This window comes from Zea mays, chromosome 1, assembly GCF_902167145.1.
Source record: "Zea mays cultivar B73 chromosome 1, Zm-B73-REFERENCE-NAM-5.0, whole genome shotgun sequence".
NCBI lineage: Eukaryota > Viridiplantae > Streptophyta > Magnoliopsida > Poales > Poaceae > Zea > Zea mays.
In genome coordinates this window covers 32,458,530-32,529,897 of record NC_050096.1, presented here as the reverse complement: position 1 = coordinate 32,529,897, position 71,368 = coordinate 32,458,530, and the positions used below count along the sequence as shown (strand labels likewise).

The following is a 71,368-nucleotide window of genomic DNA, read 5'->3' as shown; positions in this document are numbered from 1 at the left end:
GATGGAACAGAGCCGAAGCTGTGCGCAAGGGAGCTTCGGCATGATGACAGAAAAAGGAAACCGACTTAAAGGGGAAAAGGCTATCTAGACCCCGATGAATTACTATAGAGTTATTAGCAAATGCAAAGGGCCTGGATGTAATTTTACATGGGTTGTGTCCCGTGCCTATAAATAGATGAACAGTACTCTCGTACTGTTCACGCTGACTGAGCATCTGCTTTTGCGTCACACTTGTACTTTTACCTTCTTTCAAGTTGAAGGTACTTTTGTAACTTGTTATTATTTTTATTTTTTCCTTTAATAATAAAATAGAAATGATGATAATTAATAACTGTTAATACTGTCTTTTATATCCCATATATTTCTTTCCTCGTTTATATGTTGCTTTGACGAAGGTACGTCCTTCACAACCTTCGTACGGAAATCATTATCTCTTAAAGGGATATAATGCTTCGAAGGACAAAGGACTTTAACGTTTAACATTCTCTGTGTTGCCTTGTTCTTAACTCATAGCATTTGAGAACAAGTCCCCAACATTGGCGCCCACCTCCGGTGAACCCTTTCCGACCACTTTCGGCAAGCATCGACCTTCGTCATGCCACCAAAGAAAGCTTCAGCAACAGGGGCTGCCGCTCTGCAGCTGCTGGACCCGAACCAGGAGACCCTTTCTCTTCGGGAGGCCCGAAGCCAGAAGAGGAAGGCCACCAGTCCAACGCCTCAGGAGGATGACTTGGACCAAGAAATCAGGAATATGGAGATGCTTCATCAGCAAGTGCAACGAAAGAAGGAAAAGATGGCTCGGCTAGCTGACCTGCAAAGGCAGATAGACGAAGCCTCTGAAGAAGTTCGTCATCTTGCTCAGGATGAGCAAAACTGAAGGCCCCAACACAGAGAGCTTCACCAAGAGGGCTTCGTCAACGAGGATGACTCGTATGAGGACATCCACCATGGAAATTTTGCCTTTGACGATGCTTCTCCTCTGTCAGCTGAACTGCAGGCTACACCTTGGCCTCCGTCTTACAAACCACCTCAGCTCCCCATGTACGATGGACACTCAGATCTGAAGCAATTTCTGATGAGCTACGAAGCAACCATATTTCATATGGTGGCAATACTGCAGTCATGGCGAAATCCTTCGTCATGGCAGTCAAAAATGTTGCACAAACCTGGTACTCCTCTCTTCGGCCAGGAACAATCACATCATGGCAAAAGCTGAAGGACATGCTTATCACCAGTTTCCAAGGGTTTCAGACGAAGCCAGTCACTGCTCAAGCTTTGTTCCAGTGCACCCAGGATCACGAAGAATACCTTTAGGCGTATGTCCGAAGGTTCTTACGACTGAGGGCCCAGGCGCCAACGGTGCCCAATGAAATTGTCATTGAGACCATGATTAAGGGGCTTCGGCCAGGACCTACAGCCCAATACTTTGCTAGGAAACCCCCTCAGACCCTAGAGAAACTGCTTCAGAAGATGGATGAATACATCCGAGCTGATAATGACTTTCGATAGAGAAGGGAGGAAGCTTACAGATTCTCCGAAATGACCAGGGGCTTCGGAGGGAGAGTCCATCCTAGGCACGTCAGATCAATTCATTCCACTCAGAATGAGGACAGAGGAAGCCAGCAACAGAGGCCACAATATTCCTCCCAGGCTTCGGGGCAGCAACAGAGCTATCCTCGGCCCCCAGCTCCAAGGGGCAGAGGCGCCAGGGGCTTCGGAGGAAGGTTTGGGGATCAGCCCAGAAAAATTTATTGCCTATTCTGCAGTGAGGACAAGGGCCATACTACCAGGATGTGCCATGTCACCATCCAGAAACAGAAAGAGATAGCAGAAGCTGCAGCACAACAGAGCCAGCCGAAGCAAGTTATGCATACTGCTTCGTACCACTCACCGTACATTCCAGAATATGTGGGTAACCATTCTGCAGCTTCTGTTGCTTCAGCAAGCCAATCTCAGGCATCTTGGCAACAGCTTCCACCTCCACCACCAATACAACGAGGCTAGCAGCCAGAAGGGAGCCAGCACACTCATCAGCAACGAGACTTCAGAGAGGAGTCCGAAGCTCGCACAGTCAACAATATTGTACCAGAGTCGAAGCACATCTACTAGAAGATATCCTGCTGCTGAAATAGTTTTTGCATTTGTTACCATTTTCTTTTTAATAAGGAACAATCATTGAAAGCCTAAGTTTTTCTTGTTGTTTTCAATTCCTTGTAACAGCTTCGTTCTTGTCATAGTGAAAATATATCTTATACACAAATATACGGAATCCAAAAAGTTGCCGAAGCATGAAAACTTGTTCTTAAGAGCTCATGGCTACAGAAAGTATCTCCGAAGCTATAAAAAGTTGTTTTAAGGAACGCAGTGTAAGTTTTTGTCGGAGCAACAAAAGTCGTTCTTAAGGGAATGCAGAGTAAGTTTTCTGCTCAAAAGTCGTTCCAAAGGGAATGCAGAGCTTACAGCGAAAAATAAACGCTGATACCACCGAAGTAAAAGGCGAAGAAGCTCCTAAGGGAGGCTTACAGCGAAAAATAAACGCTGATACCGCCGAAGTAAAAGGCGAATAAGCTCCTAAGGGAGGCTTACAGCGAAAAGTCAACGCTGAAACACCAAAAAATAAACGGTGAAGCTGAAAAATAAACGGCAAAGAGACTGTGTTCTACCGTGGGAACGTGTGTGTATCTTCGGCACAAATATCATTTTGCATATCATAGCATCATCACATCATTCGCATAACATGACATCATAAATCATATTGCATCAATGGCACAAGAAGGGAATACAATGTTAACCTTCGGAAATTGTTTCGAAGAAATTGTGCCAAGGCACAAAATAAAGTTTAAAGAAGTACAATTTCGTCAACTTTAGTATCAGAGGAGATATATTGCTTACGAAGCATAATATTTTCACGAATATGGATATTCTTCACGAAGCATGAAAAGAAGGGAAGGTGTTTTTTCGCCAAAGGCTCAAAAACGATATGTATGTAAAAGTTTCATGCATCGTAAAGAACTGAATTACATACAGCTTATATATTACTTTCAAAACTATAGAATATTACACACTTTGTTCAGCAAATATTACATTAGTATTCCGAATGTTTTTACAACAATAGCTATTCTTCTTTTAAAACTACTTCCGCAGCTTTGTTTAGTAGTTGAGTCACAACTTTGTCCATAATAGCTTCGGCCATCTTAGTAATTTCATCTTCATTTTTTGCTTCGGGGTTGGCTTGTGACTCGAAGGGCTCCGGGGGAGGAGATAATTCGGCTGCGATATAAAACATGAATAAGTTCGAAGTCACAAGAATAAAACATAAAGTCAAAAGCAATTAGACAATACCTATCCGCCTTTCAAGTTCTGCAGTTTTTTCAACTGCCTTTGCTGCTTCTCTAGCATCGTGGGTATCTTTTTCACTTTTCTTTATAATTTCGTGAGCCATCCCTCGGCCACCACTTTCCCAGATGTCGGTGAAAAACTTTCCACCAACAAAGCTTGCCTCGGCCGAGGGGTCTTTTATATCTTCAACAGAGAACGCAGCTTCGGCTTGGGCCAGAATCTTCCATGTTCGCATCCTGCCTTCTCCAAAATAGCTGCAATTCCCCTGGCACCTAAGAAGACACAGACATCTCCATGGCCACTCAAAACTTCCTCAAAAGCTTTGGCTTCGCCGTTGATCCAGTCGATTGGACCTTCGGGATCGCCCAATACGAAGTTGTCTTCATTTGAATATGCGCCGACGCTGGCGAACCTAGTCTTAACTTTTCCCACGCACTCTATGGATTTTTCATAACATCTTTCTTTTGAAGACCGAAGTTCTGCAGTTGTTTTCTCCCAATGATTTTTCCAGTAATCACTGGCATCTCGGTCAGCTTCGGCAATTGCACATTTTAATTTTTCTTCTGCCGGCTGTTTCCGAAGATTTTCAATTTCGCGTTTTTGGGTCTCAGCTTGGGCTTTTGAAGTAGCCTCGTCTTCTTTTATCTTGTTTATCAATGAGTTTAATATTTTGTCTTTTTCAAGACCTTCGTTTCTTAGTTCAATTACTTCAGAACGAAGGTTATTCAAGGCCATGGTATATCCCTCGTCTTCAGCGCTTTTTTGCGCCCTGAGGGCGTTGCTAAGAATAAGGCCCTGCAAAGGGGTGTGGTATTAAGTATAAGCAAACGAATTTTTTTTTGTTTTTAAGTACAAAAATCTTATTCTTTCACCTTAAAGTTGTTGTATGCTAAGCTGTCGGCCAATTTATCTTTTGATAACACTGGGAGCCCGTCTTCTAACGACGGGAATCCGAAGCTTCTTCCCATCTCCCGGCAGACAGAGATCTCCTTGCTGTCTGGGAGACAATATAAGAAGTCTTCTTCTCCGCTGCCGTTGAAACTCAATGCCCCCTTCGGATATTTCAATTTTTGGGCATAGAGCTGAGCTTCTTGCTTTTCTTTTTCAGTCAGCTTTTTCCCCGAAGCATGTCATAAAATATAATCGAGAGCTTCGGAAAATGCTTCGGGGGTGGCAGTGGCAGTTTCTTCAGCCAAAATTTGTTATGCCGCTTCTGTTTCTTTTTCTCTGGTTTCCAAGGATTTCCCCTTGGCGGGCTCTGAAGGCCCAGCTTCAGTCTCAGCCTGGTGCTTTATAGCTTCGGCTTCAGAGGCTGTTGTCTCAATTTGTGTTGTTTGAACTTCGGCAATTTTCTTCGGAGTAGAACTTGAAGACTTTATTGTCTCCAGTACATCCAGAACATTAACCATCCTTTTCCTTTTGGGGGTCATTGCTGGACCTTTTTGGGGTTTTGGCACTTCAACTTCTGCCGAAGGACTTAAAATTTCTGATGTTTTTGTCCCTTCAGCTCTTGGCTCTCCAATTTTTTCAGCCTTCGGCGTTGCAGTCGACTCTTCATTCTTCTGTGTAAGAGCAGGTCCTTTGGCTTCAGTAGTCGTAGAGGTCTCACCACCAAATTCGGGCACTGAGGCCGGTTCGATGAAGCGCGGTCGGTGAGTAAGGACCTTCACCCTTTTCCTCTTTGGCACGGCCTCACTTAGAGCAACCGAAGCATCACCTTTTCCAGAAGTTGCGCTTTTTCTCTTTTGCCCTTTCAACGGGTAGCGGTAATCAGGGTACATAAACCCAATAGCATCGAAAACTCTATTCAGCCTCTTCTTCTTCCGGCCTCTGAAGGTTGCAGATAGCGCGTTATCTTCTGTCTTTGAGTATGGTCCAAGCAATTTGTCGCTTGTAGCTTCGATGCACTTCAGCCAATCATCATCTGGCTCAATAAACTTACCCTCGTATCTGAAGGTGTATTTCAACATAACCAGTCCACCTTCGTCAGGCTTGCTGATAGTTTCCTTTTGCATTTCCCACTGCTCTACAAGCGGTCACACTCTGAAGGTTATGTGCTCTTGGACTAAATCCCTCGTCCCGATGAAAGAACAGACTATGTCGAAGGCCTTTTGGCATTCTTCGGCCGCTTCATCAAATTCCACATTCGGTTTCTGAAGGCCGAAGCGCTGCCAGATAGGACGCATGATAATATCTTTAACGTCTTCTCGTGCCTTTAAATCGTTTTTCACGTAAAACCATTCCTTCATCCAGTCCCCAGGCCATCTTTTCCGGAAGGTTGGCATGGGACAGCTCGAGCCAGAGCGAGCGACGAAGCTATAACAGCCAAAATTGTTATGATATTGCTCTTTGCCCCAGGGTTTCGTCTCATATAACAGTTCATGCATATTGCAGAAACTTTTTGCATTTGGCTCCAAGCCCTGGCTCCTCACGGCCCAGACGAAGATTCCCATTCTTATGATTGCTTCGGGAGTAATTTGATGAAGGTAGACTTGATAGATCTTTAAAACCTTAACCACAAATTTGCTTAATGGAAATCGAAGCCCAGCTTTAAAAAAGCTTCGGAAGATCACAACTTCATTCTCTTTGGGGGTAGGCACAGTCCTCTCTCCGTCATCTGCCCTCACAGTAGACATGTCCCGAAAATATCTTCCCCTCATGTTATCGAGATGACTCTGTTTAATACTCGATTTTCCGAAGACTGTGTGACTGGGTCGCCGCGGTCGATCTTCGGAGTCTTCATCTCCGCTTTCCATATCATAATTGTCACTTTCACCAGTGTCCTCAGATAAACCTTCTAAAATCTCCCTAGTGGTCTTCTCTGTATTCGTCTTTGCTATCGATTCAAGAAACCCAAGATTCTTCTCTTTAGAAAGGCTCAGCTTTGTTTCGGTGATAGCTTTGTTATCTTGAGACATCTTCGGAAATGTTGAAAACGTGCTCTTAAGGCCGAAGCTAAAAAATCTAAAAAGTCAGGCAAGCGTTGGTGTGCAAAGAGCTAAAAATTGGGAAAGCAAGAGCAGATGGCAAGAAAGCGTGCCAAATGTGCTCGCGGTGCGCTCTTATTTATACGCCAAGTATGTTGCAAGTGGGAGGGCCCCGCTTGTCATTGACTGTTGCTATTCTAGCAAAGAGAAGGTGTTTTTTCGGACCTTCAGCTTAAGGCCTTCGTCCATATCGCAATCTGAATTTTTCATTCTAACAAATTAATATTGCGAGGGGCTACTGTTGGGGGCCTTCGGCTTTCGAAGGTCCTCAAAAATGTGATTTAACAATGTTTCTGGAGTATGATACATGAGCAGGTACCTTCGGACTTGGACCCTTCGGACTTGAGTCAAAATCACAGTGTGAAGAAGCACAAGGGAAACGAAGGATGGAACAGAGCCGAAGCTGTGCGCAAGGGAGCTTCGGCATGATGACAGAAAAAAGGAAACTGACTTAAAGGGGAAAAGACTATCTAGACCCCGATGAATTACTATAGAGTTATTAGCAAATGCAAAGGGCCTGGATGTAATTTTACATGGGCTGCGTCCCGTGCCTATAAATAGATGAACAGTACTCCCGTACTGTTCACGCTGACTGAGCATCTGCTTTTGCGTCACACTTGTACTTTTACCTTCTTTCAAGTTGAAGGTATTTTTGTAACTTGTTATTATTTTTATTTTTTCCTTTAATAATAAAATAGAAATGATGATAATTAATAACTTTTAATATTGTCTTTTATGTCCCATATGTTTCTTTCCTCGTTTATATGTTGCTTTGACGAAGGTACGTCCTTCACAACCTTCGTCCGAAAATCATTATATCTTAAAGGGATATAATGCTTCGAAGGACGAAGGACTTCAACGTTTAACATTCTCTGTGTTCTCTTGTTCTTAACTCATAGCATTTGAGAACAAGTCCCCAACAGCTAGCCTCATCACTAGATGTTGCATATTTAGTGGAAGCTCTAGATTTTACCTTCTTCTTTTTGTCGTCCTTTGCTATGAGGCACTTGTGGCCGACATTGGGGAAGAGAAGGCCTTTGGTGACGGCGATGTTGGTGGCGTCTGAGAGCACCTAGAGGGGGGAGGGTGAATAGGTGATCCTGTAAAAATCAAATACTTGTAGCCACAAAACTTGGTTAAGAGTTAGTGCAATAGGACCAAGTGGCTAACGACCGAGCTTTTGTTTAAACACAATGATCACAAAGAAAAACAACACAAAAGACACGGTGATTTATCTCGTGGTTTGGCCAAGTATAACACTTGCCTACTCCACATTGTGGCGTCCCAATGGACGAGGGTTGCACTCAACCCCTTTCAAGTGATCCAATGATCAGCTTGAATACCATAGTGTTTTCCTTTCTTATACTTTCTCCCGTTTGCGAGGAATCTCCACAACTTGGAGCCTCTCGCCATTACAATTGATGATCACAAAGAAGCACAGAAGTAAGGGAGGGAAGAGCAACACACACAAGACTCAAAGCAAGAGCACAATCACGCACACAAAGCCACAACTTGAGCTCACAACACAACTCGAGGAGTTCTCTACTCAAATGGGGCTCAAGTCACTATCTCAAAGAATCGAATGCGCGAGAATGGAGTCTTGGTGCTTAGGAATGATCAAAGAATGCTTCGGTAACTCCTCCATGCGCCTAGGGGTCCCTTTTATAGCCCCAAGGAAGCTAGGAGCCGTTGGAGGCAATCTTGGAAGGCCAAAGTTGCCTTCTGTCGGGTGGCGCACCGGACAGTCCGGTGCGCCACCGAACAGCTACTGTTCATGTCCGGTGCCCGATTCCCTTCCAAATCGGGCGCAGCCGACCGTTGCATATTGGTGGCAGTTGGCGCACCGGACACTGTTCGGTGCACACCGGACAGTCCGGTGCCCCCTGCCGACCGTTGCAGCGAGCCACGCGTCGCCCGCGGATTTGGCGGCCGACCGTTGCGCTGGCGGCCGTTGGCTCACCGGACGGTCCGGTGCACCATCGGACAGTCCGGTGAATTATAGCCATACGCCGCCGAAGTTTTCCTGAGAGTGGTCAGTTCGCCGGAAACCAGTCTGGCACACCGGACACTATCCGGTGCACCACCGGATAGTCCGGTGCACCCAGACCGAGTAGCAGTTTGTTGTACACAGGCAACTCTTTTCCAATCCTTTTTCTTCTATTTCTATCACTTAGATACAATACATTAGTACCCAAATCAACGTACTAAGTCTTAGAAACATACCTTCTTGTTGATTTGCACTTCATTCATCTTTTGGCATATAATAACCCACTTAATATGTGTTGGACACTTAATCACCAAAATATACTAGAAATGGCCCAAGGGCACATTTCCCTTTCAATCTCCCCCTTTTTGGTGATTTATGCCAACACATCAAAAAGCAACAAATAGAAATGCAACATCAATGCAATTGAGAACACAAATAGTCTTTGACAAGATTTGATATATTTGGATCGTTCTTTGCCACCACTTGGTTTGTTTTTGCAAATCAAATTCATTTTCCTATCTCTAAGTCAAACACACTTGTTTGGGCACAAAGAGAGGTAATCCAAGAGGAAAAATGATTAAGAGCCAAAAACTCCCCTTTTCCCATAATCAAACATTCTCCCCACAAGAGACCAACTTTTTGATAGTAAGAGTATTTTGACAAATCAAAAAGTTCTACTCTACTCTTTTTAAACTTTTCACAAGTGGTAGCTGATCCATTTGCTTTGGCCTTAATTTCTCCCCCTTTGGCATGAAGCACCAAAACAGGATCATTATTGGCCCTTTAACCCCATTGCCTCACCAAAATTGTCAATTAAGAGCAAAAAGGCAATAAGAGCATAGATATGAACTTGGAGTGAATTACCCTCACATCGGAGTGCAGTGGAAGTCTTGCATGGTCCAAGTTCACCTTTCCCTTTCAATTCACTCTTGAGACTAAATCAAGTAAACTCAAACACATGGTTAGTCTCAAGGGGTCAAGTTTTAGCACATCTCCCCCTAAATATGTGCATCACTCACACATGGACTTGTGAGGTCCGGGGATTTCTTGCACAACTTGAGCACCATAAATAAGCAATAAATCATATAAATGCATAAGGTAACATGATCAAAGGCATAAAACACATGTATGTTATAGATCAATCCAAGTTACGCGAATCTAAGACATTTAGCTCACTACGCAGCCTGCAAAAGGTTTTCTCATCTAAAGGCTTGGTAAAGATATTGGCTAGCTGGTTCTCGGTGCTAACATAAAACACTTCGATATCTCCCTTTTGCTGGTGGTTTCTCAAAAAGTGATGTCGGATGTCTATGTGCTTAGTGCGGCTGTGTTCAACAGGATTATCCGCCATACGGATTGCACTCTCATTGTCACATAGGAGTGGGGCTTTGCTCAGATTGTAGCCAAAGTCCTGGAGGGTTTGCCTCATCCAAAGTAGTTGCGCGCAACATTGTCCTGCGGCAACATACTCGGCCTCAGCGGTGGATAGGGCAACGCAGGTTTGTTTCTTAGAACTCCAAGACACCAGGGACCTTCCCAGGAATTGGCACGTCCCTGATGTACTCTTTCTATCAACCTTGCATCCAGCCTAATCGGAGTCTGAATATCCAATGAAGTCAAAGGTAGACCCCTTTGGATACCAGATCCTGAAGCAAGGTGTAGCAACTAAATATCTAAGAATTCGCTTAACGGCCACAAGGTGACACTCCCTTGGATCGGATTGAAATCTAGCACACATGCATACGCTAAGCATAATATCCGGTCTACTAGCACATAAATAAAGCAAGGATCCTATCATAGACCGGTATGCCTTTTGATCAACAGACTTACCTCCTTTGTTGAGGTCGACATATCCGTCGGTTCCCATTGGTGTCTTTGCGGGCTTGGAGTCCTTCATCCCAAACCGCTTGAGCAAGTCTTGTGTGTACTTCATTTGAGAGATGAAGGTGCCATCCTTGAGTTGCTTCACTTGGAACCCAAGGAAATAGTTCAACTCGCCCATCATCGACATCTCAAATTTCTGCGTCATTACCCTGCTAAACTCCTCACAAGACTTTTGGTTAGTAAAACCAAATATTATGTCATCGACATAAATTTGACACACAAATAGGTCACCATCACAAGTCTTAGTGAAAAGAGTTGGATCGGCTTTCCCAACCTTGAAAGCATTAGCAATTAGGAAATCTCTAAGACATTCATACCATACTCTTGGGGCTTGCTTAAGTCCATAGAGCGCCTTAGAGAGCTTACACACATGGTCGGGATACCGTTCATCCTCAAAGCCAGGGGGTTGCTCCACGTACACTTCCTCCTTGATTGGCCCATTGAGGAAAGCGCTCTTCACATCCATTTGGAACAACCTAAAAGAGTGGTGAGCGGCATAGGCTAATAGAATGTGAATAGACTCTAGCCTAGCCACAGGAGCAAAAGTCTCCTCGAAATCCAAACCTGCGACTTGGGCATAACCTTTTGCCACAAGTCTAGCCTTGTTTCGTGTCACCACCCCATGCTCGTCTTGCTTGTTGCGGAACACCCACTTGGTTCCCACAACGTTTTTCTTGGGACATGGCACCAGGCTCCAAAGTTCATTTCGCTTGAAATTGTTGAGCTCTTCCTACATGGCCAACACCCAGTCCGGATCTAGCAAGGCCTCTTCTACCCTGAAAGGCTCAATAGAAGAGACAAACGATTAATGCTCACAAAAAATAGCTAATCTAGAGCGAGTGGTTACTCCCTTGCTTATATCACCCAAAATCTGGTTGACGGGATGATTCCTTTGAATCGTTGCTCGGACTTGAGTTGGAGGAGCCAGTGGTGCTTCTTCCTCCATAACTTGTTCTTCTTGTGCTCCCCCTTGATCACACACCTCTTCTTGAGGAACCTGTCCATCATCTTGAGTTGGGGGATGCACCATGGTTGAGGAAGAAGGTTGATCTTATTCTTGTTGTTCCTGTGGTCTCACATCTCCAATCGCCATGGTGCATATTGCGGTCGTTGGAACATCATCTTCATCTACATCATCAAGATCAACTTGCTCTCTTGGAGAGCCATTAGTCTCATCAAATACAACGTCGCTAGAGACTTCAACCAAACCCGATGATTTGTTGAAGACTCTATACGCCTTTGTATTTGAGTCATAACCTAGTAAAAAACCTTCTATAGCTTTGGGAGCAAATTTAGAATTTCTACCTTTCTTCACTAGAATGTAACATTTACTCCCAAATACACGAAAGTATGAAACGTTGGGTTTGTTACCAGTCAGTAGTTCATACGAGGTCTTCTTGCGGAGGCGATGGAGATAGAGCCGGTTTATGGCATGGCAAGCTGTGTTCACAGCTTCCGACCAAAACCGCTCGGGCGTCTTGAACTCTCCAAGCATCGTCCTCGCCATGTCAATAAGCGTCCTGTTCTTCCTCTCTACCACACTGTTTTGCTATGGTGAGTAGGGAGCAGAGAACTAGTGCTTGATCCCTTTCTCCTCAAGGTATTCCTCCACTTGAAGATTCTTGAACTCGGATTCGTTGTCGCTTCTAATCTTTTTCGCCTTGAGCTCAAATTTGTTTTGAGCTCGCCTTAGAAGGCGCTTGAGGGTCCCTTGGGTTTCTGATTTATCCTGCAAAAAGAATACCCAAGTGAATCGGGAAAAATCAACAATAACAAGACCATACTTACTTCCCCCGATGCTAAGGTAGGCAACGGGTCCGAAGAGGTCCATATGTAGTAACTCCAGTGGTCTTGATGTAGTCATCACATTCTTGTTGTGATGAGTGCTTCCCACCTGTTTTCCTGCCTAACAAGCTGCACAAGGTCTATCCTTTTCGAAGCATACATTGGTTAGTCCAAACAAATGCTCTCCCTTTAGAAGTTTGTGAAGGTTCTTCATCCCAACATGTGCTAGACGACGATGTCACAGCCAGCCCATACTAGTCTTAGCAATTAAGCATGCATCTAGATCGGCCTCCTCTTTCGAAAAATCAACTAAGTAGAGTTTGCCATCTAGTACACCCTTAAATGCTAATGAACCATCACTCCTTCTAAAGACAGATACATCGACATTTGTAAACAAACAATTGTAGCCCATGTGGCACAATTGACTAACAGACAGGAGATTATAGCCTAGCGACTCTACTAAAAATACATTAGAGATAGAGTGCTCATTTGTGATGGCTATCTTGCCCAAGCCTTTGACCTTGCCTTGGTTCCCATCTCCAAATATAATCGTATCCTAGGAATCCTTGTTCTTGACGTAGGAGGTGAACATCTTCTTCTCCCCCGTCATGTGGTTTGTGCATCCGCTGTCGATAATCCAGCTTGAGCCCCCAGATGCATAAACCTGCAAGACAATTTATGCTTGGGTTTTAGGTACCCAACTCTTGTTGGGTCCTACAAGGTTAGTCACAATAGTCTTTGGGACCCAAATGCAAGTCTTGTCTTCCTTGCACTTGGCCCCCAACTTCCTAGCAACCACTTTCTTATTCTTACAACAAATTGCAAAAGAAGTATTGCAAGCATGGTAGATTGTAGAGGGTTCATTACATACTTACCTAGGCATATGATGAACAACATTTTCCTAGTCATATTTCTACCACGCACAAAAGAAGAACTTGAAGCAATCATAGCATGTGAATCATAAGCATAACTCCTATGAGCATTTCTAGAAAATTTTCTATAACTATAGATGAAAGCATGATTCCTTTGAGCACTATTAGCCATAGGGGCCTTCCCTTTATCCTTGACGGGAATGGGATCCCTTTGGCTTGTTAAGTTCTTGGCTTCCTTTCGAAAGCCAAGCCCATCCTTAATTGAGGGGTGTCTACCAACCGTGTAGGCATCCCTAGCAAATTTTAATTTATCAAAGTCACTTTTGCAAGTCTTAAGTTGAGCATTAAGACTTGCTACTTCATCATTTAATTTAGAAATGGAAACTAAATGTTCATCACATGCATCAACATTAAAATCCTTGTATCTATTGCAAATTACAACATGTTTTACACATGAACTAGATTTATTAGCTACTTCTAGCTAAGCATTTAATTCATCATTAACCCTCTTTAAGCTAGAAATAGACTCATGGCAGGCAGATATTTCAGAAGATAGAATTTCATTTCTTTTAGTTTCTAAAGCAAGAGATTTTTGTACACTAACAAATTTGGCATGCTCTTCATACAAAATGTCTTCTTGCTTCTCCAAAAGTCTATCCTTCTCATTTAAGGCATCAATTAATTCATTAATTTTATCTACCTTTGCTCTATCTAAGCCTTTAAATAAATCGGTATGATATACTTCATCATCGCTAGAGTCATCATCACTTGAAGTAGTATACTTAGGAGTTTCTCGAATGCTTACCTTTTTCTCCTTTGCCATTAGGCAGGTGTGGCGTTCGTTGGGGAAGAGAGAGGACTTGTTGAAGGCTGAGGCAGTGAGTCCTTCGTCATCGGAATCGGAAGACGAGCAGTCCGAGTCCCATTCCTTTCCGATGTGTGCCTCGCCCTTTGCCTTCTTATAGCTCTTTTTCTTCTCTTTCTTCCCGCCCTTTCCTTGTTCCTGGTCACTAGAGTTATCGGGACAATTTGCTATAAAATGACCAGTCTTACCGCACTTGAAGCAGGAGTGCTTTCCCTTTGCATTGTTCTTGTTAGGGTACTCCTTGCGTCCTTTCAATGTGGTCTTGAAGTGCTTTATGATTAGGGACATCTCATCCTCGTTTAGCCCGGCCACCACAACTTGTGCCACCTTGCTAGGTAGCGCCTCCCTGCTGCTTGTTGCTTTGAGAGCAACAGGTTGAGGCTCGTAGACGGGTAGAGGGCCATTGAGAGCATCATCAACGTATCGCGCTTCCTTCACCATCATCCGCCCGCTCACAAATTTCCCAAGAATCTCCTCGGGAGTCATCTTTGTGTACCTGGGATTTTCATGGATGAGGTTCACAAGATGAGGATCAATAACAGTGAAGGACCTGAGCATAAGTCGGACGACGTCGTGGTCCGTCCATCTCGTGCTTCCATAGCTCCTGATCTTGTTGACCAGGGTCTTGAGCCTGTTGTACGTTTGTGTTGGCTCTTCTCCCCTGATCATTGCGAACCTTCCTAGCTCGCCTTCCACCAACTCCATCTTGGTGATCATGGTGGCGTCGTTCCCCTCATGAGAAATCTTGAGGGTGTCCCAGAGAGATCCATGGTATGTTTTGGGGTCGGTAGGGCGTCCAAGACGCCACTAGTCGACATAGAGCCAAAGAGAGGTGAATATTTTGAAGTAGAGGAAGGTTCAACTAGCGCTACTCCTAATACATAAGGTAAAAATGATAAGTAGAATTGATTAGATCGATTGTGTGGGGTTCAAACGGTCGTACCCCTTCATCTATATAAGGGGGAGGTCTGGACCCGTTACAAGTTTGTTCCCAAGCTAATCATGTGGGCATCGCTAACAAATCCCGCAAGAAACAAGAAACCATAATTGATTCTACGCACACGCGGCTGTCCGCGCCGCCACCGTGAACAGTCTGGACCACGAATCGTCTGGCCCTAGGGGTGGACAGTCCGCCAAGCCATTTTAGTGCTCAACAGTCGTCTAGGGCCACTTGAGATATCTAAGTTTACATATGTTGCTAGGATCAAGTGGTGATTGCATTTTAAGAGAAAAACCTTTAAAAATACTAAATAAGGTTTAATGTGATTGATCATCCCATCGGTAGTCATTTGATTGGAAAAAGGTTTTTCGGTATGCTCCTAATTGAGGGTTGGATCTTTGGATGGGAATTATGGGCTGATCCATTGTGTTTTGGATCAATTATTCAATTGGGATATGTATCTCTTTGAATAAGCTTTCCGAGAAATCTAAGATCATCGAAATTGGAGTTTAAGTGAAGAAGTTGTGGATGTTTCTAGAATTCTAGTTGGAGTTTGAGTGAAGAAGTTATGGATGTTTCTAGAATTCTAGTTGAGCTGGAGAGTGTTGCTCGAATTTTCCGCACACTTGGCCAAATTTTGGAACAAACTGACTTTGTTGGCCATGTGGGTAGCACCCCAAAATTTTTGAGACTAGGTGGCCAGAAATTCTAACGTGGTTTGACCACTTTGATTGATCGTTGGGTCGTGGATAGTTGCCCTGGTATTTGTGAGGCGAGTAGGCCAAAAATTCTGATGCGAGAGCATGCGTGGATGATGACCATGTTGACCCATCATTGGAGTTGATTTGAATTGCTCCGAAATTTCCAAGGGCAATGAGCCGAAAAAATCCAAGTTAGAGGCTAAAAAGCCTTCAACGATCAGTTTTTCTCTCTCTTTATGTAGAGAGGATCGTTGGGCTGAGCCAATGGGGTTGTACATTTTTGAGTGACTTAGTGCCCTCGAACTCACTAGTGATCAATACTGTTCATGCTCTATAGTGGGTGACCGTTGCCAACATATTGCATTGAGTAATTTGATTGAGTGGCATTAGGTAAAGTATTGTAAGCCGATTGTTATTTTTAGAGGTTGCCACCTCCTAGTCTATTTGGTGCCTTATCTCCATTGTAAAGCCCGCGTGAAGGTTTTGTGTGGCTCTGAAGAAGAATAAGTGAGGAGTGTTGTGCTCGCCCTGCAGTAGATCACGAAAAGAAACTCTAGTTGAACGAGGTGTGAAGAGCGCCAAGTGGTCTAGATGGATCAAAGTGCTAAAGCTCTTGTGTGAGCACTAACTTTGTTGGAGAGAGTAATCTTGTGTGATTACTACTAGCAAGAGGATTAAGTGGTTGTCAAACCATCGAACCTTAGGACAAATTTCTCGCACTAGTTTATTTTACATGTTCATATACTTGTGTTAGTGACTGTTTGTTCCTCGTTTATTCGTATAGTAAAGTAGTTCCTCTCTTATTAGCTAGCTTGTGTATATGTATAGTTAAATAGTTGTAGGCTTGCAGCTCTCTAGTTGTGTTTATGTAGTGTGAGTAGTGTTTGTACTATGCCAAATTGAAGTTGTTCTATCTGAGACAACGAGTGCTATGCAATTAGGTCTTAGATGCAAGCGTGCAAGTGATCATCTTGATCCGTTAGATTACGATCCAACCATAGATATAATTGGGGTTTGTTAAGAGGGGTTTTATAAACCTACACGAGCTGGTGGGCGAAGAGTTCAAGTGTTAAATATGATATATGGTCGGATCATGATCCAACTGACTAAAATACTTGCTTGCACGCTTACAGTTAAGATCTTATTGCATAACAGTCCTCTTAGGTGCAAGCACATAAGCGATCATTCTGGTTCATTAGATTATGATCCAACTGTAAATATAACTATGGTTTGATAGGAATTTTTTTTATAAAGGTACATAAAACGGGAGGTGTCAAATTTTAAATATGACATACGTAAGGTTGGATCATGATCTTGGACCAAAATGCTCATGTATATGCTTACATTTAAGACCTGATTGCCAACAATCGACAATTGTAGGTCTTAGGTGCAAGTGATCACCCTGTTCCTTTATATTTGTGGATAAAAACAATTGTAAACTGTTTTTGTTAGCCATCGTCCAATTGTAACCATCATACGTAGCGCCCTAACAGCTTCAATTCGACATCTATTTTAGTTAGCCAATGTAATTAAAATCACATAATTATTTACACACCATCTAGACCGTACAATATCATTATCATAGCGAGACCTGTTATTGTTATTTTGGCTAACAGATAAATGCTGATCACTTGTCAGTTGCTGCAATTAATCCATTTATATTGTGGCAAGGCTATTATTATGGATAAAAACAAATATTGCGTGTCGTATTACAGTAACTGCCTAGAAAGAAGATTTTGCAGTTCAACTGCTTACATAAATGAGCAAAATAATTAACCAACATTACATTACAATCTTGCTAACAAAGCTGGAAAATTGCGGCAGGGAACCATTATATCCCACATCCACACAGCTCCTTCACAACATCTCATCTACTTCTCATCTACGAACAGACTTAAAACGGTACAACATAAGGCAGCTGATAGATATGAAGGTCCGGCAAAAAAGTTGCCCTGGGTTGCAAATAAGGCTGCTGCTGCACCATCGGATGAATCGGCCCTAAACCATCAGGTACTGTGGGTTGAGCCATGCTACCATCAGAGCTTCTTGTACTGCTGAACAGCCAGTCTTGACCACCCAAATCTGAACCTTCATTCTCCATCAATAGCGGATTCCAGGTAACAAACAGATCTCTGAACTTCTTATTTTTCTTCTCAGTTTTGTGGATTTTCTTCCGATCTGAACGGGAGAGCTTAGCTTCCTTCCCTTGATCTGCTTCCACAGTCCTTCCAGAGAAACAAGGCTCTTCTTTTGGCAAAGAGTTGATAGGCTCCCGCTGTTTAGGAACAGGCAAGTCCTTGGGTTTCTGCAAAACAGGAGGATGTGGAGCTTGTGGCAGGCAAACAGCAGATCCCATTTCCTTCTGTGACACCTTCGCCTGAGGATCAACTCTCTGTGACACCATGGAAGGTGGATGCTCAATTCTCTGTTGCGTCTTAACAGGTGCAGGACAAAATCTTCCGGTCACTCTAGCAGGTGAAGGGCCCACACTTCCCGAAAACTTTGGAGGTAGGTCAGATCTTCCAACCGGCGCCTTAACAGATAGCTGGGGATCAGCCCGACGTGTGACCTTCACTGCAGGCTGGGGGACAGTTCTCTGCATTGCCCTTGACAGGGTTTCTGTAACCAAAGATTTTTGTACTGCTTGGGAGTCACCATTGACCCACTGCTGGCCAGCTGTAGATCTCACATTCACCTTACGATTGATTGAATTTTGTTTGCTCGACAGGGATGAAACCGAACTCATTTGTTGGACCAGTGGTTGCTCCAGAACCCTTGGTTTCTCCAAAAGAACTGATTGGGGATCTTGGTTACTTTTTAGCTTGATGCGAATGATGTTACCTGTAAAATGACAAGTTTGTGTGAATAAAATCCTGAAACAAGTGATTGGTATCTACTCAAAAACAAAATAAAAAACAAGAAAACAGTTTCACCATTCTTAGCTTGGCTGGGACTGGGCAGGACAGCCTTTCTTCTCTTGCTGCTGTCCTGCGAGCTCTCAGGAGAGTCACGAAACATCTGTACAAAACAAGGAGCTCCATGCTCTTCTGAGAGTCCACTCTTCTCCAATAGCTCAGCTGATTCTTTGAATACTTTTTTGGGCTCCTGATCACCTGTGCTGACATCTTCGAGCTTTCTCTTCTTATGGTTGTGCTTTGAATGTTTGGACGTCTCACCCAGTTGGGGAGCTTTCTTGTCACTCCTTTTATCTTTCTTCTTGTGAGCCCTTTCCCTTTCTTTCTGAAGCTTCAGCCACCAGAGCAATCGTCAATTCTGATTTAGAACAGACGACGGGATGCAATGCAGTATTTTTGCAATATATGAATTTTGATATTTACAAGGACACAAGAAATGGTTGTAGCATTTGCACAGTTCAGACAGTGATGCTTCACAAAGATTGTTCAATTATCATTGACTTATAATTACACAGTTAGCCAAAGAATTGCATTCAGTTTACAATCATGTTGAACACATTACTTTCTTGACAACAGTTAAGACCTGCAACACTGCACACTCTAGAACAAAAACTTTCAATGAACACAAAAGGTGTCAGTTGCTATTGCTATACACGGCCAAAATAATCCTGAACTCCTTTGCCAACAGAATAGTGGCACAAATTACATCAGACCAGAAAAAAAAAAGAAACATAAATGCAGTACCGACCCACAGGAGCACAGTAGCAAAGAAGGAACCCTAAAACAGTAAAACAAGATATGTAATTCCCATTCAAACTAATTTGTCTTTCCAACAACACAAAAGGGCGTCAAATACTAATGCTACCCCGTGCTAAGGAACACAAAAAGAACAGCACAACATGGCAACCGATCCTTTTACCAAAATATGATATTGTATAAAAATTAATTTAAAATTCAACTAAGAATTGACATACACACACTTAGGGATGAAAGTGGATATCCAAATTGTTTAGACAAATTTAATATTTTAAAATAGATATGTATGAAATTTCATGATGATCTTTTCTTATGTTATCAAACACATAATTATAATTAGAATAAAATTTGTATAAATTGTTTTATGCATTTTTCGCTCCTTACAGCAAAAAAGATGAAAAGAAAATATCTGATTCCATATTTTTATATGTATCCGAATTTCATACCTATCATTTGAGAAAATATATGATACAAATAAGATTTACCTTTTATTAATCTTTACAGGCTCAATGGCAAAAACAAAAAATACAAATTTGCATAGAAGATTATATATCTTATTTATTCGCAATCAAAGAAAAATAAATAAATATCCAAATAAGTATCCATTTTCATCCCCCACTATTTACACAGAAAATTTTGTGCAACATCTAATTAAACAGTCACAAAAGCACCCATGCGTCATATTCTAACCATGCAAATTTGGCCATAACAGATCCCTCCAGCTCACGCCGATGTAATGCTAGGGCGGCTAAATGTGAGATACAACAGTGTCGAATCAAATTTCTTGTCCTAGCATTCTTTCAATGTTCCTGATAATCATGCAACCAGTATTCAAAAATCGGTCTTAATCAATCTCTAATAGGTGCCATCCAACTTAAATTTTTAAATCGATCTGAATGGCATCGAGTAGCTAAGCTACACAGGTCCAGAATTCGAAAATCGGACTTAATTAATCTGGACTAGCGGTCATCCAGCTTAAAATTTTAAATCGATCTGAATGTCATCGTGTAGCTAAGCTACACAGGACGAATATTCGAAAATCGGACTCAATAAATCTCGACTAGCGGCCATCCAACTTAAAATTTTAAATCGATCTGAATGAGATCGAGTAGCTAAGCTACACAGAATTCAGACACTTCCCTCTGACTCCGGGCTCCGACTCAGGGCTTGTTCGGTTATTTTCAATCCATATGGATTGGAGGGGATTGATACGGATTGTGAGAGATTTTGACTTAATAGAGATTAAAACCTCCACAATCCATATGGATTGGGGTAGAACCGAACAAGCAGGTTAGCTTTCCCAGCACGTGCGATACCCAAATCACACACGCACAACCCACAGATCCTAGCAGCAACAACCAGGAAGAACAAACGATCCGGTGTGCGTGTGTAAATCCGAAGGTTCAACAAACCTTAGCGGTCGACTCCGCCTCGGCCACGGCCACTGGGTTTCCCAAGTACACAGGCGGCGGGTAGGGGAAGCACCTCGACATGACCGACGGTCGACCGCGCTCTACCCCTTCGAGAGATCACAAGGATTGGCGGCTTTGCCGGCCTAATCAATCGCGAAGCACCCGAAATCGATCAAATCAACCGAATCGCTCGGAATCGATCGATTCGCGGCAAGGAAACCACCGGAAATTTTCGGGCGTGGCGGGATTTGGTTTTGGCGCGGCGGCTAGGGTTTCGCTACGGGGAAGGGGGAAATTTTCCGGGGCCGCGGTGGGAGAAGGAAACTAAAAGGCTTCCTAGGTAAGGGATAGACCGCTATTTAAAGCCGGGCGAGAGGAGGCCGACTAGTGAGGGGAACTAGCGGGTCCGTATCCGTTTTTCCGGGACGGAGTCCCTGACAGCATGGCACAGGTCGGTGGTGGGACGTTATGTCAGTGGTACAGATCTATGTGCGTGCGCTGCACCTCCGCGTCACGGGTTGAGCTAGGTTAGGAGCGTGTGGGTCCCGCTTGCAGGAACCGGCCGGGGCCCGGGGGCAGGGGCGCACGAAACGTGAATCTGGGCCCACTGCGCTGAACCGACCTAGGCCATGTTTGTTTCGGCTTCTGGCAGCTTCTGGCCACCAAAAGCTGCTGCGGACTGCCAAACGCTCAGCTTTTCAGCCAGCTTCTACAAAATTCGTTGGGGGCAAAAACCATCCAAAATCAACATAAACACATAATCGGTTGAGTCGTTGTAATAGTAGGAATCCGTCACTTTCTAGATCATGCGCCTTATGAACAACTTTATCTTCCTCCACAGGTAATCGTAATGATACCCAGATTCTCCCTACAGCCAGATTCTCCCCACAGCCAGATTTTCAGAAAAGCTAGTCAGAAAAAAGCTGAACCAAACAGGCCCCTAGAACCGTCGCCAACCCGCAATCACGGATCAGCACACGTGGGTGGTGAGGATTAGAGATGGCAATGGGTACCCGCGACCCGATACCCGATGGGTATTTACTCCATTAGGGTATGTATATGGGCTAAATATTCTACCCGTGGGTATGTTATTGGGCAAAAATCTTTACCCAATGGGTAAACGGGTATTAGAACGTTCCGCCTTCACCCATACCCGTTAACCCGTGGGTTTAAAATACCCAATATAAACTTATCCGAAGCATGAACTTGGACTTTAGTCATCCAACTTTTTTACTATTTAACAACAATTTAATGACCATGTAATGGAACATGTAATGTGCTATGTAGTACTATCATAGTGTTACTAGTTTATCCAATTATCTTTGGTGTGTTGAATGGATGGTTAAATGATGCTAGAAAATTTTGTAATGGTATTTATATGGATATACTTGCCATTTGTATAATATAATTTTTTGATAGTTGTTTAATTTTCGTGGGTACGGGTGACCCGATGGGTGACCCATACCCACATGGGTATGGGTATGGGGGTAAATCCATACCCGCCAGTGTATATGGGTGACCCGATGGGGTTATTTTTGTGTCGTGGGTATGGGTATGGGGTAGTAATACCCGGTGGGTATTTACCCATTGCCATCTCTAGTGAGGATCTGCGGTGCCGAACGAATCGCGATTCGCTAGGCGGCTAGTCGCACGCAAGTGGTACAGAAGAATTTATCATGTGCGCGAGACCAAGAGCTAAAAATTACAGGGCCTGTTCTCCAACGACTCAAATATCACGCAGACTAATTTGAAACCCTCACTTAAAAATTTACTCTATAGTGTTGGAATATGTGCCCATACCTTAACCAGGGATGGGGAGTAGTATTAATAGAGAAGTAACTGGGCCAGGCCCATTACAGTGAGGGGTGAGACGGTAATTACAACCCAAACCCTAGACTCCTAGACGGGTAGTCTAACACCCCCCCGCAGTCACAACTCTATCATGTACAGATGTTGAGACTGGATCGAAAGTCTAGAAATACGCTCGACGGCAGTCCCTTGGTGAAGATGTCGGCGAACTGCAGCGTGGTGGGGACGCTGAGAACCCGAACGTCACCGGCAGCGACACGCTCGCGGACGAAGTGAAGGTCGATCTCTACGTGCTTCGTGCGCTGATGCTGCACGGGGTTGGTGGAGAGGTAGACCGCACTGACGTTGTCGCAGTAGACGAGTGTGGCGCGCTGAAGAGGACTGTGGAGCTCGTGGAGGAGCTGGCGCAGCCAGGAGGCCTCGGCCACACCGTTGGCCACGGCGTGGTACTCGGCCTCAGCGCTGGAGCGAGAGACGACGGGCTGCCTCTTGGCGGCCCAAGAGACGAGGTTGGCGCCCAGGAACACGGCGTAGCCGGAGGTGGACCGGCGCGTGTCGGGACAGCCAGCCCAGTCAGCGTCGGTGTAGACCACGAGCTCCGACGTCGGGGATGGGCGGAGTAGGAGGCCGTAGTCGAGGGAGCCGCGGAGGTAGCGAAGAATCCGCTTGAGCGCAGTGAGATGGGGCTCCCGCGGAGTGTGCATGTGCAGGCACACCTGCTGGACAGCGTAAGCGATGTCGGGCCTGGAGAACGTGAGGTACTGGAGCGCGCCAGTGAATCTCCGGTAGGACGTCGCGTCGGCGACCGGAGGCCCGTCGTCCTCAGAGAGCTTCGCCTGAGTGTCGACAGGCGTGGAGCAGGGCTTGCAGTCAGACATGCCAGCCCGCTCCAGGATGTCCACTCCGGGGCGCTGGGTGAAGCCCCGAAGGATCCACCGGGCCTTGTAGCGGTCGAGGGAGCCGTCCGAGGTCAGCTTGTGGCGAAATAGCCACTTGCCGGTGACCACGTTGGTGCCTGGTGGACGCGGCACCAGGTCCCAGGTGTGGTTGGCCAAGAGGGCCGCGTACTCCTCCTCCATAGCACGACGCCAATGTGGGTCGGTGAGGGCAGTGCGAACGGAGGAGGGTACCGGGGAAGCGTCGGGTGGAGTGCTAGTCGTAGCAGCTGCCAGGATAAGTCGGTCGACGGGGCGGAGAACGCCAGCAGCGCGCCGAGTCACCATCGGGTGGACGTGCCTGGGGTCGCGGTGGATGACGACCGGGTGGTATACAGACGACTCGGAGTGAACCGCCGGGACGTCGGGAGCGGCTGGTGGGGCCGGCTCACGGCGGTGATAGACGACGGCGGGGTCGGCGAATCGGGCCGCGCTCGTGGACGGGCTCGAGTCGGGGGGCGCCGAGGTGGTGGCGTGGCCGCGGCGATGGTAGACGAGGGCGGGGTTGGCGAATCGAGCTGGAGTCGACGGGGCCGCGCGTGGCGCAGGCAGGATCGACGGGGCCACGCGTGGCGCAGGCGAGGTCGGCGGGGCCGCGCGTGGCGCAGGCAGGATCGACGGGGCCGCGTGTGGTGTAGGCGGGGTCGACGGGGCCGCGCGTGGCGCAGGCGGGGTCGACGGGGCCGCGCGTGGCGCGGAAGAGGTCTTGGGGGCCGCACGAGGAGCAGGTAACGGCGCAAGACGGGGAGCCGGAGGTGGGGGAGGAATCGAATCGGACTCGAGGAGGAAGTCAAGGTCGGTGGGTGGGGTGGAGCCAGCAAGGGGAAACACATCTTCGTCAAAGATGACATGACGAGAGATGATGATGCGGTGGGAGGTGAGGTCCAGACACCGGTACCCCTTATGGTCAGGGGAGTAGCCAAGGAATAGACAGCGGGTGGAGCGAGGAGAAAGCTTATGTGGAGCGGTAGCGGAAGTGTTAGGATAGCAGGCACAACCGAACACGCGAAGGTGGTCATAGGAAGGGGGTGTGCCGTATAGGGCGAAGTGAGGGGTAGGGTGGCGAACCGCCTTCGAGGGAAGACGGTTTAGGAGGTGGGTGGCAGTGTGCAGGGCCTCTGCCCAGTAGCTGGCAGGGAGAGACGCCTGGAAGAGGAGGCAGCGGAGCATATTAGTGGTGGTGCGGATCATGCGTTCGGCTCGGCCGTTTTGTGCAGAAGTGTAGGGGCATGAGAGACGCAACTGGACGCCATGAGTGAGGAAGAAAGAGCGAGAGGCGTTGTTATCGAACTCGCGGCCATTGTCACACTGCAGAGCACGGACCGGGCGACGAAACTGAGTGGATACCCAGGTGAAGAAGTGTGTGAGAGTGGTGAATGTGTCCGACTTCAAGCGAAGCGGGAAGGTCCAGAGAAAATGGGAAAAATCATCCAAAATCACCAAGTAGTATTTATAGCCAGAAAGACTGAGTACAGGGGAGGTCCAAAGATCACAGTGAACCAGGTCAAAAGCCTGCTCAGCCCGAGAAGAAGAAGTAGTAAATGGGAGACGAGTATGTCGGCCTAACTGACAAGCATGACAGAGACCCTCAAAATGTCCCCTACTACATGAAAGATCTAGACTACTGATAATCTTGGTCATGACGTCGGGTCCAGGATGGCCGAGACGTCGATGCCATGTGGTGGAAGAGGTGGTGGAGACCAGGGCAGGAGGTGGAGACACGCCGGCGGTGGAGGGCTGGAGCGTGTAGAGTGGCCCCGAGCTGTCACAGCGGGCGAGAAGGGTCCTGGTGGCCAGATCCTTCACAGAAAAACCAGAGGGGTCAAACTCAATGGAACAGGAGTTGTCAGTGGTGAATCGACGAACAGAAAGAAGGTTGTGAGTGATGTGGGGAGCTACGAGAACATCGTTGAGGTAAAACGGCCCAGGGAGAACCGAGGCACCTACTGAGGTGACTGGTAGAGTGGAACCGTTTCCAACGACGATCGAGGATGGGTAAGAGGGGAGGGGGGGATGAGAGCGAGAGAGCGTGCCTGCCATGGGAGTGGTGTGGTACGAGGCACCGGAGTCGATCACCCAGTCGGAGGAGGGTGGGGTCATCGTCATGGTGTTGAATGCCGCAGCGAGGGAGGCGCTGTCCCAACCACCGGTCGGCGGGGACCAAGGCGTCGAGGTGTGGGTCCCCGGGGGCAGGAGCGCGGGCGGAGCCTGGGGCACGACGGGAACACCATAAGGAGGTGTACCGTAGTGAGGTGTAGCCAGGAGGGCTGGCGCCGGAGGACGGGGGGTACTCGGTGCCTGGCCCGGCCACATGGCGATGGTCCCGGTCCAGGGGTTGTAGAATGACGGCCACGCGGGGCCGCCACCCCGGCCAGAGGGACCACCACGAGAGGAGCCGCCGCTCCCACGGCCGCCCTTGCGGGAGCGACGACCCCCGTCGGTCGTGGAAGTCGGACGAGGGGCCGCCGGGACGGCAGGTGGGGGGCGGGTGGGAGCCCGGGTCGACGGAGGGCGGGTGGCCTGGCCCCCTGAAGGCGGCGGACCGCTGGTAGGAGTGGTGTAGAGGGCCGAGGCAGGAGTGGGTGCCTCATTCGCCATGGTAAGCTCCTCGAGGAGAAGCTCGTTCCGCACGACGTGGAAGGTGGGGAAGGGCACGCTCCTCTTGATGAGAGCCTTCAGGTGGCCGTAGCGGGGGCTGAGGCCACGCAGGAGGTTCAGCACCAGGGTGCGATCGGCAACGGGCTCGCCGAGATCGCGGAGAGAGTCAGCCAGGCCCTTCATCTGGCGGCAGTATTCGCCCACGGAGAGGCCCTCCTGAGAGAACAGGTGGAACTGGGCGTCGAGGTGGAGTGCCCGAGCATCTCGATTCCCGAAGAACTGGTCCTCGAGAGCGAGCCACGCCTGGCGCGCAGTGTCCGCCTGGTCGCGGATGATGTCCTGTAGCTCGACGGTGATGGTGTCGTGGAGCCACGAGAGGACAACACTGTCCATGAGGCACCAGGAGCGAGGCGACGGAGTGTCATGGTCGATGAGGACGTGGTCGTCGAGGACGAACCGCCGCAGTGTGAGAAGGACCTGTCCTCGCCAACGGGAGTAGTGGGGAGACGCCGGATCCAACACCACGGACACGAGGGCCCGGATGTTGTGCAGGCCGACTGCTTGAGCGTGGAGAGCAGCGATGAGGTCGGCGTCGAGGTCAGAGGCGTGGGGGTCCTCTGGGGGCTCCGCATCGGCGAGAGTCGGGTGGCCGAGGAGACGCTGCGTGGTGGCCATCTGGGTGGCCAGAGCAGCGCCCAGGGCACGCTCACGCTCCAGGGCGAGGGAGGCAGCGCGCTCGCGCTCCCGCGAGGCCATCACAGCGGCCTGGATCGAGGCGAGGGTGCTGACGAGCGGGGGGTCGGTGGTGGGGATGGTGGAGGGCGCGACACGATGACTCCAGGTGGGTGAAGCGAAGGCGGGGAAGCCCGGCGGGGAGGTGCGATGCAGGGGCAGCGGGGAGGAGGCGTGGAGCGGACCGAGGCCGATGATGTAAGGGGCCCCTCCATGGGCGGGCTCGCTGCCGATCGCAGCGGGGGCGATAGTGCCAGTGGCGGCAGTGGTGCTGTCGTCCATGTCGGCGGAGACGCAGGGGCAGGGGCGCAGCCTGGCCAGGCGCCTGGTCGAGGAGGTGCAGGGACGTCGGGCGCCGCTCCCTGCGGGCCTGGTGCCTGGTCGAGGTGGGACGTCGGGCGCCGCTCCCAGGGGGAAGGCCGGCGGCGGCGGACGCGCGGGGGCAGAGGCCCTGGGCGCGACGAGCGCGCAGGGGAGGAAGACCGGCGGCCGAGGGAGGCCGCCGGCGGCGTCCGGGGTCGGGTCCGGCGGCGGCGAACGCGCAGGGGCAGGGGCCCTGGGCGCGACGAGCACGCAGGGGAGGGGCGTCGGGAGGCGCGTCGGGGAAGAGGGAGGCCGGCGACGGGCGCGTAGGGGCAGAGGGGCGCTCCGCGCCTGGGCAGGGGACCGGCGGTGGAGCCGACGGCTGGGAGGGATAGGGAGGCCGGCGGCTGGGAAGCCGGCGGCTGGGAGGGAGAGGGAGGCCGGCGGCTGGGGTGCCGGCGGCTGGAGAGGAGGGCCGGCGGCTGGAAAACTAACCCTAGCTCTATGATACCATGTTGGAATGTGTACCCATACCTTAACCAGGGATGGGGAGTAGTATTAATAGAGAAGTAACTGGGCCAGGCCCATTACAGTGAGGGGTAAGACGGTAATTACAACCCAAACCCTAGACTAGACGGGTAGTCTAACATATAGCACGAAAGTTGGACTGATTTAACAGCAAGCAGACCAATTTGAAACCCTAATTTACAAAATCTATCACCCAAAGTTCGACCGATTTATATAAAACTACTATTAAATTCGACCAGTCTCAACGGAACTAGGGAATGATATAATATAAATTGCAATGGCAAAAGCATAATGAGATGAAAAATAAGTTTCACGTCAACAAAATTTAAACCCTATACAAACTTTGTAACACACAAGAAATAAAACCTCAATTAGGACTGGACTTAGAGGTCATGCAGCATAAAGGCCAACATTTTAACAACAAAAGTCCATATTAGAACGACGAAAATCAATTAGGGTGTTTGGTTCCCATCTCCTAAAAATTTAGTCAACTTTAGTCCTTAAATACCAATCGAAGTGACTAAAATAGGTCTTCCAAATAGAATTTCTAGAGACTAAACTTTAGTCTCTAAAGTTTAAGAGGATGACCAAAGAAACCAATCATCCCCTTTAATACAACATTGGCAGCACAACTAGGTTAATGAAATAAACTATGCACACATAAGTAATATCCGAGAAACCATGAGACAAACTGAATCAGTAAGATTTTATCTGTCCTGGTCACATGGAAATTGCAACCATCCAATCGATCCAATTCTCAAACTCATAGTAATCAACCGTTACAATGATGGTCAGAATCTCAACATAAACCAAGGCACCAGAATGCAGATGCATCTTCAGAATACATGACAGTCAAATATATAAGCACAATTCAAGTATGGTCGACCTAACAGTGTTCAAACATAGTTTGGAAAGACGTAAAATCTAGTAAACAAGACACCATCACCAGTCCAAGCCTCTGAAAAATGTGTCGCTGAGGCCCATCACCCTGAAAGGTCTTTGGTAAATCAGATGAGAAGCTTCTCAATCGAGTCCTGCAATTTCATTAAATTTGTTTAATCCACAGAGATATGCATACAAGAACATGATAAGACTGACTATTAAACAGCATATAAATATTACAGAATCATAATATTCATATATAAAAATAGCAACATATCAAGTATTAACAACTACTACAAGACAGGACATTAAGGGTGTGTTTGGTTGCGGGACAGCCAGGACAGGGACGTCCCCTGGCGTTCTCTCTCGTCCCTCCAATTTTGAGGGATAACTGGGGACAACACTGGGATAGTCCTGTCCCAACCCCTGACCCTGAACCAAACAACCCTATTTGAGGAATCGTCTCGTCTCATCCCGTCCTGTCATTGCAACCAAACGCACCCTAAGTACCTTGAGACCCTGTATCTGTTGTTTCAGCTGGCTACCCTCATTGCTGGTCACTGAGCAAGCAATGACAGGCCTTGTCACACCACAAGCACGGCCAAGAGCTTGTTTCGATGGAACAAATACATATGGCACGTTCTGCAAATAGCATAGAATAAATTTATTAGCCAATGGTGATGTTGCCTGAAGGATTTGAAAACATAGAAATGCTTGTGTGTTTGATGCATCCTCCCCTAACATCAACGCTCTTTTGCAGAAGATTCATGGGGATGCTAGCTTATGGGGTATTTCTGGAGCTTCTGCTCTTAGAAGGTTGTGGGTGTAGCTTGGGAAGTATGGTTATGTGTGGCTGCCTTTTGAGGCGCTTGTAATCAGTCTATATTAGACCTTTCTTTCTTCTTAATATAATGATACACAGTTCTCCTGCGTGTTCGAAAAAAAATGGTGAATGTTGCCATATTCATTGAGAAGTCTACTAACAGAAGTGATGTATACAGGTGGTTCATGTCATCAACCAAGCAGAATAAAGAGAGCACAAAAAAAAGGACGTAGAACTAATAAACACAAGCTAAATCAGCTAACAGGAGTGCACTGCCAGGCTGAATTGTCACTACATGTCTGTTACATAACGAAATATAACCTGCTAGCGCTAAATTCACAAGAAATTCAACTCCTAGGCATTGAGGGTTCATACCCCTCTCATTTTTTTAAAAAAAAGGTATGTTTCATTTTGTTATGGCAGAATTTAACCAGCAATTACTCTATAAATATATTATTGTGTTGTCAAAAAGTATAAACATAAGAAAGAGGTTTTGAATATGAATCTAATGATACCAACCTTGCAGCACAAGAATTATATACTAATGGAAAAATTGTTGATTGAAGGGAATGCAAATTGAGCAATATATTTTCAAACGCAGGGAGTACCATTTACAGTTAATTAAATAAGAAATTAACTAAGAAACACAGTTGAAGTAATTATTTTTTTGTCAGAGTCACACACAATGAGTATCTGACAACAATGTTGCAAGCATCCATAACTCAAAAGATTGGCTTCATTGCATTCGAAGCAACTAAGAAATCCTCTATAACTTAAGCAGTTAACAAAGGACCGTTCATTCTCACTAACAATACAACAAAGGGCAAAAACAAAACAATAATCACACACAGCACTAGTGTACGTGAAACAAAGGGCAAATTATAAGCACCTTATCCTCAGCTAGCAAGGGGAGGTGGAGGAGGATCTCGAGCGGCTCCGTGTCCGCCGCCATCACTACGAACTCCGATATCCCCCTGTTCAGGGTCTTCGTCGCTACGCCAAACACAAAAGACTCGAGTTGAGTAAGAAAGGCCCAGAATTAACAGAGTACAGGTCAGGAGACGTGCACAAGGGATTGGCACGGTACCTTCGTTAGCTCCCTTCTTGAGCTGCTTGTAGTTGGCGGCCTGCTGGATGATATCGATGATACCTATCGTCAGCTGCGCATCAGCCAGCGGGTACGCCTTCGGGTTCACCGCCGACTCCATAGCAGGGGCGGATCTAGTAAAGGGACCCGATAATTTTTTGCAAAAAGTTAGAAGTAGCCAAATAACTTGAGGTTGAGAGTTCGAGAATTCAGTTTTGCGCAGCGGACAGGAAAGAGAAGGGGCTGGGAATACCTGGGGCGCTCTTCGCCGGCAACAATATGAGCTAAGGACGGCGGCGGCGGCAGCCTAGAAGGGTTATTCGTCCTAGGCGGATGCTGAGGCCGGTGGCTGTGGCGTCCCGCGTCCTGGCTTAGTCGCGGGTTCTCGCGGCCGGAGTCCCGTGTGTGGGAGGCGGACGCTTCGGTTAGGTTAGGGTTAATTCACAGTATATTTATTCGCTTGGCTGTAGCTGAGCCCTTCTCATTCCATGTATATGCGCGGTGTTGCCGCGCTCTTGTCTGAGTTGGGCCAGTCCGCATACATGAGTTTATACTAAGAAGACTATCAATGTGGGATCTGGGATCAACCCATTTACCTGCGCTACATCATGGATAGAAATGATTGTAATTTGTATACACATTGATGTAAATAATGTGTATAAGATTGTTCTATTTGAAGAAGAAGATATAATCCTGACAAATCTAACCACGTTGCACTAAAAGCTGAGAACACAACTACTTAGGGCATGTTTGGATCCCTTGAGCTAGAGCAAGTTTCGTCACTCTAGAAGCTAAATATTGAAACAGAAAGAGTTAAAAATGACTAAAAGAATATCTTTTACCATTTTAGTTACTTTTAGCTCTTTATGTTTGGATTTTTAGCTCACAAAGTGGCTAAATTAGTTCATGGGATTCAAATAGGCCTTTAATTTGTTGCATTGACAGTGAAGCATGTGATTTTATGTAAGAGGTACTGATAGTTTTGGAGCAAGGAAAAGCTGAAGCATTGGTTCAAGGTGTGTCTGTGTCTGCAAATGAGAAGAAAAATAAACGGAATTTTATTATGTGAGGTTTTGTACCGTCATTTCTGAGATTGCAAGTGCACCTTCTTACCAGGGAAAAATAGGATTGACTCAACTTTTTGTGGTGTATTGAACAGAGGGCACGTGTGCATCTTGGTTGTTAGAATCACATAGTGACATAGAGATGCATCAACAGAGATAGGTAGGTAGTAGGACAGAGACGATAACCAAGAAGACAGTAGCACCAGGAAAAGATACAAAAAAATCAAGGGACCATCAGTTTGAAGTACAGTCAAAAAATTAAAAAGGAAAGGGTAAATCAGTAGTGTGCGTGCTCTATGTTGCTAGTTTTGCTTTTTTGTAGCAAGATGACCCTGAATTACTCATCATTTTGTGTAATTGCAACGGTGTACTTTGAATTTTTTTTGTAGGTGAGTAAGCTTGAGGGATGAGTTTGCTTGGAGCTCATATTCCAAAACCAATTGGAAGTAAAAGAGTGTTTGCGCCAGTTTGCATCTCTTTGCGTTAAGCTGCAGCCAGCTGTGTATGCAGAGTATTGATCTGTAGAAGAAGACAAATCTTGGTGCTGCAGAGTATTGGATTCAAGAAACCATCTGCTCCGTGGATTACGTGTTTTCAGGCACCTGTGTATGTTCTGGCGGCGCTTCTCGTCACGGCCGTAGCATTGTTTACTGAACTGCTTCATTGATGCAGTAGTGCAACAGCAGTAGTAGTAGTAGCATTGTTCATGAGAAAAACAGGCATAGATTCAGATTCAGTGACACGTTTATCTCTCCCCCCAATGCTAAGGCGGACGCCAAACACTGGTCACCGTTACTGGTTTTACAATATGCCCTGCTAGCTGCCTTTGCATTTAGATGAAGTGTCTTACTTTAAGCCTTTAGCCATGACAATGGCAACGGAATTCTGCCTCTTTATGTTTCTTACTGCACTGCACAGTAGAAATGGATACATGGCCAGGTTGAGGTGCATACGAGGTCCTGAGCCACCAGCTACAGATGTTGATTGCCTCTGCTATGAAATGAGATGGTTTAGCATTGTACAACATCCGTTCTCGAATATTTATCGTCCCTAGTTCATTTTTAAACTAAATGGCGACAAATAAAAAAACGGAAAGAGTATAATATTTATGTCTTTACCTTCCACTTAACCATATTCACTTGGGCCTTTATCTTCCAATCTGATTGTTCCATTTGTTTGGACAGGTTTGGGTGATTAATCGGTGATGCTTAGCATATGTTGAGGTTTCTTATTTTGAAATGATATGCTTAGTTCTAAAGTGATGTTTCTTCGCAACACATATGTTCTGTTTCTTCTTAGCGCATGTGTTGAAGATGTCAGTCTATCAAGATTGTTCTATGTTTCTTGATTGTCTTATTTTGGTAGCAAGACTGCCAGATTGTCTCGGCAGCATGCTATCCTATGGTAGAAAGAATGATGGACTGTCAGATTGGTTGATTATTCACTGCGTTTATAAAGCAGCAGTGTCAGATTGTTCAAATATGTTCTGTGTTTATAAAACAGCCTTCTTCAATCCTAGCCTGCCGAACAGGCCTTTAAATCCCGGCCTGGAACAGTTCTCTGCCTGGAAAGAGTGACACACCCGGATGCACTGAATCTCGGCCTGGAACAGTAGTTCCTAGGCTGCCGAAGGCCCCGCTTGATTGCTCCGGAACCAGTGCCTAGAATAGTTTAGGGTTAGAATGGTTCACACATTTGTATTACATTGTAGCTGGAATGGTTCCTGCCCTCCAATCCAATCCAGACTAACCGAACGAACACTACAGAGCATTTTGCAACTGGCGAACTATGCCAGGACCAAAAGTATACAGCCAAGCAATCAACCGCCCAGGCCAGGCTGCTTTGTATCCAGTTTGGTTCCCTACCAAGTTATCCGAGTGTAGGAACCAGAATGTTTTTGTTACCTGCGATCTGGGGCTGTTCTAATGAACCAATTCTTCAGTTCAGTTATTTATGCCCCCACATACAACTTTATTTGCGCTGCTCGTGATCACATATAAGTGACTTTATTTGCGCTGATTCGTCATCACAGAAGTTAATCGATGGGAACGATCCAATACTCAAAAACATAGCAATCAGCCATCACAATGATGTGGTCGGATCCAGAACAGAAACCAGCCACCACGATACAGAGGCATCTTGAGGATACATGACAATCACAAATATAAAGTGAAGCACAATTCAAATATGATTGACTTAGCAGTGTTCAAATATAGTTTGGAAAGCGTAATGTAAACAAGACACCATCACCAGTCCAAGCCTCTGAAAAATGTGTCGCCGAGGCCCATCACACTGAAAGATCTTAGGTAAATCAGATGAGAAGCTTCTCAATCGAGTCCTGTAATTTCATTAAATTTGATTAATCTACACAGATGTATACAAGAACATGACGATAAGGCTATTAAACAGCGTATAAATATTACACAATCATAATATTCATATATAAAAACACTAAAATATAAAGTATTAACAAGTGCTACATGACAGAACATTAAGTACCTTGAGACCCTGTATCTGTTGTTTCAGCTGGCTACCCTCATTGCTGGTCACTGAGCAAGCAATGACGGGTCTTGTCACACCACAAGCACGGCCAAGAGCTTGTTTCGATGGAACAAATACATATGGGACGTTCTGCACATACCATAAGGCAAATTTATTAGCCAATGGTGAATCTTTTTGTTTGCATAAGATCCAATGATGAATGCTGCCATAGTCATTATGTATGCTAACATTAAGTGTACAAGTAGGTCATCAACCAAGCAGGATAAAGAGAGCACAAAGAATCATGTAGAACTAACTAAACACAAGCCAAATCAACTAACATGACTGCATTGCCGGGCTGAATTGAACTATCATTGCATATCTGTTACTCAACAGCATCTAACCTGCTAGCACTAAATTTGTAAAAAAAAACTCCTGGCTTTGAGGCATTTCAATTCAAACCCCTTGAAAGATATATTCCATTTTGTTATGACAAAATTAACCAACAATTACTGCATAAGTATCTTATTATGTTATCAAATGTTAGTCATAAAAAACGTTTTGGGTACGTATCTCATGATATCAACCTCGCGACACAAAAAGTATATGCTAATAGAAAAAATGTTAGCTGAAAACGATGTAAAATGAGCATTATATTCTCTAACGTGGGGAGTATCTGAGAAACATAGTTGAAGTAATTAGTTTGTGGACATAGTAAGACAGTATCTGACAACATAATGTTGCAAGTATCCACGATGTTTATCATCAAAAGATTGGCTTCATTTCAATCAAAGCAAATAATAAATCCTATGTAGCTTAAGCAGTCAACGACGTTCATTGTCACTCACAATACAACAAATTCTTGTTTTCCATGTAACAGTAAATAAAGGGCAGTCAAGACAACTTCAGCTGCATCCAGAGTTATGTGGCAAAGATGCGCCTGATAATATGATGTATTCACAACCAACATGACAGATAGTGGCGTCCAAACTACCTACCTTATCACACAGAAAAAGATCTAATAACAAAAAACACTATAATCCAAAAAAAACAATAATCACACAGCACTACATTACAAAACAAAAGAGGAGAGAGAAAAAATCAGTACCTTATCCTCGGCTAACAAGGGGAGGTGGAGCAGGATCTCGAGAGGCTCCGTGTCCGCCGCCATCACAACGAACTCCGATATCCCCCTATTCAGGGTTTTCGTCGCTGCGCGCAAACACAAAAGACACAAATTGAATAAGTATAAACCCCAGAATTAACAGAGTACAGGTCAGGAGACGTGCACAAGGTATTGGTACGGTACCTTCGTTCGCTCCCTTCTTGAGCTGCTTGTAGTTGGCGGCCTGCTGGATGATATCGAGGATACCCATCGTCAGCTGCGCATCAGCCAGCGGGTACGCCTTCGGGTTCACCGCGGACTCCATAGCAGGCCGGGGTGGATCTAGTAGAGGGAGATGGGCGTAAATACCACCATAGTTTTTCAGCAAAAAGGTAGAAGGTAAATAAGCATGAAACAGCCAAATAACTTGATGTTAGGGTTTGAAAAGTCAGTTTCGCACTGCAGACCGGGACGAGATGGGTGGGAATACCTGGTGGGCGTTCTTTGCCGGCGAAGGGCGGCGGTTGCCCGGCAGAGTTATTCGGCCCGGGCTTGGTGGCGGTGGTGTACTGGTTGTCTGGTTGAGTGAGGGCTAGCGGCTGGAGTGCCGTGTGAGGAAGCCGGGAGGAGAGGCCGAGACTGTTGGCGGTTAGGGTTACTTCGCAGTAATATATATCTGGCTGGTTTAGTTGGGCCCTTAATGGGCCTTCTTGTTCCAAACTGGTGACGGGCCTGTTGCCCTGTACGCATGTGCAGCGGCTAATTGGTTTATCTCCTTAACTAGGTCCGTGCGGTGCGGTGCGCAAAAAAAAAATTGTACGAAACAAAGATATAGAACGATATACATTGTATGATTTTTTTTGTTGATAATTAATTTCTTCTCTATCTATATTTATACTAATATTCTAAATTATGGATAAGTAAAATGAGATTAACCCTGGACGACAACTATATCAGTTAGAGCAACTCCAAGAGACTCTTTATATCCTTCATAATCTATATAAATAGATATTTTACCGTTGGAGATTGAAAATATATAGAAAGTGGTTTTAATATAAATGACTCTCCAAATGATAATTTAGAGAGTGAAATTTAAAAATACTCTTGAAGGTGCTCTTACAGGCTCATTCGTTCCACTATTATTGTATCTTTTTATATTTTTAGTATCTGTATAAGTAACATATTCTATTCTTCGTTATTTTCTATGTTAAGTTAGAGGCTCATTCGTTCCACTATTACTTTAACTTTTATATTTTTAAGATTAGTATCAATAACCTATTCTATTCCTAGTTCTTTTCTATGTTTTTTCACCTTCAGATTAGCCTATGGATGTGAGTTTGTATATATCCGTGTCTGTGCGTTTTAGTTGATTTTCCTATGGATGAAAAGGCTAGAAAAGTTGAGATAGTGGTGAGCATAATATTAGGAATTTAATTTCTTCATTACAAGATGATATTGTTCCTCATGGTCACTCATTGTTCTCTCATAGAGTGTACAAATGTACGACTATAATGGATGGGCATCCTCGTGGTTCCATGCCTGATTAAAACAAGCCTTGCAAAGACATATAAAGAGAGTGATTTTGGCATGTGCATTCCACTTCTCATAGTGTACCTTATCACCAACTAGGATGGTGGGTCCTTATGTTTTGGAAGTCCTTTTATGGTGACTCTAAAGACTTTCACATCAATGGCAACTAGATATGCCTCTATATGATTTTTGTAACAAGAAAAATCATCTCCCTCGAACATGGGAGGGGTCCATCACCATCGGACATCTTTGTCTAAGTGAATGATGCCTAAACCAATGAGCACGAGGCTTTGATGCCAATTGAAAGAATTCAGATGTCTAAGAGAGGTGAATTGGGATAAACTAAAAAACTCTAACAAATAAATCCTATTAGATAATCCACTTCACCTCTTATGCCTAAGAGTGTTTTCTGTTCGATCATAAAAAAATTCACCCTATGTTCTAACCCTATTTTAGCATGTTAATTCTAGTAGTATAAAGACAATAATTAAATTTCCTAGATATAGATGCTCAAAGTTAAGAAGGGTTAGAAACACAGTGATGTTTTCCCACGGCATCGGAGAGTCGATACTCTCCACTATTCCTCATTGCAGCTTCTGCACAAGGATGTCATCGTCCACCATTCGCGTAAGGTTCTAGTGCTCTATATGAATTGATTCTTTACCACTCTAGCATGGTGAATCACCCACAACCATTTACACCTTGAACTGTACCACCCATAATCTCCACAAAGTGATAACCAAACTGAAAGGGAAATAGGCTTACACCTTTTCCTAATTGATTTTGGTGGTTGAAGTGCCCAACACAAATAATTGGACTAACTAGTTTGCTCTAGATTATAAGTTCTACAGGTGCCAAAGGTTCACAACAAACCAATAAAAAGACCAAGAAATGATTCAAATAAAGAGAGCAAAAGACAACCGAAATGTGCCCTGGTCTGGCGCACCGGACTGTCCGGTGCGCCACCGGACAGTGTCCGGTGCACCAGGGAACCTGACTCCGAACTACTCACCTTCGGGAATTCTGGGAGCCACTCCGCTATAATTCACTGGACTGTCCGGTGTGCCAGCGGAGTAACGACTACTACAGCACCAACGGTCGTCTGCAACAGCAGTTAATGCGCTACAGTGCGCGCAGAAGTCAGAGCAGAGCCAGAAGGCGCATCGGACAGTCTACAGGACCTGTCCGGTGCACCACCGGACTGTCCGGTGACCCAGATGTCAGAAGCTCCAACGGTCAGAATCCAACGGTTGGGTGACGTGGCTGGCGCACCGGACAGTGTCTGGTGGTGCACCGGACTGTCCGGTGCGCCATGCGACAGAAACCCTCACCAACGGTTCTTTTGGTGGTTGGGGCTATAAATACCCCCAACCACCACACTTCAATGCATCCAAGTTTTCAGCCTTCAAACACCTTACAAGAGCTATAACATTCAATACAAGACACAACCAAAGAGATCAAATCCTCTCCCAAGTCCAAAGACAATTCCAATCAAATAGTGACTAGTGAGAGAGATTCTTGTGTTCATTTGAGCTCTTGCGCTTGGATTGCTTTTCTTCTTCATTCTTTCTTGATTCTAATTCAATTGTAACCAAGGCAAGAGACACCAATTGTGTGGTGGTCCTTGTGGGACTTAGTGTCTCGTTTGATTGAGAAGAGAAGCTCACTCGGTCTAAGTGACCGTTTGAGAGAGGGAAAGGGTTGAAAGAGATCCGGTCTTTGTGACCACCTCAACGGGGAGTAGGTTTGCAAGAACCGAACCTCGGTAAAACAAATCACCGTGTCTCACTCTTCATTTGCTTGTGATTTGTTTTCGCCCTCTCTTTCGGACTCGTTTATATTTCTAACGCTAACCCCGGCTTGTAGTTGTGCTTAAGTTTGTAAATTTCAGATTCGCCCTATTCACCCCCCTCTAGAGACTTTCAATTGGTATCAAAGCCCGGTGCTTCATTAGAGCCTAACCACTCGAAGTGATGTCGGGAGCATCCGCCATGAGGGAGATCGGGACTGGCGACAAGTCCGCAAGCTCGGGAAGAACACATTCAAGGGAGTTTGCCCACAAGCACAAGGAGGAATCCTCTTCCTCCATCAAGTCCCAACGGAAGGGTGACAAGAAGAAGAAGATGAAGAAAGTGGTCTACTACGAGACTGACTCTTCGTCACCCTCCACCTCCGGCTCGGAATCGGCATCCGCCACTTCTAAGCGCCATGAGCACAAGAAGTATAGTAAGATGCCCCTTCGCTATTCTCGTATTTCAAAACGCACTCCATTACTTTCCGTTCCATTAGGCAAACCACCTATGCTTGAAGGTGAAGATTATTCTATGTGGAGTGATAAAATGAGGCATCACCTAACCTCACTCCACAAAAGCATATGGGATATTGTTGAATATGGAGCGCAGGTACCAAAAAGGGGAGACAAGGATTACGACTCGGAGGAGGTCGAACAAATCCAACACTTCAACTCCCAAGCCACTACTATACTCCTCGCCTCTCTAAGTCGAGAGGAGTATAATAAGGTGCAAGGGTTGAAGAGCGCAAAGGAAATTTGGGACGTGCTCAAGACCGCGCACGAAGGAGACGAGGTGACCAAGATCACCAAGCGGGAGATGATCGAGGGAGAGCTCGATCGCTTCATGCTTCACCAAGGGGAGGAGCCATAAGCAATGTACAACCGGCTCAAGACCTTGGTGAACCAAGTGCGCAACCTCGGGAGCACCAAATGGGATGACCATGAAATGGTCAAGGTTATTCTTAGATCACTCGTTTTCCTTAACCCTACGCAAGTTCAATTAATTCATGGTGATCCTAGATACACACTAATGTCCCCCGAGGAAGTAATAGGAAAATTTATGAGCTTTGAGTTGATGATCAAAGGCTCCAAGAAAATCATCGAGCAAGGCGCCTCCTCCACACCCGATGTGCAACCCGTTGCATTCAAGGCAACGGAGGAGAAGAAAGAAGACTCTACAACGAGTAGGGTCCCCATCGACGCCTCCAAGCTCGACAATGAGGAAATGGCGCTCATCATCAAGAGCTTTCGCCAAATCCTCAAGCAAAGGAGGGGGAAGGACTACAAGCCCCGCTCCAAAAAAGTTTGCTACAAGTGTGGTAAGCCCGGTCATTTTATTGCAAAATGTCCATTATCTAGTGATAGTGTCAGGGGCGACGACAAGAAGGGAAAGAGAAGAGAAAAGAAGAGGTACTACAAGAAGAAGGGCGGCGATGCTCACGTTTGCCGAGAGTGGGACTCCGACGAGAGCTCCACCGACTCCTCCTCCGACGAAGACGCCGCAAACATCACCGTCACTAAAGGCCTTCTCTTCCCCAACGTCGACCACAAGTGCCTCATGGCAAAGGACGGCAAAAGGAAGAAGGTAAAATCAAAATCCTCCACTAAGTATGCAACTTCTAGTGATGAGGATAATTCTAGTGATGATGAGGATAATTTGCTCACCTTATTTGCCAACCTAAACATGCAACAAAAGGAGAAATTAAATGAATTAATTAGTGCTATTCATGATAAGGATGAACTCTTAGATAGTCAAGAGGACTTCCTAATTAAAGAAAACAAAAAACATGTTAAGGTTAAAAATGCTTATGCTCTAGAGGTAGAAAAATGTGAAAAATTAACTAGTGAGCTAAGCACTTGCCATGATGTTATTTCCAACCTTAGAAATGAGAATGCTAAATTAATTGCTAAGGTTGAGAATTTAAATGTTTGTGATGATTCTCTTGTTAGTCTTAGGAATGATAATGCTAGTTTGATTACTAAGATTGACAAGTTAAATGCATCACTATCTAGCCTTAAAATTGAGAATGAAAAATTGATTGCTAAGGCTAAAGATTTAAATGTTTGCAATGTTTCCATCTCCAATCTTAGAGATGAAAATGTCATATTACATGCTAAGATTGTTGAATTAATTCTTGCAAACTCTCTACATCTACCGTTGAGCATGTTACTATTTGCACTAGATGTAGAGACATTAATGTTGATGCTATTCATGATCACCTAGCTTTAATTAAGAAACAAAATGATCACATAGCTCAACTTACACTACAAGAAACTGGTTAAAGAACGTGGGTGACAAACCGTCGAACTTAATGTAATAAGCCGTCGAACTTACCGTAAGAACGTGGGTGTACCGACGAATATAGCCGACGGCGATTTTTGGACGAACTTAGAGAAGTAAGTTCGACGGCCCCCACGTTCTTAACTTTAAGAACGTGGGTACCGTCGAACTTAACATTAAGAACGTGGGTACCGTCGAACTTAACATTAAGAACGTGCGTTTTTAAGTTCGACGGGGACCGTCGAATTTAGAGAAGTAAGTTCGACGGTACCCACGTTCTTACTATTAAGTTCGACGGGGACGCGTGGCTGTCGAACTTATGTGGCCTGCGTGGGTCTGCGTGGGTTGCACATTAAGTTCGACGGTACCCACGTTCTTAACTTTAAGAACGTGGGTACCCACGTTCTTATCCCTTTTCCAGAAAAAAAATAAAAATTACATAAATGAAAAATTAGACAAACATAAAATCGCATGCAACACAGAATATCATATACAATACAAAAATGAAAGCCCTCAAATTTAAGCCACCATAAGGAGCATTGCCATCAAAAGTAAGATCTAAATGAATCAATGTCCTCTCTTAGGGTAAGACACACAGGGAGGCCTGCACAAGCTTGAAAGTTTGTCTAAATGAAAGAAAATCTCAGTAGAACTTTTTGCCCTAACATAGAACTCTACCAGCTCATCTTTGTCTTCTTCAGGATCAATTGCATCTTCATCTTCGTTGCCATGCATTAGCTGTGGAGAAAAGGATCCATCTTCCTCTTCAAATTGGTTATCTGTCTGTTGAGGTATAGGCTCAGATGAATATCGTTTATCATCTACAAATAAAACATAATATCAGAAATCACTTCAGTATCTTGGAAACATAGTTGATTGAGTAATCAGAAAAGGAGGTAAACCTTCATCCTCGTGCATCTCATCCTCCAGTTTATTGCAAAAAACACATATTTCAGGAACTGCTAAGTTATAAAATGCATTTGATGTACTGTGCGATGGTGTCAGAATATACAACAGCTGGCTTCAAAAAACATACAGAAAATTACACAGGTAGGGTGCTGCAGGGACAAAGCTTTTTTCAGTTACAAGTTACTAAACATAAGCTGTATATAAGAAAAAATGGTGCTGGACACAATAGATTGTTTTGATAAAAAGATAGAATAGTTTGCAGGAGCTATGCCCTGACTTGCACTGTGAGTGAAACAAAGAGCTATTGAAATTCGTTTGATTTTGCTCCCACAACAGCTTGTGCAATCAGTTACAGGAAATAGAAAAAAATAGCTTGATAGAAGAGGAAAGCAGAGAGCTCTTACTTCTTTTTAGATTTAAATCACTTTCTAGCTGAATATTAAGAAAATCGTACATCTTCTCCCAGGGAAAAATGATTAGACTGATAAAATATTCACATGAACCATAAAAAAGACCTTTACAGTTCCAAAATGGACATCTAAAAAAACTTTATAGCAGAAAACAAAAGAAATAAGAAAACCATGTAGAGCAGTTGTTCCTTTTGAGTTAAAGAACAAATTCCATGCCTTTGATACTGAGCGTCATTATCCTAGTGTGCATTGTTAAACCATGAATACGTATGAAACTGAAATAATACAAGGACACATTTTCTAGAATTCTAACAAAGAAGGATTTGGTTGTGATCAAATCTTGATTCCTTTTTCCATGCCAGCTTGTTTCTTCTCCAAATACCTTTTACACCTCATGTTCTTCATGGTTAACAGTAAATACGGAATTCCTAACTGACTGATATTTTCCAAATTGTAAGTCTGAGATATTAGTAACCAGAAGTTACCTCCAAAATAAAACCTTTAAGCAAAGTCAATAATAAATTTCCAAAGCTTAGCTATTTACTCTCTATGGTGAAAAACCTTGCCTACAAATGTTTGCAAGCAAAAAAAATCTATCTAGCATTCCTTACGAGGAGAGGAAAACACATCCCATAAATACAAAATTTTAAGTAAACGTTGAATGCCTGGGCCTCAGTTGAAGCGAATCTAGGTGTATGTTTGCTTTTTAATGAAAATAATTCCACCAGTTCTAAATTGGTCTAGATTCAAGAAAAATACTCCAAAAGCTCTCCTTTCAAATTCTGACAAATGCTCAGCTCTGTCACAAGGAAATGAGGTAACAAAAACTATATATATATATATATATATATATATATATATATATATATATATATATATATATATATATATATATATATATATATATATATATATATATATATATATATGAGAGAGAGAGAGAGAGGGTCAGTGGACTTTGATGCCAATCGTTCATAGCTAGATGTCACCTGGCCTCCATTTTTAGCAGTTTGTTTCTGCACGGCAAACCATCAGTATTACCACCATCTAGGACTAAATTGACGTGAGTAATAAAGTATAACCGAGCAGACTTTGGATGGTATTTGAGTGTACCAATTTCTTTCTACGGCATATAACCTAAGCGACAAGTTTTCAGCAGCATAAGACCATTTTTCCTTAAAACAAAGTCTGCACGGTGACATATAAATCTGCTCCATGAGCTGAATACTCAAGTGACTCGGTAAGTTAAGTCAGAGTGGACTTTCCTCGTGTTGTGTACACAGTATTTCATAAAATAATCAACATTTAAGTTGCAAATCTAAATGACAAAAGTGTGTACCACACCACAAACATCCTAAGACTTTGATGTACCAACCAGGCAAAGCCCAACACAATATATTTTCATTCTTCATCAAACCAAAATGCTCTGTAATAGGGAAGAAAGAGCCCGGCTGAACCGATGTCCTGAAAATTATCGTCAGTACCACTAGATATTATCCTGAAAAAAGGAGATTAACAGTATCTACCGGATCACTACCAGATACTATCTTGCAGCTAGTAATAGCCAATTGCCTATGAAAGAACCACCAAATTGTTTCCGGGTTCCAGAGCTAGTAATAACCACATTTTTTATGGATTGCAGGAAAAAAGAAGTACATTTTGCTACTCTGAGCTCTACCGTCAAGTTTCCTCCCACTAAAACCAGAAATCACGGAAGTGCGCAGAAAATCGTCTGAAATTGGGAAAGGATCTCGGTTGGTGTGACTCACCAGGCTTGAAGAAGATGGAGAGACCGAAGTCGATGGCCTTGAGCGGCGAGTTCTCCTTCTTATTGGCGAAGAGGAAGTTCTCCGGCTTGAGGTCGCGATGGATGACGCCGTGCTGATGGCAGAGCTGGACGACCTCGACGATGATGCGGGTGACATTGGCGGCGGCGCGCTCGGTGTAGTGCCCCTGCGCGACGATGCGGTCGAAGAGCTTGCTGCCCTCGTAGAGCTCCATGACGAGGTGGACGGCGCCCTCGTCCTCGCACGCCTCCCGCAGGGACACGACGCTTGGTGCGGCTTCTTCTTCGCGTTGGATGCGGGGAAGTGCAAAGAGCTGGCGTCCTCCCGCGCGACGGCGGCCGGCGAGCGGCAGCAGTTGCCCATGGCCGCCCGAGATCCAAAGGCGTGGCGGGAGGCTAGGGTTGGAGCGGCATTTGGGGCGCTGGGGTGGGCGCGGTGGCCGCGCGGGTGGGCGGCGCGATGCTGCGCGCGGCGGTGGGCGCGCGGGCGGATAAGAGTGAGAGATGGTGAAAGTGACTCGCGGCGCGGGATAGGGATCTAGGTATTTTGGGTTAAGTTCGACGGTTTCGAGTTGGCCCACGAACTTAATTTAAGAACGTGGGTACCCACGTTCCTATTAAATTAAGTTCGACGGTTTTGGCTAGGGCCCACGAACTTAATTTAAAAACGTGGGTACCCACGTTCTTAAAAAAACACATGAACTTAACTGATTTAAGAACGTCGGTACCCACGTTCTTAACAAAACCCACGAACATTTATCAGTTTCTTGTAGTGTTAGTGCTAAGATTAATGAGCATGACTTAGAAAATGAAAATTTTAAATTTGCTAGAAGCATGCTTTATAATGGGAGACGCCCTGGCATCAAGGATGGTATTGGCTTCCAAAAGGGAGACAATGTCAAACTTAATGCCACTCCTAAAAGATTGTCAAACTTTGTTAAGGGCAAAGCTCCCATGGTTCAGGATAACGAGGGTTACATTTTATACCCTGTCGGTTATCCCGAGCACAAAATTAGGAGAATTCACTCTAGGAAGTCTCACTCTGGCCCTAATCATGCTTTCATGTATAAGAGTGAGACATCTAGGTCTAGGCAATCCACTCATGCTAAATTGCCTAAGAAGAAAACTCCTAGTGCATCAAATGAACCTAGTATTTCATTCAAGACTTTTGATGCATCTTATGTTTTGACTAACAAATCTGGCAAAGTAGTTGCCAAGTATGTTGGGGGCAAACACAAGGGGTCAAAGACTTGTGTTTGGGTACCCAAAGTTCTTGTATCTAATGTCAAAGGACCCAAAACCGTTTGGGTACCTAAAATCAAGAATTAAAATTGTTTTGTAGGTTTATGCATCCGGGGGCTCAAGTTGGATCATCGATAGCGGGTGCACAAACCATATGACAGGGGAGAAGAAGATGTTCTCCTCCTATGATAAAAACCAAGATCCCCAAAGAGCGATCACATTCGGGGACGAAAATCAAGGTTTGGTCAAAGGATTGGGTAAAATTGCTATATCTCCTAACCATTCTATTTCCAATGTTTTTCTTGTAGATTCTTTAGATTATAACTTGCTTTCAGTTTCTCAATTATGCAAAATGGGCTACAACTGTCTTTTTACGGATATAGGTGTTACTGTCTTTAGAAGAAGTGATGATTCAGTAGCATTTAAGGGAGTGTTAGAGGGTCAGCTATACTTAGTAGATTTTGATAGAGCTGAACTCGACACTTGCTTAATTGCTAAGACTAACATGGGTTGGCTCTGGCACCGCCGACTGGCCATGTTGGAATGAAGAATCTTCATAAGCTTCTAAAGGGAGAGCACATTTTGGGACTAACCAATGTTCATTTTGAGAAAGACAGGGTTGTAGCGCATGCCAAGCAGGAAAGCAAGTTGGTGTTCATCATCCACACAAGAACATCATGACGACCGACAGGCCGCTTGAGCTACTCCACATGGACTTATTTGGCCCGATTGCTTACATAAGCATCGGCGGGAGTAAGTATTGTCTTGTAATTGTGGATGATTATTCTCGCTTCACTTGGGTGTTCTTTTTGCAGGAAAAATCACATACCCAAGAGACTTTGAAAGGATTCTTGAGAAGGGCTCAAAATGAGTCCGGCTTGAGGATCAAGAAAATAAGAAGCGACAACGGGACGGAGTTCAAGAACTCTCAAATTGAAGGTTTCCTTGAGGAGGAGGGCATCAAGCATGAGTTCTCTTCTCCCTACACGCCACAACAAAATGGTGTAGTGGAGAGGAAGAATAGAACTCTATTGGACATGGCAAGGGCCATGCTTGATGAATATAAGACTTCAGATCAGTTTTGGGCCGAGGCAGTCAACACCGCTTGCTACGCCATCAACCTGTTATATCTTCACCGAATCCTCAAGAAGACATCTTATGAACTCTTAACCGGTAAAAAGCCAAATGTTTCATATTTTAGAGTCTTTGGTAGCAAATGCTTTATTCTTGTTAAAAGAGGTAGAAAATCTAAATTTGCTCCTAAGGCTGTAGAAGGCTTTTTACTAGGTTATGACTCAAACACAAGGGCATATAGAGTCTTTAACAAGTCCTCTGGACTAGTTGAAGTTTCTTGTGACATTGTGTTTGATGAAACTAACGGCTCTCAAGTAGAGCAAGTTGATCTTGATGAACTAGATGATGAAGAGGCTCCGTGCGTCGCGCTAAGGAACATGTCCATTGGGGATGTGTGTCCTAAGGAATCCGAAGAGCCTCCACATACACAAGATCAACCATCTTCCTCAATGCAAGCATCTCCACCAACTCAAGAAGAGGATCAAGCTCAAGATAATAAAGATGAAGATCAAGAAGATGAGCCACCTCAAGAGGAAGGCAATGATCAAGGGGGAGATGCTAATGATCAAGACAAGGAAGATGATGAGGATCCAAGACCGCCACACCCAAGAGTCCACCAAGCAATACAACGAGATCACCCCGTGAACTCCATCCTCGGCGATATTCATAAGGGGGTAACTACTCGATCTCGTGTTGCTAATTTTTGTGAACATTACTCTTTTGTTTCCTCTATTGAGCCACAAAGGGTAGAGGAAGCACTTCGAGATTCAGATTGGGTGCTGGCGATGCAAGAGGAGCTCAACAACTTCACAAGGAATGCGGTATGACATTTAGTTCCACGTCCTAACCAAAATGTTGTAGGAACCAAGTGGGTCTTCCGCAACAAGCAAGATGAGCATGGTGTGGTGACAAGGAACAAAGCCCGACTTGTGGCCAAGGGATACTCCCAAGTCGAAGGTTTGGATTTCGGTGAAACCTATGCACCCGTAGCTAGGCTTGAGTCAATTCGCATTTTACTTGCCTATGCTACTTACCATGGCTTCAAGCTTTATCAAATGGACGTGAAAAGTGCCTTCCTCAATGCATCAATCACCAAAAAGGGGGAGATTGAAAGGGAAATAGGCTTACACCTTTTCCTAATTGATTTTGGTGGTTGAAGTGCCCAACACAAATAATTGGACTAACTAGTTTGCTCTAGATTATAAGTTCTACAGGTGTCAAAGGTTCACAACAAACCAATAAAAAGACCAAGAAAGGATTCAAATAAAGAGAGCAAAAGACAACCGAAATGTGCCTTGGTCTGGCGCACCGGACAGTGTCCGGTGCCCCAGGGAACCTGACTCCGAACTACTCACCTTCGGGAATTCTGGGAGCCACTCCGCTATAATTCACCGGACTGTCCGGTGTGCTAGCGGAGTAACGGCTACTACAACGCCAACGGTCGTCTGCAACAGCAGTTAATGCGCTACAGTGCGCGCAGAAGTCAGAGCAGAGCCAGAAGGCACACCGGACAGTCTACAGGACCTGTCCGGTGCACCACCGGACTGTCTGGTGACCCAGATGTCAGAAGCTCCAACGGTCAGAATCCAATGGCCAAGTGACGTGGCTGGCGCACCGGACAGTGTCCGGTGGTGCACCGGACTGTCCGGTGCGCCATGCGACAAAAGCCCTCACCAACGGTTCTTTTGGTGGTTGGGGCTATAAATACCCCCCAACCACCACACTTCAATGCATCCAAGTTTTCAGCCTTCAAACACCTTACAAGAGCTATAACATTCAATACAAGACACAACCAAAGAGATCAAATCCTCTCCCAAGTCCAAAGACAATTCCGATCAAATAGTGACTAGTGAGAGAGAGATTCTTGTGTTCATTTGAGCTCTTGCGCTTGGATTGCTTTTCTTCTTCATTCTTTCTTGATTCCAACTCAATTGTAACCAAGGCAAGAGACACCAATTGTGTGGTGGTCCTTGTGGGACTTAGTGTCCCATTTGATTGAGAAGAGAAGCTCACTCGATCTAAGTGACCGTTTGAGAGAGGGAAAGGGTTGAAAGAGACCCGGTCTTTGTGACCACCTCAACGGGGAGTAGGTTTGCAAGAACTGAACCTCGGTAAAACCAATCACTGTGTCTCACTCTTCATTTGCTTGTGATTTGTTTTCGCCCTCTCTTTCGGACTCATTTATATTTCTAACGCTAACTCCGGCTTGTAGTTGTGCTTAAGTTTGTAAATTTCAGATTCGCCCTATTCACCCCCCCTCTAGGCGACTTTCACAAACTCCTAGTCACCATCAAGTCATCTAGTGATGTCAATCACCAAGAGTAACAAGCTCAAGCTCTAACTTGGCCTAACCAAGACTAACGAGAACAATGGATGCACCTTTGCTACTCCCAATGCACTAATGAGGCCACTAACTTTGTGATTATAAAATCTCAGTTACTTCACTAGGCAAAGGCTCCCCCTTTTAGTCCAATAGATTTCTTAAGCTAAACAAATATGCAAGATACCTCAAATGGACGAGATGGAAGGGCATATAGCCACAATGCAAGGAACTAGTCATTGCCCCTCCACTCACTTTCATGAGTGCACCGAACATGTTTGGTGCACACCTACCTCTTGCACTAGACATGTTCTACTAGTACTCAAACGACTACTTTAGAAGCTAGTCGTTATTAAATCGATATTTGGTGCTATGACTGGTGTATCACCAGACACTCGATGAGTATAACGCTCGAGGTGCATAGTTATATCCCTCTCTGAGTGGCCTATCAGAGCCTCTCACACTCGTATTTAACATTCTTTGGGTGCCCTATTTGATGCACCATATATGATGCACACTTGATAGGTCAAAGTTGACCCTGAAAGGATCACAATGCCCAAGAGGTGGTATTGGGCTTTTCTAAAATTCTTGCGAAAGATTAAACCCTAAACAAGAGCCCAACTTCACCCAATCTACTAGCTAGAATATAAAAGCTATGAAATGGAAAGAAACCCTAAGTCATTATGGCAAAAACTAGCAAAGCAAATACACAAAGTAAATTTCTCAAAGTAAATACGGAAAGTAAACTAGGGACAAGAAAACTCCTCCAATTTTTCCCGAGGCATCGAAGAGTTAGCACTCTCCACTAGTCCTCGTTGGAGCACCCGTGCAAGGGTATCGCTCACCCTTGGTCCTTCACTATGAGATGATCTTTTGCCTCTCCGACGCGGTGGATCTCTCACGACCGCGTATAATCACCGAGTTGGGTCACCTACAAATCCTCCAGGGTGATCACTAAGCTCCAATCGCCGCCGAGCCATCTAGGTGATACCGATCACCAAGAGTAATAAGTTGTAGACTTTCACTTGACCAAGAGAAGCCTAATTCAAGCGGTGTGTTCTCTAGGTGGCTCTCATGCGCACTAATGAGGTCCTAACATGAGATTATGATTTTGCTAATTACTTCACTAGGCTTTGTGGACTTGCAATGTTGTAGCAATGAATTCTAGTTGGTTGGGACAACAAGACCATAACTATGGCTGGTGGAGGGGATATAAATACCCCCAACCACCCCCAAACTTGTCGTTAATGTGCTCTTTACGCATGGACGCACCAGACGGTCCGGTGGGCCAACTGTGTGCCAATGATGCTCTTCAAACGACTAGTTCTGACAGCTAGCCGTTACACTGAGGAGCACCAAACACTGCACAGTGACTGTCCAGTGCACACCGGGTAGTCTAGTGCCTATCTAAAATCTGGCTGGCATCAAGTGCTTGTTCTCGAGTTTGGCTTGCTCTATGGCCAGCGATCACCGGATAGTCCGGTGCACACCGGACAATCTGGCGCCCTTGCAGTTGTAACACTCGTTTCTTATCTAGGATTTTTCTAAACCGATTTTGATTCTAACTTGTGAGTGAGATCTTGAGTGACACCTAGCACTAGTTTTGACTGCGAAAAATGCACCGCCACTACACTAGTTATCTCTTGGTCAAACTACTCATCCACAACCCCTCTTTATAATATGTCTAAAGTAAAAATAGAAGTCCTAACTCTATACCAAGTGTCCCATAACTCTTTCGACACTTAGGATATGAAGACCTTCATCTTTTGATTCGTCTTTTTCAGTCGTCGCTTCAAGTTATCATCTGAGGGATTGTTTTCACTAGTTGGAGCCTAACTTTCTGTATTGTGACCTAACTTACCATTTGCTTTGAAAGCACACATTAGTCACAAATAATCTTACATTGTCATTAATCACTAGAATCAACTAGGGCTTAGATGCTTTTAGACCCTTAGTAAAACAAAGCACTCTCTTGCTCGGTGGTCGGTGCCACTTGTCTTATGCATACCGTACATGTCCAATGCCATTGCAACACCACCAAGTTGCTTGTTTCAAACACTTCTCGAGTCAGATGCAATCTCAAACTTCTCTTAGTCTTTCATAGGGCTACTTAGTGCTAGATTTCACAAGTGCGCATCACCACACGTCACTAAACTTACTAGATCAATCTACCCATCCATGCCTTCTTCATAGTATGACATGAGGAAAATAAATGTTTATAGCTAATCTATACGTATATCAACTCTATTAACATTTAGAACTAGCAGATTCTCAATCTTCTTGGCCATTGTTTGAAAAGCAATGACTGAATACCATTAATATAGACATGAAAACCACATATACCCAATCAATCATTATTATTGTGACCTAACTCAACTTGTCTCTACAAAACACATCACTAACACTATATAATCCACCACTTCAAATAAATCTAGAGCCACCCCAACAAATGATCCCCACAAACATGGACCACATTACAAGTACCAAAGCAATTTTACCTAGAAAACCAACTTATTAGAAATAAATGGACCAAATCATATGATTGGAGCGAATACAAAATGCCCCCTTGATCCCTTTACTTTTGCACACTAACCTAATGTTGAAGTGCCGGGTATAGGGCCACAACCACAGGGAAGAAGCGAAGACTAAGCAATGGACCCCTGAAAGTTGCCTAGAGGGGGGGGGGTGAATAGGGTGAATCTAAAAATTATAAACTTAAGCACACACTACAAGCCGGGGTTAGCGTTAGAACAAATATCAAGTCCAGGAGAGAGGGGGGAAAACAAATCAACCAAGAAATAAAGCGGATGAACACGGTGATTTGTTTTACCGAGGTTCGGTTCTAAAGAACCTAGTCCTCGTTGAGGTGGTCACAAAGATCGGGTCTCTTTCAACCCTTTCCCTCTCTCAAACGGTCACCTAGACCGAGTGAGCTTTCTCCTTAATCAAACGGGTCACTTAGACCCCACAAGGACCACCACACACTTGGTGTCTCTTGCTTTGATTACAATTCAATTGGGAACAAGAATGAGGAAGGAAGAAAGCGATCCAAGCAACAAGAGCACAAAGAACACGAACAAACTCTGTCTCAAGTCACTAAGTGGTTGGAGTGGATTTGGCACTTGGAGAGGCTTTGATTCTTTTGATTTGTGTCTAGGAGTGAAAGCACTAGCTCTTGTATTGAATGAGAAACTCAGGACACTTGGATGCTTGAAGTTGTGGTGGTTGGGGGGTATTTATAGCCCTCAACCACCAACAAGCCATTGAGGGTGGCTGCTGTCGATGGGCGCACCGGACAGTCCGGTGCGCCAGCCACGTCACCCAACCTTTAGGGTTTGGGAGCTGTCGACCGTTGGAGGCTTTGTCTTCTAGTGGCACCGGACAGTCCGGTGCCGCACCGGACAGGCACTGTTCAGTGTCCGGTGCGCTCTGACTCTGCAGCGCACTGTAGCGCTCATCAGTAGCTGTTGCAGTCGACCGTTGTGCTGGATAGATGTTGCTCTGGTGGTGCACCGGACAGTCCAGTGAATTATAGCGGAGTGCGCCTGAAGAAACCCGAGAGTGGCTGCTTGGACTCTGTACGGTCCTGGTGCACCGGACACTGTCCGGTGGCACACCGGACAGTCTGGTGCGCCAGACCAGAGCACACTCGGTTTCTTTGCTCCTTTGAATTTTATCCCTAACTTCAATCTTTTATTGGTTTGAGTTGAACCTTTGTGCACCTGTAGAACATATAATCTAGAGCAAACTAGTTTGCATAAGGTAAGTGCATAGGTTACTTAGAATTAAACCAATTTATAATTTCATTAGATATGAATGGATTGCTTTCTTCTATTTAACATTTTGGACCACGATTGCACCACATGTTTTGTTTTTGCCAATTCTTTTGGAAAATCTTTTCAAAGTCTTTTGCAAATAGCCAAAGATATATGAATAAGATTGCAAGAAGTATTTTCAAGATTTGAAATTTTCTCCCCCTGTTTCAAATGCTTTTCCTTTGACTAAGCAAAACTCCCTCTGAATGAAATTCTCCTCTTAGTTTTCAAGAGGGTTTTAATAGATACCGACTTTGAAAATATACTAATTTGAAGAGATTGTTATTACAAGATACCAATTGAAAAACAAAACCTTTATGAATACCAACTAGTTCTTTCATTTCGAAAATTTTGAAATGGTGGTGGTGCGGTTCTTTTGCTTTGGGCTTAATATTTTCTCCCCCTTTGGCATTAATCGTCAAAAACGGAGACTCTTGAGAGCCCTGTTTATTTTCTCCCCCATTGGTAAATAAAATATGAGTGAAGATTATACCAATTTGGAGTGAGCGAAGTAGCGACGAAGGATATATGATACCGTTAGAGTAGAGTGGAAGCCTTGTCTTCATCGAGTACTCCATTTCCCTTTCAATCTACGACTTAGCATAGAAATACACTTGAAAACACATTAGTCGTAGTCATGAAAGAGATATGATCAAAGGTATACAAATGAGCTATGTGTGCAATGTTTCAATCAAAATTCCAAAAATCAAGAATATTTAGCTCATTCCTAAGTTTGTTGAAGGTTTTCTCATCTAATGGCTTGGTAAAGATATCAGCTAATTGTTCTTTGGTGCTAACATAAGCTATCTCGATATCCCCCCTTTGTTGGTGATCTCTCAAAAAGTGATACCGAATGTCAATGTGCTTAGTGCGGCTGTGTTCAACGGGATTATCCGCCATACGAACTGCACTCTCATCTCTACTACTCCTTAAGACGTTAGTGTAGGCGTCCACAGGTTAGGTTGGTGCACGGTTCTGCCATGCCCCTCCTCCACGATTCGCGTCTCTGTCACTATCCTCGCCCTCGCCCCGCTCTCCATCGAAGGAAAGGCGCCATTCCAAGGATTACCCCACCATTCTCGCCCTCATCCGCTCTCCGGCATCCTTGCCCCCACCCGCCCCCGCCATCCTTGCCCTCCTACGCGCAAGTCCTCGACGCCCCTTCCCCTGCCAACGTCGTCTCGCAAGCGCCCGTCGTCTCCGCGCAAGGGCCCGTCGTCTCGCAAAGGCGCCCCTTCCCCTACTCCCGTCGTCTCCGCACTATCCTTGGATCCGGGGATCCGGGGTCGCAAGATAGAGGCTATTCCGGAGGCGTCTCGCATGCGCTCCGCACGGGCCTCCTCGTCGCTGGCGCCACGCTCCTCCTCATCGCCACGACCATCACCTTCTTCGTGGCCTGCGACATCAGGAAACAGCACCGCGTCGCGGCGCGGGGCGACTGGAAGATGATGCCTTTCGTCGTGGATCTTGGTTTCGGGGAGGAGTCCATACTCCAGGGCCTGACAGAGGCCAACATCGTCGGCCATGACGGGTCCGGCCGTGTGTACCGCGTCACCTTCACCAACCGGCTCAATGGGGCCGCAGGCGCGGTGCCGTGAAGCAGATACGGACCGCCGGGAAACTGTACCTCCACAAGTAAAATATTTATTTAGCCCTCTGTCTTTGTTTTTTCCATATTCTAAGTTTATACCTGATAACACATTTGCACATACTTGATGCATTTGTCTATGGTATTTTCTTTTTATAAAGTGAATCATCTTGACAATGAAATAGTGCATTTATCAGTTTTGTAATGGGACATCACTCCTCAAGTATCCAGAAGGTAAACTAGATGTATTTCTCATACATCAATTGGGCAAGTTTGAGAGATAGCTGCCCCAATTTGTCCAGAAATTTATTTACCTGTGCCTCCACAAGTAAAATATTTATTTAGCCCTCTGTCTTTGTTTTTTCCATATTCTAAGTTTATACCCGATGTATAAATCTACAGATACTTTCTTACCTTTGTTTAGTTACGATAAACTTTATTCATCAATTATTTTGTATACTTTTCTAACCTATGTAAATTTAGAGGTTAATTTGGACTGTTTAATATTTAAATGTTGTGGGTGGATAATATAGATATGGATCTAGGGGTTATTTAGTGTTTTAAGTACCAACAGAGGAGGGCAATTCATGCACATACTTTAGCTTTTTATTGCAATGATAGATAATTTATATGAAGTTTAGGACTTATTTTGGATATAATATGTCAGAATGACAAAGGTGAATCTCTAGATATAGGTTCAGGAGGGGGTTAATTGAAGCCATTTTTGTAATGAATATGGTGGGTATCTTTTTTAACCAAACAAAATGGATTTGATGGCTATGGTCTTCTATGAGGATTACTGGATTAGAGTGTGCAACTGCATTGATTGCTACCAAAATAGTATCTAATCTAATTAGTAAAATGATGTATCTCTTTTTCTGACACGCTTGCGACACTGAGGCCGACTCAAATATCTCATTAAACAACATGTGCATGTCTACGTTTATGTGTAATGCTCATGTCGGCTGCACATAGGCATTTCTTAGCTTGATCTGATGGTGATCAATTGAAAATTGTTGTTGTAGATTTTCCTGGAGATCGAATTGTCCTTTTGTGATCCTAAGTTTTGATACAGTGCTGCGATTTTCTGCTCTCCCACCTTAAGAACACAAGATGTGGATAGAGAATTGTTGATAGTCTTGGTGTTGGTTGGACTTACTTTTAGTGTCCCTATAGTGAATTACTTTCGTGTCTTCATAGTCAATTCAAAGCTCCTTACAGACACCTCATGTTTCACAGTGTACCACATTTGCAGGTACATAATGCGCTCGACCACATTAATGTTCCCGTTAAGAGTCGAACGATGGTTTGTGTTCACAACTGAAACCATCGGATTTTGTTTTTGACATCCTCAAGGAGGAATTAACCGAGAGCTTGCTACCGCAAAGAAGGTTGCTTTGCTACTTCTATGAATCTTCGGACTTAAGTTCATACAAGTTCAAAAATAAGGACTTAAGTTCATACCACATCTTTTTCTGGATGTGCACTGGCAATTCTTGCAGATTTCTCACATCTTAGATCGAGAGAAAGCATTTTCAAGGTTGTTCCAACCCTCAGGAGAAGGGTGACAAAATACATTTCTATAACCACATTCTATTATTTTCCTTATAAAAGTGTTAGTATGATTTTTTGATATGCCACGAGTCGTTATTAATATTGTTGACCAGACGTATTGATGTTTTTTCTGTTGTAGGAGAATAGCTGATCTGTTGATGTGCTTGGCCTTAAGACTGCTTTTGCAACCTTCATGGGTAAGGCAAGTAAACCTTCCTCCTTTGCCTCTCTGATGCTATGTGTTATTGAGAGCACCTAGAGGGGGGGGTGAATAGGTGATCCTGTAGAACTTCAAAAACTTAAGCCACAAAACTTGGTTAATTGTTAGCACAGTAATTTGCCAAGTGGCTAGAGAAGGATATCAACACAACACAATAACCAAGAGATATCAATCACAGAGATGGCACAGTGGTTATCCCGTGGTTCGGCCAAGACCAACGCTTGCCTACTCCACGTTGTGGCGTCCCAACGGACAAGGGTTGCAATCAACCCCTCTCAAGCGGTCCAAAGACCAACTTGAATACCACAGTGTTGCTTTGCTTTTCTTAATCCCGCTTGCGAGGAATCTCCACAGCTTGGAGCCTCTCGCCCTTACAAAAGATGTTCACAAAGAATCACGGAGCAAGGGAGGGATTAGCAACTCACACACGACACAAAGATCACAGCGAATACGCACACACAAAACCCAGACTTGAGCTCAAGAGACTAGCACACTAGAACGGAGCTCAAATCACTAGAATGTCGAACAAGTGCGCAAGAATGAAGTGTGAGTGATCAATGATGCTCAAAGGATGCTTGGTGTTCTCCTCCATGCGCCTAGGGGTCCCTTTTATAGCCCCAAGACAGCTAGGAGCCGTTGAGCACAAATCTGGAAAGCCATTCTTGCCGTTGAGCACAGTCCGGTGCACACCGGACACTGTCCGGTGCCCGATTTCCTTCCTTAAATAGCGAAGTCGACCGTTGGCAGCCTGAGAGCCGTTGGCGCACCGAACATGTCCGGTGCACACCGGACAGTCCGATGCCCCCTTCTAGCCGTTGGCTCGGCCACGTGTCCCGCGCAGATCGCGCGGCCGACCGGACAGTCCGGTGAATTATAGCCGTACGTTGCCGGTGGATTCCCGAGAGCGGCCAGTTCACTCGAGCCAGCCTGGCGCACCGGACACTGTCCGGTGCACCACCGGACACTGTCCGGTGCACCACCGGACAGTCCGGTGCTCCCAGACTCAGCAGATTCTTGGCTGCTCGAGCCAAGACATTTCCAATTGGATTTTTCCTGTTTCCAGCACTTAGACACAATACATTAGTCCATAAAACAATGTACTAAGTCTGAGAAACATACCTTAATTCTTGATTTGTACTTTGTCCACCTTTTTACACTTAGGCACTTGTGTTGGACACTAAATCACCAAAATACTTAGAAATGGCCCAAGGGCACATTTCCCTTTCAATCTCCCCCTTTTTGGTGATTTATGCCAACACAACATAAAGCAAGTAGAACAAGTACAAAATCAAATCAAATAAGAACTCAAAATTGTTTTGATTCAATTTTGACATATATGGATTACTCTATGCCACCACTTGGTTTGTTTTTGCAAATCAAACTCAAATTTCTATCTCTAAGTCAAACACACATGTTAAGACATAAAGAGAGTCATTCTAAGAGAGATTTATTCAAGATTTCAAAAACTCCCCCTTTTTCCCATAATCAATACTTCTCCCCACAAGAAGCCAACTTTTGACAAGAGAGACAACAAAAGAGTTTTGACAAACCAAAAACTCTATTCTACTATTTTCAAAATCTCTCAAGTGGTAGCTGATCCATTTATCACTTTGGCCTTTATTTTCTCCCCCTTTGGCATCAAGCACCAAAACGGGATCAATCTTGGCCCTTTAACCCCATTGCCTCACCAAAATCTTCAACTAAGAGCAAATAGGCAATAAGAGTATAACGATGAACTTGGAAGAGTTACTCTTTTCATCGGAGTGCAGTGGAAGTCTCGCATGGTCCAAGTCCACCTTTTCCCTTTCAATTTTCCTTGGAGACTAAAACAACCAAACTCAAGTACATGGTTAGCCACAAAGGGTCAAGTTGTAGCACAGCTCCCCCTAAATATGTGCATCACTTGCAAAAAGGACTTGTGAGGTCCAGGGAGTGTTTGTACAACTTGAGCACCACAATAAGCAACAAAATGCAGAGTGAACATGATCAAAGGCATAAACACATGTATGCTACATTTCAATCCAAGTTCCGCGAATCTAAGATATTGAGCTCACTACGCAGCCTGCAAAAGGTCTTCTCATCTAGAGGCTTGGTAAAGATATCGGCTAGCTGGTTCTCGGTGCTAACATGAAACACTTCGATATCTCCCTTTTGCTGGTGGTCTCTCAAAAAGTGATGCCGGATGTCAATGTGCTTTGTGCGGCTGTGCTCAACAGGATTTTCCGCTATTCGGATAGCACTCTCATTGTCACATAGGAGTGGGACTTTGCTCAGATTGTAGCCAAAGTCCCGGAGGGTTTGCCTCATCCAAAGTAGTTGCGCGCAACACTGTCCTGCGGCAACGTACTCGGCCTCAGCGGTGGATAGGGCAACGGAGGTTTGTTTCTTAGAGTTGCATGACACCAGGGACCTTCCTAAGAATTGGCACGTCCCCGATGTACTCTTCCTATTGACCTTACATCCAGCATAGTCGGAATCTGAGTACCCAATCAAGTCAAAGTTAGACCCCTTTGGATACCAGATCCCGAAGCAAGGCGTAGCGACTAAATATCGAAGAATTCGCTTCACAGCCACTAAGTGACACTCCTTCGGATCGGATTGAAATCTAGCACACATGCATACACTAAGCATAATATCCGGTCTACTAGCACATAAATAAAGCAAAGAACCTATCATGGACCGGTATGCTTTTTGATCAATGGACTTACCTCCTTTGTTGAGGTCGGTGTGTCCGTCGGTTCCCATCGGCGTCTTTGCGGGTTTGGCGTCCTTCATCCCAAACCTCTTTAGCAAATCTTGTGTGTACTTCGTTTGGGAGATGAAGGTGCCGTCCTTGAGTTGCTTCACTTGGAACCCAAGGAAGTAGGTCAACTCGCCCATCATCGACATCTCGAATTTCTGCGTCATCCCCCTGCTAAACTCTTCACAAGACTTTTGGTTAGTAGAACCAAATATTATGTCGTCGACATAAATTTGGCACACAAAAAGATCACCATCGCAAGTCTTAGTAAAAAGAGTTGGATCGGCTTTCCCAACCTTGAAAGCATTAGCAATTAAAAAGTCTCTAAGGCATTCATACCATGCTCTTGGGGCTTGCTTAAGTCCATAGAGCGCCTTAGAGAGCTTACACACGTGGTCGGGGTACCGTTCATCCTCGAAGCCAGGGGGTTGCTCCACGTACACCTCCTCCTTGATCGGCTCGTTGAGGAAAGCGCTCTTCACATCCATTTGGTACAACCTGAAAGAATGGTGAGCGGCATATGCTAGCAAGATGCGAATTGACTCTAGCCTAGCCACAGGAGCAAAAGTCTCCTCAAAGTCCAAACCTGCGACTTGGGCATAACCTTTTGCCACAAGTCGAGCCTTGTTCCTCGTCACCACCCCATGCTCGTCCTGTTTGTTGCGGAACACCCACTTGGTTCCCACAACATTTTGCTTGGGACGAGGCACCAGTGTCCAAACTTCATTGCGCTTGAAGTTGTTGAGTTCCTCCTGCATGGCCAACACCCAGTCCGGATCTAGCAAGGCCTCTTCTACCCTGAAAGGCTCAATAGAAGAGACAAACGAGTAATGCTCACAAAAATTAACTAATCTTGAGCGAGTAGTTACTCCCTTGCTAATATCACCCAATATCTGGTCGACAGGATGATCCCTTTGAATCGTCGCTCGAACTTGGGTTGGAGGTGCCTGAGGTGCTTCTTCCTCTTGAACATCCTGTGCTCCCCCTTGATCATGTGCCTCCACTTGAGGTACCTGTTCGTCATCTTGGGTTGGGGGATGCACCATAGTTGAGGAAGACGGTTGATCTTGCTCCAGTTGTTCCTGAGGCCGTACATCTCCAATCGCCATGGTACGTATCGCGGCCGTTGGAACATCTTCTTCATCTACATCATCAAGATCAACAACTTGCTCTCTTGGAGAGCCATTAGTCTCATCAAATACAACGTCGCTAGAGACTTCAACCAAACCCGATGATTTGTTGAAGACCCTATACGCCTTTGTATTTGAATCATAACCTAATAAAAACCCTTCTACGGCTTTGGGAGCAAATTTGGAATTCCTACCCTTCTTCACTAGAATGTAGCATTTACTCCCAAATACACGAAAGTACGATACATTGGGTTTGTTACCAGTCAGCAGCTCATATGAAGTCTTCTTGAGGAGGCGGTGAAGGTAGACCCTGTTGATGGCGTGGCAAGCCGTGTTCACGGCTTCCGACCAAAAACACTCGGGGGTCTTGAACTCTCCAAGCATAGTCCTCCCCATATCTATGAGCGTCCTGTTCTTCCTCTCTACCACACCATTTTGCTGAGGTGTGTAAGGAGCGGAGAACTCGTGCTTGATCCCCTCCTCCTCAAGGAACTCCTCCACTTGAAGGTTCTTGAACTCGGACCCATTGTCGCTCCTTATCTTTTTCACCTTGAGCTCAAACTCGTTTTGAGCTCTCCTTAGGAAGCGCTTGAGGGTTCCTTGGGTCTCAGACTTATCCTGTAAAAAGAATACCCAAGTGAAGCGGGAAAAATCATCCACAATGACTAAACCATACTTACTTCCCCCTATGCTTAGATAAGCGACGGGTCCGAAGAGGTCCATATGCAGCAGCTCCAGAGGTCTTGAGGTGGTCATCACATTCTTGCTGTGATGTGCTCCTCCCACTTGTTTACCTGCTTGACAAGCTGCACAAGGTCTATCTTTTTCGAATTGCACGTTAGTCAAACCTATCACGTGTTCTCCCTTTAGAAGTTTGTGGAGGTTCTTCATCCCCACATGTGCTAAGCGGCGATGCCACAACCAGCCCATGCAAGTCTTAGCCATTAAGCATGCATCTAGACCGGCCTCTTCTTTTGCAAAATCAACTAAGTAAAGTTTGCCGTCTAGTACACCCTTAAAAGCTAGTGAACCATCACATCTTCTAAAGACAGACACATCTACATTTGTAAATAAACAATTATATCCCATATTACATAATTGACTAACAGATAGTAAATTATATCCAAGAGACTCTACTAAAAACACATTAGAGATAGAGTGCTCATTGGAGATTGCAATTTTACCTAGCCCCTTTACCTTGCCTTGATTCCCATCACCGAATATTATTGAATCTTGGGAATCTTTGTTTTTGACGTAGGAGGTGAACATCTTCTTCTCTCCCGTCATATGGTTTGTGCATCCGCTGTCAATAATCCAGCTTGAACCCCCGGATGCATAAACCTGCAAGGCAAATTTAGGCTTGGGTCTTAGGTACCCAACTCATGTTGGGTCCTACAAGGTTAGCACAAATATCCTTAGGGACCCAAATGCAAGTTTTGTCTCCCTTGCATCTTGCCCCTAATTTTCTAGCAACTATCTTCCTATCCTTTCTACAAATAGCATAAGAAGCATTTAAAGCATGATATATTGTAGAAGGTTCATTAACTTTCCTAACAACATTTCTCCTAGGCATATTGTGAACAACATTTCTCCTACCAACATTTCTATCATGCACATAAGAAGAACTAGAAGCAAACATGGCATGAGAATCAAAGGTATTATATGCATTACAACTCCTATAAGCATTTATAGATTGTCTCCTATCATGGTACATAAAGGCATGGTTCTTTTGCACACTACTAGCCATAGGGGCCTTCCCTTTCTCCTTGGCGGAGATGGGAGCCTTATGGCTTGTCAAGTCCTTGGCTTCCCTCTTGTAGCCAAGTCCATCCTTAATTGAGGGGTGTCTACCAATCGTGTAGGCATCCCTTGCAAATTTTAACTTGTCAAATTCATTCTTGCTAGTCTTAAGTTGGGCATTAAGACTAGCTAATTCCTCATTTAATTTGGAAATTGAAACTAAATGATCACTACAAGCATCAAAGTCAAAATCTTTACACCTATTACAAGTTTCAACAAATTCTACACAAGAATTAGATTTACTAGCTATTTCTAGTTTAGCATTTAAATCATCATTAAAACTTTTTAACTTAGCAATAGTTTCATGACAAGAAGATAATTCACTAGAGAGCATTTCATTCCTCTTAATTTCTAGAGCAAGAGATTTCTGTGCTTCTACAAATTTATCATGTTCTTCATACAACAAATCCTCTTGCTTTTCTAAAAGCATATTCCTATCATTCAAGGCATCAATCAATTCATTAATTTTGTCTACCTTGGTTCTATCTAATCCCTTGAATAAGCATGAGTAATCTATCTCATCATCATCACTAGACTCATCCTCACTTGAAGAAGCATAAGTACTAGTATTATGAGTACTTACTTTCTTCTCCCTTGCCATGAGGCAAGTGTGACGCTCGTTTGGGAAGAGGGATGACTTGTTGAAAGCGGTGGCGGCGAGTCCCTCATTGTCAGAGTCGGAGGAGGAGCAATCCGAATCCCACTCCTTGCCTAGATGTGCCTCGCCCTTTGCCTTCTTGTATGCCTTCTTCTTCTCCCTTTTGCTCCCTTGGTCCTGTTCACTATCATTGTCGGGACAGTTAGCAATAAAATGACCAAGCTTACCGCATTTGAAGCATGAGCGCTTCCCCTTGGCTTTGGTCTTGCTTGGCTGTCCCTTGCGACCTTTGAGCACCGTCTTGAATCTTTTGATGATGAGAGCCATCTCTTCATCATTAAGTCCGGCCGCCTCAATCTGTGCCACCTTGCTAGGTAGCGCCTCCTTGCTTCTTGTTGCATTGAGAGCAAGGGGTTGCAGCTCGTTGATCGGACCATTCAAGGCGTCGTCCACGTACCTCGCCTCCTTGATCATCATTCGCCCGCTAACGAATTTCCCAAGAACTTCTTCGGGCGACATCTTGGTGTACCTGGGATTTTCACGAATATTGTTCACCAAATGAGGATCAAGAACGGTAAAGGACCTTAGCATTAGGCGGACGACGTCGTGGTCCGTCCATCGCGTGCTCCCGTAGCTCCTTATTTTGTTGATAAGGGTCTTGAGCCGGTTATATGTTTGTGTCGGCTCCTCGCCCCTTATCATCGCGAACCGTCCAAGCTCGCCTTCCACCAACTCCATTTTGGTGAGAAAGGTGACGTCGTTCCCCTCATGAGAGATCTTGAGGGTGTCCCAGATCTGCTTGGCATTGTCCAAGCCGCTCACCTTGTGATACTCGTCCCTGCACAAAGAGGCTAGCAACACAGTAGTAGCTTGTGCATTTTTATGAATCTGTTCATTAATAAACACAGGGCTATCCGAGCTATCAAATTTCATTCCACTTTCCACAATCTCCCAAATGCTTGGATGGAGAGAAAACAGGTGAGTACACATTTTGTGGCTCCAAAATCCGTAGTCCTCTCCATCAAAGTGAGGGGGCTTGCCAAGTGGAATGGGGAGCAATTGAGCATTTGAACTATGCGGGATGCGCGAATAATCGAAAGAAAAGTTTGAGTTAACCGTCTTTCGTCTTTCGTCTATCGTAGTCGTCGTCATCCTTTTGGGAGGAGGAAGATTCGTCGCTGTCGTAGTAGACAATTTCCTTGATGCGCCTTGTCTTCTTCTTCCTCCTGTCTTTTCTTTTGTGGCCCGAGCCTGAGTCGGTGGGCCTGTCATCATTGAGCTCGTTGACGAAGGACTCCTTCTCCTTGTCGTTGATCACCATCCCCTTGCCTTTAGGATCCATCTCTTCGGGCGGTTAGTCCCTTTCTTGAAGAGAACTGCTCCGATACCAATTGAGAGCACCTAGAGGGGGGGGGGGGGGGTGAATAGGTGATCCTGTAGAACTTCAAAAACTTAAGCCACAAAACTTGGTTAATTGTTAGCATAGTAATTTGCCAAGTGGCTAGAGAAGGATCTCAACACAACACAATAACCAAGAGATATCAATCACAGAGATGGCACAGTGGTTATCCTGTGGTTCAGCCAAGACCAACGCTTGCCTACTCCATGTTGTGGCGTCCCAATGGACGAGGGTTGCAATCAACCTCTCTCAAGCGGTCCAAAGACCAACTTGAATACCACAGTGTTGCTTTGCTTTTCTTAATCCCGCTTGCGAGGAATCTCCACAGCTTGGAGCCTCTCGCCCTTACAAAAGATGTTCACAAAGAATCACGGAGCAAGGGAGGGATTAGCAACTCACACACGACACAAAGATCACAGCGAATACGCACACACAAAACCCAGACTTGAGCTCAAGAGACTAGCACACTAGAACGGAGCTCAAATCACTAGAATGTCGAACAAGTGCGCAAGAATGAAGTGTGAGTGATCAATGATGCTCAAAGGATGCTTGGTGTTCTCCTCCATGCGCCTAGGGGTCCCTTTTATAGCCCCAAGATAGCTAGGAGCCGTTGAGCACAAATCTGGAAAGCCATTCTTGCCTTCTGTCATCGGGGGCACCGGACAGTCCGGTGCACACCGGACACTGTCCGGTGCCCGATTTCCTTCCTTAAATAGCGAAGTCGACTGTTGGCAGCTTGAGAGCCGTTAGCGCACCGGACATGTCTGGTGCACACCGGACAGTCCGGTGCCCCCTTCTAGCCGTTGGCTCGGCCACGTGTCCCGCGCAGATCGCGCGGCCGACCGTTGGCCCGGCCGACCGTTGGCTCACCGGACAGTCCGGTGCACACCGGACAGTCCGGTGAATTATAGCCGTACGTTGCCGGTGGATTCCCGAGAGCGGCCAGTTCACTCGAGCCAGCCTGGCGCACCGGACACTGTCCGGTGCACCACCGGACAGTCCGGTGCTCCCAGACTCAGCAGATTCTTGGCTGCTCGAGCCAAGACATTTCCAATTGGATTTTTCCTGTTTCCAGCACTTAGACACAATACATTAGTCCATAAAACAATGTACTAAGTCTGAGAAACATACCTTAATTCTTGATTTGTACTTTGTCCACCTTTTTACACTTAGGCACTTGTGTTGGACACTAAATCACCAAAATACTTAGAAATAGCCCAAGGGCACATTTCCCTTTCAGTTATGTAATAATGGCCTAACCCCATCGGTCGCTTAGTAAGCTATCTTGTCTGTTATTAACTTACATTAAATTTCTGCCACAGATTCCCATCAACAAGAAAGATAGCTACCAGGAGAAGCTTTAATACGCTCGATACCTGGCATGATGAGTTCCTCAATCAAGTAAGCCACATCTCCCACGAGCATGTATCTTTCTGGATGTCTGGTTACAATAGCAGCTACTCATGTGGTTGAGAATAAAATACAAAAGATAAAGATAAATATTCAGATGATCGTCAGTATAGTCGCATCCACGACAAGTTCATTATGATTTACATAGACTTCATTTTTACACCCAAAATCAAAAGAAAATAAAAGAAAACAATAGAACCTTGCCTACGTTTCGGTTTCGTTGTTAAGTGCAGTGCATGCGTGTTGCATGATCTGAGTACTCTAACGCTAACCGAAGGATTCACCATCTTGTCCCCCTTTCAGGCTGGCCCATCGGATCCTCAGCGCTTTCCGTTCATTTTGGTCGGGAACAAGATTGATTTAGATGACGGGAGCAAACGGATGGTCAGTTTTCCTGAATGCACAAGCTTTCTCATATATATAGATTCGAAATACCCTACAGTCTCTTTGCCTTTCCCGCAGGTTCCGGAGAAGAAAGCGAGGAAATGGTGCGCCTCCAAGGGCGATATTCCATACTTCGAGACCTCTGCGAAGGAGGACCACAACGTCGACACTGCTTTCCTATGCATCGCTAGGCTCGCCTTGGAGCATGAGCATGACCAAGACATGTAGGTAAAAAGCGTCTTCTGTTTCTTGTTCGGATACAAAGTTCAGTCCATGTCATTTTTCCTGGATTATGGTCTTGTTGAAGTTATACCAAAACACATTTACTGGTTTTTTTATTGGGAAAAAAGAGCAAAGAAGAACATTCTTTATATAACAAAAAGGGAGCAAAAAAGATGATAGGAGGGTTCAGGTCATCCTGTGTCCGTGCAGGTTGCCAAATCCTAGCGACTCCCAGATTGATTTGCAGTTCTAATCATAGATACGTGTTTGTTATTTTCCTGTTTTGTGTGCCCCCAGTTACTTCAAGACAGTTGTGGAACAAGTCTCGGACACTGAACAGACAAGCGGATGTGCTTGCTAGGAGCCAGCCATTTCCTGGAAGGCTGGAACTACGTGGATGTTACTGAAGGACTGGCCCCCGATATGTTCCCTCACAGTTTTTCTTTTGAGCTCCAGTAACTTTATTACTGTTCTGTGTTGCTCTCACTGGATTTTAGCACTTCTGTAAGTTGTCATATTTTAAAGTTAAGATTTTTTACATAAGTCTTACACATCGAACAAATCCACCATGTACATTAAGATGCAATTATCAACCACTCAAGTAATATGCTCTTGTAACCTAAATTAATCAAAATTGGGCAATGATCAGCAACCGACTTGTGCTAAGGTAGAGAAATAACAAGTAGAAATTTATAATACATAATATCATGTATTGCATCTGAGTACAAGCACGTGTAGGTCCACCAAATAGGTTTGTTACAAGGAAACAAAATGAAGAACTTTAAAAGATGATAACAAAAAGATAAAATGAAAAATTAGATTTTTTAAATTTTAATATATCTTATCATAACATGTTCATTTCGTAGCAACGCACGGGCGTTCACCTAGTTATCACATAAGAGAGGGACTTTGCTCAATTTGTAGCCATAGTCCCTGAGGGTTAGCCTCATCCAAAGTAATTGCGCACAACAATGGCCTGTGGCAATATACTCGGCTTCGGCGGTGGAAAGAGCTACTGAGTTTTGTTTCTTTGAAGCCCAAGATACCAAGGATCTCCCCAGAAACTGACAAGTCCCTGATGTGCTTTTTCTATCAATTTTACACCCTGCCCAATCGACATCAGAATATCCTATTAAATCAAAAGTGGATACCTTGGGGGTACCAAAGTCCAAACTTAGGAGTATAAACTAAATATCTCATGATTATTTTCATGGCCCTAAGGTGAACTTCCTTAGTATCGGCTTAGAACCTTGCACACATGCATACGGAAAGCATAATATCCGGTCAAGATGCACATAAATAGAGTAAAGATCCTATCATCGACAGGTATACCTTTTGATCTACGGATTTACCTCCCGTGTCGAGGTCGAGATGCCCATTTGTTCCCATGGGTGTCTTGATGGGCTTGGCATCCTTCATTCCAAACTTGTTAAGTATGTCTTGAGTGTACTTTGTTTGGCTGATGAAGGTGCCTGTTGGGGGCCTTCGTCTTCCGAAGGTCCTCAAATACATGATTTAAGAATGTTTCTGGAGTGTAATACATGAACAGGTACCTTCGGACTTGGATCAGAACCACAGTGTGAGAAGCACGAAGAATACGAAGGTTAACGCAGAGCCGAAGCTATGCGTAAGGGAGCTTCGACATGATAGCAGAAAAGGGAACCGACTTAAAAGGGAAAAGGCTATTTAGACCTTGATGGATCACTATAGAGTCGTTAGCAAATGTAAAGGGCATGGGTGTAATTTTACATGGGCTGCATCCCATGCCTATAAATAGATGAACAGTGCTCCTGTACTGTTCACGCTGACTTGGCATTTGCTTTTGCGTCATGCTCGTACCTTTACCTTCTTTCAAGCCGAAGGTACATTTGTAACTTGATATCATTTCTATTTTTCCATGATAATAAAATAGAAATGAGCTGATAATGATACATAATTGTTCATGTTATCTTTTGCATTTCATATGATTCTCTTTTCATTATCGTATGCTGCAATGATGAAGGTATGTCCTTCATGACCTTCGTCCGAAGATCATTATATCCTAAGGGAAATAATGTCTCAAAGAACGAAGGACATTAACATTTAACATTTTTGTGTTGCCTTGTTCTTAAATCATAGCATTTGAGAACAAGTGACCAACATTGGCGCCCACCTCTGGTGAACTCTTTTCGACCACCTTCGGCAAGCACTGACCTTCGTCATGCCACCAAAGAAAGCTTCAGCGACAGGGGTTGCCGCTTTGCAGCCACTGGACCCAAATTAGGAGACCCTTTCTCTTCGAGAGGCCCGAAGCCAGAAGAGGAAGGCCACTAGTCCAACACCCCAGGACGACGAGGTTGACCAAGAAATCAGAAACATGGAGATGCTTCATCAGCAAGTGCAAAAGAAGAAGGAGAAGATAGCCCGACTAGCTGACCTTCAAAGGCAGATTTACGAAGCCACTGAAGAAGTACGTCACCTTGCTCAAGACGAGCAAGATCGAAGGCCTCAACACAGGGAGCTTCATCAAGAGGGCTTGTTCAACGACGATGGATGGTATGATGATTTTAATCATGATATCTTTACTTTTGACGATGCTTCTCCCTTGGCAGCAGAACTGTAGGCTATCTCGTGGCCCCCATCATACAAGCCACCTAAGCTTCCAATGTATGATGGGCATTCAGACCCGAAGTAGTTTTTGATGAGTTATGAAGCAACTATATCTTCATACGGAGGCAATGCAGCTGTCATGGCCAAGTCCTTCATCATGGCAGTCAAGAATGTGGCTCAAACATGGTATTCCTCCCTTCGGCCAGGGACCATCACTTCATGCCAGAAGCTCAAGGACATGCTGGCGACAAGTTTCTAGGGCTTTTAGATGAAGCCAGTCACACCTTAGGCTCTGTTTCAATGCACGCAAGATCATGAGGAGTATCTCCAGGCATACGTCCGAAGGTTCTTGCGTCTGAGAGCACAAGCGCCTACAGTGCCCAATGAAATTGTCATTGAGACCATGATCAAGGGGCTTCGTCCAGGACCTACTGCCCAGTATTTTGCTAGAAAGCCTCCACAGACTTTGGAGAAGCTGCTTCAAAAGATGGATGAATACATCCACGCTGACAATGACTTTCGTCAAAGAAGGGAGAAAGCCTACAGGTTCTCTGAGATGACCAGGGGCTTCAGAGGGAGAATCCACCCAAGGCATGTCAGGTCAATCCACTCCACCCAGAGTGACGACAGAGGAAGTCAACAACAGATGCCACAATATTCCTCGCAAGCTTCGAGGCAGCAACAAAGCTATCTTCGGCCGCCAGCTCCAAGAGGCAGAGGCTCCAGGGGCTTCGGAGGAAGGTTTGGGGATCAACCTAGGAAAATTTATTGCTTATTCTGTGGTGAGGACAAGGGCCATAATACAAGGATGTGCCATGTCACCATCTAGAAACAAAAGGAAATAGCAGAAGCTGCAGCTCAACAGAACCAGCCGAAGCAGGTCATGCATACTGCTTCGTATCACTCACCCTACATACCAGAGTATGTGGGTAACCATCCTGCAGCGTCTGTTGCTTCGGCTAGTCAGCCACAGGCATCCTGGTCACAGCCTCCACCTCCGCCACCACTACAACCTGCATATTCACGAGGCCAGCAGCCAGAAGGGAGTCAACAGACCCATCAGCAGCGAGATTTCAGGGAGGAGTCCGAAGCTCGCACAGTCAACAGTACTGTGCCAGAATCGAAGCATATCTACTAAGAGATATCCTACCCCTGAAACAATTTTTACATTCGTTGTCATTTTCTTTTTTTAATAAGGAACAATTATTGAAAACCTAGTTCTTTTGTCATTTTCAATTTCTTGTAACAGCTTCGTTCTTGCCATAAGTAAAATATATCTTCTCCACAGACTCACGAAGTTCAAAAAGTCACTGAAGCACAAAAGTCGTTCCTAAGGGAATGCAGGGCTAAAAATCACATTGCAAGTATCACCGAAGCTACAAAAAGTCATTCTAAGGAACGCAACGTAAGTTTGCCGAAGCTACAAAAAGTCGTTCCTAAGGGAGCACAGTGTAAGTTTTCTGCTCAAAAGTCGTTACAAAGGGAATGCAGAGCCAAATACCGCCGAAATATAAGGCGAAGCGCGAAAAGTTAACACGGATACCGCCGAAATAGAAGGCGAAGAAGTTCAAAAGACGTTCCTAAGGGAATGCAGAACTTACAACGAAAATTCAGCGCTGATACACCGAAAAATAAGAGGTGAAGCCGAAAAATAAACGACAAAGACATTGTGTATTTCACTATGGGTATGTGAGTGTGTGTCTTCGGCACAAATATCATTTTGCATAGCATAACATTATACATCATATTGCATCAATGGCACAAGAAGGGGATACAATGTTGACCTTCAGAGAATGCTTCGAAAAAGTGAAATTGTGGTAAGGCACAAAATAAGTTTTGAAGAAATACAACTTCATCAGCTCTGATGTGGAGGAAAAATCTATTGTTGACGAAGCGTTAATGTTTTGGCGACGCTTGGAGGATTTTTTACGAAGCACTCTGATGTGGAGGAAAAAACCTATTGTTGACGAAGCATTAATGTTTTTGCGACGATTGGAGGATTTTTCACGAAGCATAAAAGCTCTTTTTTACGAAGCATGAAAAGAAGGGAAGGTGTTTTTTTGCCGAAGGCTAAAAAACGGTATGTACATAAAAGTTTCATGCATCGCAAAGAAATGAATTACAAAGCCATTCATATATTACATTCAAAACCCATGAGCACCAAATATTACAAGCATAGTCCAGCAAATGTTACATTAATAATCTAGCAATGTTTTTACAATAGCTATTCTTCTTCTTTCAAAACTTTATCTACAACTTCGGTCAGCAGTTGGGTAACGACTTCGTCAATAATATTTCGGTCATGTTAATAATTTCTGATGATTCCTTTGCCTCTGCTTCGGCCAGTGGCTCGAAGGGCTCTGGGGGAGGAGATAGTTCAGCTGCGGTAGAAAATGTAAATCAGTTCGAAGTCACAAAAGTAAACAACAAAGTTAAAAATCATTAAGTAATACCTATTCGTCTCTCAAGCTCCACAACCTTTTCAGCTGCTTTTGTTGCTTCTCTAGTGTCATGAGTATCTTTTTCGCTTTTCTTTATTATTTCGTGAGCCATCCCTCGGCCGCCATTTTCCCAGATGTCAGTGAAATTTTTTTCGCCTATTAAGCTTGCTTCGGCCGAGGGGTCCTTCGTATCATCAATGGAGAAAGCAGCTTCGGCTTGGGCCAAAGTTTTAACATGTTCGCACCCTGCTTTCTCCAAAATAGCTGCAACTCCTCTCGCGCCAGAGAAGGCACAAACGTCCCCACGGTCACTCAAAATTTCCTCAAAAGCTTCGGCTTCGCTGCTGATCCACTCAATTGGGCCCTCAGGATCGCCTCTTATGAAGTTGTCCTCGCTTGAATATGTGCCAACGTTGGCGAAGCTAGTTTTTATCTTTTTCACGCAGTCCATAGATTTTTCAAAGCATCTTTCCTTGGATATGCGAAGTTCTTCAACGTTTTTCTCTAAATGATTTGTCCACTGTTCGCTAATTCCTCGTTTAGCTTCTGCAACTACGCACTTCTCTTTAGCTTTGGCTAGTTGCTTTCGAAGGTCTTCAATCTCAATTTTTTGGGCTTCAGATTGGGTTTTGAAGTTAGCTTCATCCCTCTTTACTTTGTCCACCAATGTAAGCAGAATTTTGTCTTTTTCCAAAGCTTCGTTCCTCAGCTTAATAACCTATGTTCGAAGGTTATTGAGAGCAATAGTGCAACTCTCGTCTTCGGCATTCTTTTGCGCCCTTAAGGCGTTGCTAAGTATTAAGCCCTACACGAAAGAATGAATGGATCAATATAAGAACCAAAGACTAATTCGAAATTCATAAAATTCCAAATTCACAATTTTCGTACCTTCAGACTGTTGTACGCAAGGCTATCCGCGAGATCGTCCTTCGTCATGGCACAAAGGACAACTTCGAGCTTCGGAAAGCCCATACTTCTGGCCATCTCCCGGCAGACAGATAATTCTTTGTTGTCTGGGAGGCAATATAAGAAGTCATCTTCATCTGTGCCATTGAACACTAAGGCCCCTTTCGGGTACTTCATTTCTCGGGCGTAGTGTTTAGCTTCAAAAATTTCTTCTTCAGATAATCTTTTTCCCGAAGCGTGTCGAATAATATAATCAAGAACTTCCGAAGGCGCTTCGGGAGTAGGAGTGGCATCTTTTTTAGGCATAATCTGTTCTATAGCTTCTTCTTCCGCTGCTTTTTCTCCAGTTTCCAAGGATTTCTCCTTGGCGGGCTCTGAAGGCCCAGCTTCGGCGTAGACCTGGCTCATTGTAGCTTCGGCTTCGGTTAGCTTTGTCTC

General features: G+C 44.8%; 3 protein-coding genes and 1 pseudogene across 5 annotated transcripts; all 4 read right to left on the bottom strand.

Annotated features, from left to right (window-relative positions):
* Positions 1–17,002: 17,002 nt before the first annotated feature.
* Positions 17,003–20,780, bottom strand: LOC100192857 (uncharacterized). Of its 2 annotated transcripts, none has more exons than XM_008645526.2 (3): positions 20,444–20,780; positions 18,294–18,606; positions 17,003–18,201 (listed from the first exon to the last, which is right to left on the bottom strand). In XM_008645526.2, the coding sequence occupies exons 1-3, from the start codon at positions 20,522–20,524 to the stop codon at positions 17,255–17,257; spliced, it is 1,341 nt and encodes a 446-aa protein (XP_008643748.1). In that variant the 5' UTR covers positions 20,525–20,780; the 3' UTR covers positions 17,003–17,254.
* Positions 20,781–28,030: 7,250 nt separating this feature from the next.
* On the bottom strand, positions 28,031–30,657 carry LOC100282785 (uncharacterized). Of its 2 annotated transcripts, NM_001155691.2 has the most exons (5): positions 30,394–30,657; positions 30,141–30,274; positions 29,943–30,046; positions 28,741–28,872; positions 28,062–28,382 (listed from the first exon to the last, which is right to left on the bottom strand). In NM_001155691.2, exons 2-5 carry the CDS (start codon positions 30,259–30,261, stop codon positions 28,356–28,358), a joined length of 384 nt encoding a protein of 127 aa, NP_001149163.2. In that variant the 5' UTR covers positions 30,262–30,274; positions 30,394–30,657; the 3' UTR covers positions 28,062–28,355. The 2 variants fall into 2 exon arrangements, with proteins under 2 accessions (XP_035823106.1, NP_001149163.2); XM_035967213.1 differs by having other exon boundaries at positions 28,031–28,872; positions 30,394–30,652.
* Positions 30,658–33,261: 2,604 nt separating this feature from the next.
* LOC103633413 (uncharacterized) lies at positions 33,262–35,435 on the bottom strand. The gene is made up of 5 exons (NM_001368826.1): positions 35,281–35,435; positions 34,995–35,132; positions 34,794–34,897; positions 33,704–33,835; positions 33,262–33,542 (listed from the first exon to the last, which is right to left on the bottom strand). The coding sequence occupies exons 2-5, from the start codon at positions 35,113–35,115 to the stop codon at positions 33,516–33,518; spliced, it is 384 nt and encodes a 127-aa protein (NP_001355755.1). The 5' UTR covers positions 35,116–35,132; positions 35,281–35,435; the 3' UTR covers positions 33,262–33,515.
* A 7,257-nt stretch (positions 35,436–42,692) lies between these two features.
* On the bottom strand, positions 42,693–53,475 carry LOC118473054 (uncharacterized; annotated as a pseudogene).
* Positions 53,476–71,368: the final 17,893 nt, after the last annotated feature.

Coding starts and splice junctions, on each gene's coding strand:
- LOC100282785 (XM_035967213.1), bottom strand. CDS start 30,261: ATGGAGTCGGCGGTGAACCCGAAGGCGTACCCGCTGGCTGATGCGCAG. Junction 30,047..30,140: donor CAAGAAGGGAGCTAACGAAG/GTACCGTGCCAA, acceptor TGTTTGGCGTAG/CGACGAAGACCCTGAACAGG. Junction 28,873..29,942: donor CCTTGCTAGCTGAGGATAAG/GTGCTTATAATT, acceptor TGCTATTTGCAG/AACGTGCCATATGTATTTGT.
- LOC103633413 (NM_001368826.1), bottom strand. CDS start 35,115: ATGGAGTCCGCGGTGAACCCGAAGGCGTACCCGCTGGCTGATGCGCAG. Junction 33,836..34,793: donor CCTTGTTAGCCGAGGATAAG/GTACTGATTTTT, acceptor TGGTATGTGCAG/AACGTCCCATATGTATTTGT. Junction 33,543..33,703: donor AACAGATACAGGGTCTCAAG/GTACTTAATGTT, acceptor ATGAAATTACAG/GACTCGATTGAGAAGCTTCT.
- LOC100192857 (XM_008645526.2), bottom strand. CDS start 20,524: ATGTCGAGGTGCTTCCCCTACCCGCCGCCTGTGTACTTGGGAAACCCA. Junction 18,607..20,443: donor AGGCGGAGTCGACCGCTAAG/GTTTGTTGAACC, acceptor TGGTGGCTGAAG/CTTCAGAAAGAAAGGGAAAG. Junction 18,202..18,293: donor TCCCAGCCAAGCTAAGAATG/GTGAAACTGTTT, acceptor GTCATTTTACAG/GTAACATCATTCGCATCAAG.